At 39.8% G+C, this 72,089-nt stretch overlaps 1 long non-coding RNA gene across 1 annotated transcript; it reads right to left on the bottom strand.

The window, feature by feature from the left end:
* Positions 1-33,913: 33,913 nt before the first annotated feature.
* On the bottom strand, positions 33,914-47,361 carry LOC117064618. Its single transcript, XR_004429556.1, has 3 exons — positions 47,275-47,361; positions 46,303-46,306; positions 33,914-33,924 (listed from the first exon to the last, which is right to left on the bottom strand). It is a non-coding gene; the product is annotated as an uncharacterized LOC117064618 (long non-coding RNA).
* Between the last annotated feature and the right edge of the window lie 24,728 nt (positions 47,362-72,089).

The raw sequence follows: 72,089 nt of genomic DNA, 5'->3' as shown, positions 1-72,089 counted from the left end.
AATTTGAGATATCCTAAGCTATTTACCTGTCCTTGTAATCAGAAGGATCCTAACACAATTCCTTGGTATCACTGCAATTGGTGGCATTCTTATTTTATAGTACGTTTTCCAAGAATTACATGAGCCTGTTGAGTATCTCTATTCCATGGCCAGACTCTTCCTCCCACTGAATACGCCATATAATTGATGACTTCTTTACTCAAGAACTGTTGACATTTCCTGCAATCATCAGTATAAATACTTTATTAATAATTTGTATTTATAGAACATCTGTCTCCCAAAGAGCTCAAAGCTGTTTACAAACATCATCTCATTAATCCTGATAGCAACCCTTTTCTTTGTAAGGTAGAAATATGTAACAGCTAATGGGTACTGTCATCTTCATTTGACTCATGGGAAAACTTTACAAGGTGAAACAGTATTGTGGGAGATAGTATACAAACATAACTGAGAATTTCTGCCTCTTTGTTCTTTATGTTCTCCCCTAGAAGCTTTCATTTCATGCCATACACATATTCATTGGTATGCACCAGAATAAATTGTTAATACAACTTCCTCTACTGAGGGTAAAAATTCCCACAAGCCCAAGTGTGATAACTTAGTGGACTTTGACTTAACTTTTCCAGAGGTTATCACTACAGCCAGAGCCATGAAGTATGATTAAATTCTAGGACTAGACAGCATTTTTACTGGCATTTTTAATCCAGTAAAGGCATTGCTGTTTGGCATCTGAATGCGCCCCTTCTTCATACTGGAAATAGAAGGAACAACTTCAAGATGAAAAAAGTGAAAGTAATAAGTATTTTCAAGAAGGATGCAAGCAATGGCATTTGATGCAAGCAATGGTATTTGAATAATGTTACATCCTATACTGAATGGTGGCTAAATGCTAGGCTTGTACATACATGATATTGTTGCAATCCTATGAAGCCTACATTGTTACCTTTATTGAGGCTCAATACAGTTAAATATATGGTGAAGCTGAGTTCTTCAGCCCAATCTCCCAGCTTCTCTTATTTGTGCTTTAACCTAACATGATACAACGACTACAAATAACAGTGATAATTGCTGCTACTGCTCTTGTTGTTTAGAGTTGTGTTATTTGAAACTTGTGGAGTAAGCTGACTGTAGCATGGTACAGCTACTACAGCTTATGTTTTTCTTCAAGTACAGGAAAACCTAAGGAAGATTATTAAACTTAATTTCTCTAAGAAATAAAATGTTACTAACAAAGTGGGAGTTGTCACCTTCCATTATCATCAGTTTTCTCTCCCTCTCTTCCCCAAATTAACCACCATCCTGAAAGTGGTATGCATTCTTCACAGCAATGTTTTCATATTTTTACTATGCCTGTAGATATCTATAACATATAGTATCATTTTATGTATTCACACAATTTACACAAATTGTGTCTAATGAATCTTTTTGTGACCTGCTTTTTTGACCCAGTCTTTTTGTATTCTGGTAAAATATACATAAGATGTACAATTTCACGAATTTAAGTGTACAACTCAATTCTGAAACTATGTATCCATTAAACAATAGTCTCTCATTCTCCCCCTACACTTCCAGCCCTTAAAAACCATTGTACTCTCTGTCTTTATGAATTTGACTACTCTAAATACTTTATATAATGGAATCAAACAGTAGTTGTTGTTGGCGTGTTTCATTTAGCACAATGTCTTCAAATTTCATCCATATTCTAGCATGTGTCGGAATTTCCTTTCTTCTTAAGGCTGAGTAATCCTCCATTGTATGTATATACCACATTATGTTCATCCATTCATCCGTCAATGGACACTTGGGTTGCTTTCACCTTTTGGCCATTGTGAATAATGCTGCTATGAACATTGGTGTATAAATATATGTGTGAGTTCCTGCTTTTAATTCTTTTGGAAATATACCCAGAAGCAGAACTGCTTGATTATATGGTAATTCTATGGTTATTTTTTTGAGGAGCTACCATACTGTTTTTCATCACAACTTACAATTGTACATTCCCACCAGCAATGTACAAGGTTCAATCTTCTCTACATCTTTGCAAATATTTTCAGCTTTGCTTTTGAGATTTATCCATAACAATACAGGTAAATCTTTTACCTGCTGTCCGATATTTTATCTCATGAATATACTGTAATTTATTATTCACTCCCTGAAGGCAGTATTTAGCTTATTTCTTTCTTATTACTGTTACAATTGATGCCACAATGAACGTTCCTTTATATCTTTCTGTTCACAGATATAGAAGTTTCTCTGGGCTATGTACCTAGAAGTGAAATTTCTGAGTCACCGGGCATGTGTAATTCAAACCTTAATATTTCTTGCCAATTTTTTTTTCAAAGGGCTATTTCCCAAATTACACTCCCACCAGCAGAATATGAGAGTTCCTGTTACTCTACACCCTCGACAACAATTGCTAATGTCATACTTTGCATAGAATTTCTCTGTAGTTTTAGAGCAAGAGGGACTTCTGCATCTGCTCAGTCTACAAGTTTATGATATTATTTCTCTGTTGGTGTATTTTTGCTTTTATCTCTTTCTTGGCCTGCCTCCACTTCATCTCTATTGATTTCCCTCTTCTCCTTTTGATACAAACCTTTTCATCACCATTAATCTTGAAATTTTTCCTACTAGTGAAACTCCAAAACTCAGAGAACAATCACCTTCTTCACAATAACTATAAAATGAAACGACTTAAAAGCCTCATGGAATTTTCTAAGTGGTTAGCTAGTAGTATCCACATGTGTCCTAACCAGCAGAATCAGCTGCTAAGCCATTCTTTGGATAACTTCTGGGGAAAAGTTTGGGGGAATGATGCATAAGTTTCATTCATTCCCCCAAAGGGGAGTAGAAAAGGAGTGTGCCCAGCTATGACTGGCAGAATCATTTTATCTACAGATTCAAGGTTAGGCCTAGGATTAGGCAAATAACACATTCATCTCAGACAGAAAATTGATGGAGATTCCAAAGCTCAGAAATCAAGAAAAATAATATTTTAGTGGAATTTTTAAAATGAAAATTAACACCAAAAATCCAGGGTAAAGAAAATATCAACATTTTAAATAAAGACAAGATCTGTATTATTGTCATATCTCTATTGATTGTAGTATCTTGAGTTTAATCTAATAAATCCTTTCTTTACATTTTTTGACATTTTTAACAAGACTCAATTAAAACTCTCAAATAAAGTTCATACACATGTCTCATTTTAAAAATTCAAAATGAAATAGCTTTATGAATTCTCTTGAATGTAAGAATGCCAAGGAGAAAAATTTGAACTGATTTTTAGTCAGCAAAGTAAGGATACACTTGGAGATTACCATCACAAAAATGGTTTTCTCATTTGTCAACTTGAAATTAACATTAACAGCCATTTGTAAAACTTAGGGAATTTTATGAAGTACGCACCACTAATCTACAGAAGTCATAATTGTAATGCAGATTTTCTACAATCACAGGAAAGATTGCCCACACTGTCCAAGAGAAGTGTATTAGTTTGCTTGGGCTGCCATAACAAAACACCACACTGGGTGGTTTACACAACTGAAATTGATTTTCCTACAGTCCTGGAGGCTGGAATTCTAAGATCAAGTTGCTGACAGACTGGTTTCCTTTGAGGCCTCTCTCCTCACCCTCTTGCATCCGTTTGTATGACTTCTGTGATATAAGACAGGGATGATACAGGGTGGTCACAGGAGGACAGAAAACTCTAGGCAGAAGTTTCACATGACTAGCAAAAGGAAACTGTTGAAATATGTGCATAATCTAGAGGCCAATAAGACCCTGAAAACCAGGATGTGGACCAGGCTGGCTAAATCTGACTGGACCCAAGGTAGTACTGGATTTGACCCAGGTTTCACCTAGCACCCATTATACTATCATTAGCACATTAAACACACATCCACCAGCCCCATGACTGTTGCCGGAATACCCATATTTGCTATAAACATGGGTGTCACCACAGTTCTCAAAAATCTCCATTTGTTCCCAGGAATCTTCATGAGTATTTCACCACTTGGTCAAAGAAACTCACAAAGACAGAAACCCCAAACCCAGTGTGTGACTCTCTCCCATACACCTGCATTCTCCCTTCTTGATTATGTATATATACTTTTCCCTTTGCAATAAATATCTGTACTTTCACTTTTTCCAACTCATCCTTGAATTTCTTCTTGTGACAGTGTCAAGAACCTGGACACCAGCCAGAGTCAGGGTTCCACTGACAGGGACAGGAAGCAGGGAAATTCTTGGCAGAAGAAGGTGGGTCCCTGGAGAGGGCCCCACCCTCAAGCCTGGAACCATGGACCAAAATAAGAACTTACATCCCTGTTTTCCTGCTCCAATGTTGCCTTTTCCAAAACCACCCATGGTCTGCCCCACCCCTCATCTTGTGCTCATAAAAACCCCAGGTTCATCCAACAGGGAGAGGGAGAAGCATCTGGACGTCAGAGACTACAGTTGGACATTGGAGAAAAGCGTCTTGACTTCCGAGGGACAGCTTGATGGCATAGCTTTGGAGAGGAGTTCGGCCAGAAACAGCTGAACTTCGTGGGAAGATTACCTTCCCTCCATGTCCCCTTCTTGGCTCCCGTTCCCGCTGTATTACCCACTTTCATTGGTAATAAAATCCCTCACATTTACCATCTTCAATTTGTTCATTGGACCTAATCCTCCTGGATGCCAGACAAGAACTCAAGTGTGAGTGCAAATGGCTGTTACACTGACCCTCCACTGAGCTGTTAACACTTAAGCTGTCCAAGGACAGCAAAGCTGGAAGAACACTATCACACTCTTTCTGGGGCTCCAGGGGTCAAGGGCACCCCCCTAGGCACTGCCACATGGTCCGCATGGAGTTTTACTCCTGCCAGTGCCCGAAAGCACTCACCCCATCTCCTGCACCAGCTCACCTGAGTGCTCCCTCCACCACGAGGGGTGAAGCACAGCAGGTTAGAATAAGTGGAATTCGCCCCTGCTGGCGCTTAAGTGGCCAACTAGTTTCAGCATTTCTGCACTCCAGTTCCTGCCCATGAAGGGATCAGAGAATATCCTGCTTCACCACCAGCATTTGGGACTTCCCCTAGACCGCTGGTATCACATGTGCATCCCTGGATCTCTGCAGGTCCAAATTTTCTCCTCTTTTAAAGACACTAGTCAAATTGGATTAAACCCTACCCTAACAGCCTCACTTTCACTGAATTACCCCTGTAAAGGCCTCATCCCCAAATACAGTCACATTCCTGAGGTACTAGAGGTTAGGGCTTCAACACACATATTGGAAGATTTGGGGCACAATTCAGCTGAGGGTAAGGGGGAACTAAATGTTTGCTAGCAAGGAGGTTTTATCCCTTGACAACTGATCTAGGACTAAGAGAGGAAGCCAGGCTCTGTTCTAAAACAGAAATGTCCTCAATTGTTCAACCTACCTGGATGTCAGTAACACACAGCAAACCCTTGTTCAAACTGGATAGACAGAAGCTGTGAAAACTCCAAAGTCCTTTGGAGCCACCACTATGATCTTATCCAGTTCCTTAAGTAACCCACGAACACTACTGAATAGCATCAAGGTGTAGGACAAGATCACCAAAGACAAATTCATACAATCCGGCCAGTCTACCAAACAGTGAAGTGATACTTACAACATCACAACTCCACTGCAAAGAATGGGGTCAGCGGGACACTCTGGCAGCTGGAGTGAAGTGATCACAGCAGTGAACTAGAACCGTAGCCTCGAGCAATGCAGCCCGTTTGTAAATGGCTGGGGAATCCCAGTGTCTAACAGTTCAGCTTCCTCTTTCTATATAAAAATACTCTTTTTGAGTAAAAGTTTGATACTTTTTGTGAGTCTAGGAGTTAGCATCAGAATTGCCAATGGACCTTTCAGCTAGCCAAACAGAATTACCACAAAAAGAATTTGTGCTCTTTATTTAGGCAGTGATGCCTAGGGGGGAAAAAAAGAATAATATTTAAATGGCTTTCCAAGTTTCCCAAATCTAACAGAATAAGCAGTTATTTGAGGGTTCTAATTCCTCTGGTCATCTTGAAAAAGCCATGGAACATTTACATTCTTGTACAAATTCTTACACTTGGAAAATAAGGACCCCAACATCAGAGAAAATGAAGTGTGTAGGTGGACTGCTCATTTACCAACTTCTTAGATGCCTCAGAAGAAAAGGATTATATAAATCTGAAATATAACAGGTTCCTTTAAATGGTGATACATTTTGGAAAAGCAAATGCGGAAGGTTCATGTTAATGAACAAACACTGTCCACTATGTCATATTTGCCTCCTGTAAGGTACTAGAATCTCAGAGTCCAAGTTTATGGTGTTTGAATTTAGATTTTGTTTGTGGGAGGGAAGTTGATTGATTGCTATTTTTAAAACAATGCTATTTCTGCTTTATTCAGTGTCTGACATCTTAATAAATGTGAACATGGCCTAACAGGCTGCAAATTCCTTCTAATATCAGCATTCAGGGCATCTAAGTTACAGAAAACTGTTTTTCTTATTATCATTTCTCCTTAATGCTTAAAAAAATAAAAAATCCCTGGAACAATACTCCTTACTCATCTCACCTACTTGTTAATCGATTAAAGAAAGCATATTGTGGAAAGCATATTGTAATGAGTGAATAGCTGTTTTAAAAAAAGAATCAGGGGGAAAAAGGCGTGACATTAAACAGTACAATGATCCAGGCTTTTGCTCTACCAAACCTCGGGGCAATGTCTTTTCAATGTTATTCTTTAGAAAAAGTCTTTGAGACCATGAGTATCTTTTTAAACAGGGTAGTCCGGGGGGAAAAAAAAAGAAAGAAAGAAAAGGAGAAAAAAAGAAGGAAGGAAAAGAAAGAAAAAATAGGATAGAAATTTTTAAAAAGCTTTTTTTCTTAAAGCAAACAGCTAAGTGATTTGCTGCATGCTTACCATGAATAATAACGAGCAGATTGGTGCTGCGTTCCTCTTTTTAATTAGCACGTTGCCTTCTGTAGTGGCACCCTGTCTTATGACAGGGCACCTAGCGTGCCCCACTTGAAGCGTTGCACCATTGCACAAAACAAGGCAGGCAAAGAAGGCCCAGTAAATAGTCTTGGGGAAGATATAGACAGCTTCTGTATCCCTACCACCACCCCAACAAAGTTTTTACCGGAGTCTAAAAAATCGTTCTGACTAGTTTGGTTTTGTTTTGCCTTGTCTTGCTTAGAAAACACTGTAGAAATTCAGAAATACATGAAGCTATCTTCCTTGAATAAATTATTTCTTTGCTTCTTTAGTACTCAATTACTTATTTAGTTCTATAGTTCAAAGTATAGAACGAAATACCTGAAAGCATTTTAAAAGGCAGGGAGAGGCCAGGCATGGTGGCTCATGCCTGTAATCCCAGAACTTTGGGAGGCCGAGGTGGGCGGATCACCTGAGGTCAGAAGTTTGAGACCAGCCTGGCTACCATGGAGAAATCTTATCTCTATTAAAAATTTTAAAAATTAGCCAGGCATGGAGGTGGGCACCTGTAATCTCAGCTACTTGGGATGCTGAGGCAGGAGAATCACTTGATCCCAGGAAGCAAGGGTTGCAGTGAACCGAGATCGTGCCACTGCACTGCAGCCTGGGTAACAGAATGAGATCCTGAAAAAGGAAAGGAAGGAAGGAAAGGAAGGAAGGAAGGAAGGAAGGAAGGAAGGAAGGAAGGAAGGAAGAAGGAAGGAAGGATGGAAGGAGGGAAGGGAGGGAAAGAGAGAGGAAAGAAGAAAGAAGAAAGAAAGAAGAAAGAGAGAGAAAGAAAGGGAAAGAAAAGAAAGAAAGAAGAAAGAAAGGAAAAGAAAAAGAAAGAAAGAAAGAAGAAAGAAAGAAAGAAAAAGAAAGAAAGAAAGAAAGAAAGAAAGAAGGAAGGAAGGAAGGAAGGAAGGAAGGAAGGAAGAAAAAAAAGAAAGGAAAAGAAAAGAGAAAAGAAAGAAAAGAAAAAAGGCAGGGAGAGTGCAAGACCAGCAATAGAACCCACACTATCAAGATCAGACGTGAGACAAAGCCCTGATGCAATCTGCACTCAATAAAACAGTGTTCAAATTTTAACACAAGCACTTCTGACCCTAAAACAAAAATGGATATTGTTAAAGACCTCTGTTCTGGCATCCTTATTTTTGGAAAAGATTTAATAGTCTAAAAGCAACCTTCAAAGTAGCAGAGGCAAGAAAGTAATTCTGATAACTTTGGATAACTTTATAGTCTTGCAAGGGGAACTTCAAGTGCAATATGTCAGAAAAAAAAAGAACAGTTGGGAAAATGAAAACCAGTCTTAAAAATCATACTCTTATCTGTAATTAAAAAGCATTTACAACATCTCTGTCAACAAGCCCTGAAATGCAAGTTAAAACATCAAGCAACTCCTATGTTGCTGTATGAATCTGCTTGCATGCACGTACATATATCTAGTACAGACTGTTAATTCATTTTCCACCACCAGGCATGTTGAGCATGCTGACACAGCAAAGTGAGGTAGTCTAAAATTATTCCAGGATTTGATTTTCATGCGAGTGCAGCCTAAGCTGCATTTGATAGTGCACCACATTGATATGACACCTTTTCTACAAGGTCTTTGGTGGAATACATCTGCTGAACAGAACAGAAACAAAATATGTGCCTTGACTCAAACTTGTGGCAGAGAGCTATCAAAGTGGAAACCTGCTCGAATCCATTTGCATAATATGCAGATGAAAATCTAATGAGAAAGGTATATTGACAGACGTTGCCTTGTTATCTGGCAATGCTGTGCATAACAGCATGTGGTACCTAGACATAATCTCCTGTAATGTTATTTTGCAATTTAAATGTTTTTATCCTCCTCCAAAAGAAGACACACATCAATAAGTACCAGGCATCAATAACTGACATTTGAGGTAAGATAAACCACACCAACTCATTCAGACAGAATCAGCCAAGTTTATTTTGGGACACAGGTCTTTATATTATGCACTACTGGCTGAAGAAGAGGGAAGAGAGGCGGCCCCAAATGCTCACTGATGCCTCATTTTTACTTGTGTTCTGATGGCTGCTCATTCAGCCCTGGTCCCAGTTCTGAGTATATTTCAAGGAACATTACTGAGAACAAAATCGAAGGCCATCAATATTAATGATCTGAACCAGGAAGATAGCTTTTAGTGTGCAAATTAATTACCCTAATCACAGGGTTTTTTGTATCCATTTTAATGAAATAACTATTTATTTCATTGAATCCCGTGCTTTTCTTTTGCAAATAAGGCACATTTACATGATAAATACATGAAATTTAAAAGGATGACTAAATTAAATTGAGGAAAAAAGACCTTTTTAAATACAATTTTCTTAGGAAAAACAGCTAGATTAATGGGTTGGTTAGCTGACTGGCATCTGTGATTAAATCTTTTTTAATGTACGTCAAATAGAATTTAATGGACCTTGAGAAATGTCTACACAGTCGGTAATATTCAGGGGCTGTGGAAGATTCCAGTTGTCTCCTGTTATTTGTTGGTGAACTCCTGAGTCCTTGGCCTTGGGACTCTGACACAGGGTTTTACATTTTTGGTCTCTACTTTTTCACTGGGTGTTCTTCTTTCCCTTCCCTTGACCTTACTCTCTCCTTTAGACCAGGTTGTCTTCTTGAGTAATGTAATCAATGCATTCATTTTCCAGAAATGCAAGCCAAAAAATAACTATATTATCAATGGAAGCATTAAGAGTTTAAATATGCCTCATATTTAATCATCTAATTCACATTTGCTTCAAACTGTGCTGGCTTTGGTAACTTTAGACCAAGAGTGATAGGAGGAGAGGGAAGGAGGAAGGAAAGGAGAGAGAGGGAAAGAGAGAGATGCTTAATTCAGAGGAATTTTCAATGAATCTTTTAGAGTCTATGGGTTTTGAAAACTTTATTTATTGTGGGTAAGCTTTGAAGGGCTGCAAATTCAACAGAAGAGAGATGTGAAACACATTCTAGCTCATTTTTTTTTTTTATATAACAGACCCAAAGAACAGAGCATCTTTCTCTGCTTGCTCCCCCACAACCCCCCACCACCCTTCCCCCGCCCACCCGCCACCAGAGATATCTCCCTCTCCCTTTGATTTGGAATGATCAATTGCAGCTGCAGCAGCCGGGCAGGCGGCCCCAGGCACCAAGAACATGAGCCTTCTCCCTGCACATTAAGATTTACATTTCAATGGATGCCACCATTTTAAAGATAATTATAACCTTTTTAGATTAATAATTTTCTGTGGCTTCTCTAATGTTTTAACAATGTAAATATTAATTTTGCTGGTGTAAGAAATGTTTCTTCCTCTCCCCTCCCCCCTCGTGTCTATAACTTGCAGAGTGCAGAACAAAGGTTTTCACCCAAATCTGTCCGGGGCAGGGTGTAGTGGGAAGATAGGATGTTGAACTAACAGATATGATTCAGGTGTCTTGACCCTAACCTGGCCCAGCTCTTATAATTTAAATGTATTTCAACTATGAAAGACTGAAAGCAGTTATAGGAGGCAAAAGACAACGAAGCTACTTTCTGCATTGACAATGTTTAGAAAGCCCGAATTTTTAAAAAGTAAATTGTTTTCAGTTTTGTCCAAACTAGAAAGTCAACCTGCAAAAGCCGGCAGATGGGATTCACATTTCTTCGATCATATTCCACGTGCAGTGGGAGATCTCACAAAGATGAAGCTGTCTTGATGAACTCAATAGTCTTGAAAAGAGAAAAAAGGAAATTGCCCACAAAAGATATTGAGACTATAAAGAGGCTTATATTTCACTGGTACTGCAAACTTCCTTTCTGCTTATTATCATTCCAACACTTTATTTCCCAGCAGCTGATGCAGCTGGGAAAAGCATCACATTGCACAAACAGATGTCGACTCACTTAAATTGCCTGACCACGCTCCATGGACCGTGATCTATTTTTTGCTGCCCCACAAGTATTGAGCGTGTTGTAGGCATGGGGACATGGCTTTTTTCCCCCTTCTTTTCACATTCATTAGGTTGTCACAAGTATTCTCTTAAGGGCTTATATTCTCCTTATATCACTAGGCATCGTTCAAACAATTCACATCAGGCAAATAAAATCAGAGGAACATGTTTCCCATATCCACTGATAACTGAGAGGACTCATGTTCGTTAAGAAGAAAATTGGTAATAGTGCTGGTCAGATGTTACAAGCAGGTCATTCGGTTACTCTCCTTGGTAAAGTACAGAGCTACAATAATTGCCCTGAGATCTCTTTATGGACAAGACCTTTATTTCCTAGGCACCAAAGCCATGGGATTGAGCATTGCTTGCAAGTGACTTGGGGAATAAAACTGCTCATGAAATATGCATGACTAACACATAGGCTGCCAGGGGAACTTAGTGTATTATGTATGACCCTGCTGTAATTGTAAGGAAATGATATTCATTTAAGTGGATGTTTATCACAGTTAAAGGTGCACCTAATGAAACAAAGGTCATAAGCCTAAAAACGTAAGGTTATAGCCCTTTTATTGCACCATTTCTCTCTCTGTTTGAAAAGACCTGGCCTTTATTCACAGCTGTTTTTCTAACACCTGTGTGCTCTGTTTATGCAGCCTTAAAGAGTTCCTGTCACCCATATTTAAATGCCAAAAGGACTATTATATTAAATGTTCTTCGAAGATTATTTCCACACATCTGGGAATATCAGACGGCATGCTGCAATATATATCAATCCAGGCTAGAGTTTTTAGCTACCGATATTTGGTTAGCTGAGGAGTTTCCCTTCCTCCCACCACCAGCCACATTTCTCTCTATGGGAAATGTCTAACAGTACATTAAATGAGAATTGGGCTTTCATTCTGAGATCAGCAATGATGTGAACCTTCTGGAGTAGACCAATCTCTGAGACAAAACGGAGGTAGTTTTGCAGAGTGGATAAAAACCACTATTCAGGAGCCAAACTCCTTAGAGTGGAATCCAGCTCCAATCTTCACCAGTTGTGGGACCTTGGGCAAGTGACATAACTGCTTTGTGCTTCTGAACAGAATCTTTATCTATAAAATGAAGCCCATACATAATTGTGACTTCTCAATGTTGTTAAGAGGATAAATGAGTTAATATTGTAAAAGGGCTTAGAACAGTTCCAGGCACATACAAAGTACGTGCTACCGGCTTGTTAAGCTAATACAATACACAGTTTGTGTGGTTGGCTTGCTTCCTGCCCCTTCCTCCATGCAATCCTTTTGTCATCTTTCGGACCCAATGAACTTCCTAGTGCCCATGTTCACCTTTAGGCTTCAGTTATGTTTTAATCTGCTTGGGTTGTTATAACAGATTAAACTGTTGTTGTAAAGAGCAGAAATATCTTTCCCACAGTCCTGGAGAAGCCCGAGTTAGGGTACAAACACGGTCAGGTTTTGGTAAGGGCCCTCTTCCCAGGTGCAAAGAGCTCACTTCTCACTGTGCTTCCTCACACGGCAGAAGAAACAAAGGAGCTCTCCCAGGTCTCTTTTAAAAGAGCAGTGGTCTGGGTGTGGTGGCGCGCCTGCAGTCCCAGCTACCAGGGAGGCTGAGGCAGGAGAATCGCTTGAACCCAGGAGGCGGAGGTTGCCGTGAGCCAAGATTGCACCACTGCACTCCAGCCTGGGTGACAGAGCAAGACTTCGTCTCAGAAAAAAAAAAAAAAAGAAAGACAGAAAAAGAGCACTGGTCCCAAAGGCCCTACCTCGGATATCATCACATTGTGGGTTAGGAATTCAACATATGAATTTGGGGGTGCTACAAACATTCAAACAATAGCGGTGCGGCTTGTACCACATCTCACCAGTGACCACAACTTCCAGCCAAGGCAAACTGCGCGCAGTAACATGCCTTGGTGAGGGCAGCAGCCACCATCCGATGGAGGATTGTTCACTTACAAACAACAAGCACCAGAGAACTTTCCCAGTCTTGCTGACATTTACCTAGTAAGTTCACAGAATATTGGGAAACAGGGGGAAAAATCACACTAGAAAAACACGCAAGAGAGAAAACCACAGGAGTCTTCATGAGCTGAGTCCAAATTAATAGTGACTCTTCAAATTACCTTAGTGTCATTTTGTTGTGCTTCAGGTGGTGAGGCAGAAAAATAGAACAGAGATGCCACCTTATACAGGGAGCGTATATTAGCTCTGGAGAGTTTTACAGATTTCATAATGCTTTCATTCATCATTTCCTTCTGATCTCAAAATTGCCATTTGTGAGGGACAGGGCAGTTTTCACCATGCCCAGAAGGTTTTGGATAACTTATACACTCCTGACCTTTCCCTTCCAAAAGGTAACTTCTTAGGATAACCAAAGTTGTCTGACATAAGATAAAATAGAAGCAGTAAAGTCAGTGAGAAGAATTGGATTTTATAAAAACCATTAGACTGGTAACCATAAAATAACCTCCCCACACACAAAAATAATAATAATAATAATAAAATCACAAACTTTGTTTTCTTGGCTTTTAAAGAAAAATCACTGTGATGTAATCACATGTAGCAAAGGAGTTGTGAAGCTGACATGGCTGTGTTTGAATCCCAGCTCTAGTGCTCACTATCTGTGTGACCTAGGGGAAGTTACCTCACCTCTCGGTGGCCTCAGATTCATTTGCTGTACAGGGATTAAAAAGCCCATAGGGTTGCTAGGTTTCTTAGCAAGAGAATACATGTGAGTTTAGAACAATGACTGGAATGTAACAAGTACCCTATTGGAAGGTATTTTATTACTGTTAGAATAAAAATCAGCATTTAAGAAAAGTTTTTGGCATCATTATGCCAAAGTTTTTGGCATTTCATGCTCAGAGGCAACACCTTTTGGTAGTTTAAAAACATGCACACAAATTCTCTGACACTCCACCCTTCAAAAAGTAGAATTCACTTCTCACCTTGAATGTGGGCTGTACTTAGTGGCTCATGCCTAATAATTAGAATACAGTGGAAGTGATAGCGTGTGAATTTCAAGGCTAGGTCATTCAAAGCATTTCCATTCTTGACATGATTTGTCTTGGATCACTAGCTCTGGGAGGAAGCTAGCTGCCATGTTGTGAGGACACTCAAACAGCCCTCTGGAGAGGCTATGGGAATGTCACTAGCTCTGGGAGGAAGCTGGCTGCCATGTTGTGAGGACACTCAAACAGCCCTCTGGAGAGGCTATGGGAATGTCACTAGCTCTGGGAGGAAGCTGGCTGCCATGTTGTGAGGACACTCAACCAGCCCTCTGGAGAGGCTATGGGAATGTCACTAGCTCAGGGAGGAAGCTGGCTGCCATGTTGTGAGGACACTCAACCAGCCCTCTGGAGAGGCTATGGGAATGAGGCATCATGGAAGGAGACTTCGGCTGCAGTCAAGCTTCCAGATCATTTCAGCCTTTCAGCCCTTGAACCTTTCAGAGGAGGCACCAGACTGGTAGAGTAGATATAAGCCACACCTACTGTGCCATACCAGAATTCTCAACTCATTTAAAATGATGAGATAATAAATCGTTGTTTTAAGCCACTAAGGTTTTGGGCAATGTATTATACAGTAATAGCTAACATCCTTCAATGTAGAGATGGAAGTTTCACTTGCCATGCTGAGGATGTGCATAGATAGGGATGGGTGGTGAGGCAAGGTTTTAGAGCTCTAAATGAGCATAGACTACAGTGTAAATTAGTGAACCTTTTGAACACCCTTGATTATACTTCACTTTGGTGTTATCTATTAACATAGGATGTTTTTTGTTTCATACCTAAGTAAAATAATTCTGTATCATATGTAGTACTTATTTCTAGGATGACCAATCACCTAGTCAGTTTAGGACTGTCTTTGATTTAGCAAATGAAATTTACACGTCCCAAGAAACTCCTCAGTCCTTGGCCAACCAGAATCTAATGACTTTAGGTTAGATAATTATCAGTATCTCACATGAACTAGTCCTATATGTAAAGAAAAGACATTTGGGCTGGGCACAGTGGTTCATGCCTGTAATCCCAGCACTTGGGAGGCCAAGTTGGGTGGATCCACCCAAGTTGGGTGGAACACAGTCAGGTGTTCGAGACCAGCCTAGTCAACATGACAAAACCCCATCTCTACTCAAAATACAAAAATTAGCTGGGCATGGTGGTGCACACCTGTAATCCCAGTTACTTGAGAGGCTGAGGCAGGAGAATTACTTGAACTTGGGAGGCAGAGGTTGCAGTGAGCCAAGATCGTGCCATTGCACTCCAGCCTGGGTAACAGAGCAAGATTTCATCTCAAAAAAGAAAAAAAAAGAAGACATTTGGATAGAAGTTTTTGTTTCAATACATGTTTTTAGAGGAAAGGAGAGACATCCCAAATACTCCGCACTCATTATATTTCTCCAAACTTCTCTGGATCTTACCATGCTACTATTGAGCCCTTCATGTGGAGAGAAAACATGGTGTAGAAGGAGAAGAGATCACTGCCACTTAGCCTTCAGCTCTTGAAGGCTCATGGGTACTAGAGGTGCAGGGTAGACAGTGATGATTGTTGTCAGGAGGTGTGAAGGTGTCAGGGAGTGGAAAGCAGGGCTCTAGGGGAAGTTCTGCAAGCCTTAGTGGCAATTGAGTATGGAAGGAGAATGCTCAAATCAACTTTCCTCCCCTCTGCCCTTTGGCTATTGTCTGTTTTGTTTTATGATTTGGAAGTTTGTAAGGGGTGTGGTTCATTGTTTAAAAATACTTTCGAGTTCTGGAAAAGATAATGGGATGGATTCTCATCTACAAGTTGAACAAAGAACCAAGAATTCAGCTGCAACCACACCTTTTTTCCTGCCTGTCAATAACCAAAATAGCATATAATGGTGTATTTCTTGTGGAACTATCATGTGGGCAGGAGAGAACTAGACAGAGCATTTATTGCTCAGGGTTATATGATGCAGAGACTAGGTCATACCACTTTAACAAATTTCACTGGCTTAATTCCATGGTGGACACATGAGAAGAGAGCAACTTGTTCAAAAGGAAATGTACCTGAGTTATGAACAAAGGAATTTATAAGCCAATTAATAGTGTTAACAAAGGAAATGTTAGCTGACACAATAGAATAGCATTTGCATCCAAACAATATGGGTAAATTATAAATTTATCTTTTTGTTAAAGCGCTCTTTTTTCTTCCTCTGTCAGGCGGATTACTCTCTAATTTAAAAAATACTGCTAATAATCATATTCAACATGCAATGAGTAACAATAATTATATTCAACACATTGTATGTCAGGTACAATTGCACTATACCCATGTTAAAAAAATAGATAGGACAGGCCTAATGAGGCAGGTGCTACTAGATCCCTATTTTACAAATAAGGAAACTGAGTCACAGAGTGACCAAATAATGTTTCCAAGGTCACATCACAAGTAGGTGGTCAATCCTAGTGTTCACAATCCATACTTGATCTTTTTCTTTGATTAAATCAGTCTCTGATTACGCAGAGTTTTATGTAAAAAAAAAACCTGCTCCTCCTCTTCTAATAAGAGTAAATTAGCAAGTTCAGCTGCCTGCTCTGAGAAGAGATTCTGGTTCAAGAAACACAAATTAGGGAGAGTTGGGAAGATAAAAGCAGTGAAACAGATGAAGAAAGAAATGTAGGAGAGGGGATTAAAGTAGGCAAGTGAACCTAAAGAAGAGAACAGAAAAACAAAGGAGAAGAGAAGAAAAAGAGGAAGAGAAATAAGAGAAAGAGTAAGGGGGAAGGAAAAAATGGCAGGAGGACAGAAAGGCTAACAGAGTTGGAGTGGGAGGAAACGTGAACACAAGCAAGGGTTCCAAGCTCAGATGATATCAGTGTTTTACATCTAGTAAATAGTTCAATGCTAAAAGTAAGGTGATAGTGGAAGATTTTCTTTCTCTGAATTCTTCTTATAAAAACTGTTGTTAAATGTTAAGAAGCAGGGTGTGGAATTGGCATCAGAAGAAAAAAAATGCCTGCCCAAGGTTTTGTCTGAGGCAGGACAGACTTCTGACTACAAACAGAAGGCCACAAGAAATTAGAAAATCAGGCCGGGCACAGTTTCTCATGCCTGTAATCCTAGCACTTTGGGAGGCCGAGGTGGGTGGATCACTTGAGGTCAGGAGTTCAAGACCAGTCTGCCCAACATGATGAAACCTGTCTCTAATGAAAACACCAAAAAGAAAAAAAAAAAATTAGCTGGGCATGGTGATGCATACCTGTAATCCTAGCTACTTGGGAGGCTAAGGTGGGAAGATTGCTTGAACCTGGGAGGCAGAGGTTGCAGTGAGCTGAGATCATGCCACTATACACTCCAGTCTGGGTGACAGAAGGAGTCTCCACCCCCCCAAAAAAAAATAGAAAGAAAAAAAGAAAAGAAATACTTAAATATCTAGCAAAATGTAGCAATGCAGGCAGAGGCAGAAGTCACATTCCCAGAGGACATTCTACCAAAGCAGTACCTTTTCAAACAAATTTTAAGGAAGTATATTGGCATACAGTGTTTAAGACAGTGATGAAAATGAGTGCAGTGGTTTTCATCCCTGCACTTGTTTGATATATGGTTTATGTCTTAGTCTGCTTTGTGTTGCTATAAGAGAATGCCACAGACTGGGTAATTTATAATGAACAAAAATTTATTTGACACACAGTTTTAGAGGCTGGAAAGACCAAGAAGAGCGCAGGACTGGCATCTGGTGAGGGGCTTTCGTGCTACATCATACCATGGCAGAAGGCAGAGAGGCAAGAAAGGAAAAGAGCTAGTGTGCAAAAAAGGACCAAACTCACTTTCACAACAAAGCCACTCTGGCCATAACTAACCCACTCCCACAAAAACGACAGTAATCCATTTATGAGAGTTAACCCTCATGACCTAGTCACCTCTTATTAGGCCCCACCTCTCAGCACTGTTGCACTAAGAATTATGGTTCCAACACATGAATTTTGGAGAACACATTCAAACCATAGAATTTTGCCTTTGGCCCCAAAATTCATGCCCTACTGACAAGGTAAAACACACTCATTCCATCCCAATAGTCCCAAAAGTCTTAACTCATTACAGCACCAACTCAAAAATCTAAAGTCCAAAGGTTCATCTGAATCAGATGTAAGGCCAGGCATGGTTGCTCACACTTGTAATCCCAGCACTGTAATCCTAAGCCTTGGCAGCCTCCAGGTGGTGTTGAGCCCGCAGGTGGACAGAAGTCAAGAGTTGAGGTCTGGGAACCTCCATCTAGATTTCAGAGGATATATGGAAACAACTGGATGTCCAGTCAGACATCTGCTGCAGGGGCAGAGCCCTCATGGAGAACCTCTGCTGGGGCAGTGCAGAAGGCAAATGTGGGGTTGGAGCCCCTACAGAATCCTCAATAGGGCACTGCCTAGTGGAGCTGTGAAAAGAGGGCCACCATCCTCCAGACTCAGGAATGGCAGATCCACCAACAGCTTGCACCATGCACCTGGAAAAGCTGCAGAGTGCCAGCCTGTGAAAGCAGCTGGGAGGGGCACAGTATCCTGCAAAGCCATAGAGGCAGAGCTGCCCAAGGCTGTAGAGCACACATCTTGCATCGGCATGACCTGGATGTGAGACATGGAGTCAAAGGAGATCATTTTGGAACTTTAATGTTTAATGATTGCCTTGTTGGATTTTGGACTTGGATGGGGCCTGTAGCCCCTTTTCTTTGGCCAATTCCTCCCATTTGGAGCAGGTGCATTTACCCAATGGCTGTATCCCCGCTGTATCCCCAATGTATCTAGGAAGTAACTAACTTGTTTTTTATTTTACAGGCTCATAGGCAGAAGGGACTTGCCTTGTCTCAGATGAGACTTTGGACTCGGACTTTTGAGTTAATGTTGGAATGAGTTAAAACTGTAGGGGACCATTGAGAAGGCATGATTGTATTTTGAAATGTGAGGACGTGGGATTTGGGAGGGGCTGGAGGCAGAACAATATGGTTTGGTTGTGTCCCCACCAAAATCTCATCTTGAATTATAGTTCCCATAATCCCCACATGTCTTAGGAGAGACCTGGTGGGAGGTAATTGAATCATTGTGGTGATTACCTCCACACTGTTCTTGGGATAGTGTGTTCTCACGAGATCTGATGGTTTTATAAGAGGTTCCCCCGCAACACACAACTTTGCTCTGCACGTCTCCTTGCTGCCACCATGTGAAAAAGGACTTGCTTGCTTCCCTTCCACCATGACTGTAAGTTTCCTGAGGCCTTCACAGCCCTGTAGAACTGTGAGTCAGTTAAACACCTTTTCTTTATAAATTACCCAGATTTGGGTATGTCCTTATAACAGCATGAGAAAGGACTAATATAAGGACTTTCCCCCTCCCTTCATCCACCACTGCAGACACACATGGGGCTTCTCCCACAGGACCTCAATGTGGGTACACCTATAAACAACATTTTTTGGATCACTTCAGGGTGACTGTACTTCCAGAGATGAAATGACTTCCAGGTTAAGGCTTGCATGAAGGGTAGAGTAGCAATCCCCCTACATGGAATATCAACATTCCTGCAGATGGAAAGAGTTGCCTATCTGATCAGAGTATCCAGAAAACAGAGTCAGTGAGTGTAGTGTGACTAGGAAGTAGATTTCATTCCCTGCTGGCCTGGCAGGGCAGGTGAGGTGGCTTCCCACCCTCTCCCTTCCTAAGACTTCAGTGTTTCACTGACAGCTCCCCCAGCTACCTCAGTCAAGGCTGGAACCTCTGTACACTGTTGGGTATTTCATTTACCCAGATGCTTTAGTGACAGGTGATTTTTACCCATGGATACCTCCCCTACTGACCTGAAGCCTAAACTATCAAACCCAGTAAATAAAATGTGAGGAATAAGTAAGTCAATAAATAACTGCACACCACAGATGAATGAGATAAGCTTCAAGAGAATTCTGCCATGTCTAACTCCCAGGAGACAGCAAACTTGCTCACACACTGAATACATTGCTACTACAACCAGCATCTAAGAAAGCCATCATACAGAGACTCTCTATAACCAAGAAACTCATACAAACTCTTCACTTCTGAAAGCACTAAAATCCAAATTAGGCTACAATAAACTATAAACATTGAAGTCACATCCTTAATGGGAATAACATTTTTTAAAAAGAGTAATTCAAAAATAGATTCAAGAATAATAGAAGAGATAGTTTACCCAAATGAGAAAAAAACAGAAAAATATTTCTGGCAGTATGACAAAATAGGGTTCAATAAGACCCCCAAAAGATCACACTAGCTCACTAGCAATTGATCCAACCCAAGAAGAAATCTTTGAAATGCGTGATAAATAATTCAAAATGTTGATTATGAAGCTACTCAAGGAGATACAAAAGAAAAATGAAAATCACATAAAGAAATTTGAAAAACAATTAGGATATAATTTTAAAAAATTCTAAAGAGATAGAGATTTTAAAGTAAAACCAGTCAGAACTTCTAGAAATGAAAGACATATTTAGGGAATTACAAAATACAGTGGAAAGTTTTCACAGTAGACTAGACTAAGCAGAAGAAATATTTTCAGAGTTCAAAGACAATGCTTTTGAACTAACTCAGTCAGACAAAAATAAAAAAAAAAAAAGAACCAAAAGAAACGAAACAAGTCTCTAAGAAATATAGAATTATGTAAAATGGTCAAACCTAAGAATCATTGGTATTCCTGAGGGAGAAGAGAAAGCAAAAAGTTTGGAAAATTTATATGAGAAAATAATTGAGGAAAACTTCTCTGGCCTTGCTAGAGATTTAGACATTCAAATATAAGAAGCTCAAAGAACTCCTTAGAGATTTATTGCAAAAAAGACATCACCAAGTTGTATAGTCATCAGGCTATCTGACGTCAACATGAAGGAAAGAATTCTAAGAGCAGTGAGACAAAAGCATCAGGTAACCTACAAGGAAAAACCTATGAGACTAACAGCAGACTTCTCAGGAGAAGCTTTACAAGTCAGAGAAATTGGAGTCCTATCTTTAGCATCCTTAAACAGAATAACTGTCAATCACAAATTTTGTATCCAGCAAAACTAAGTTTCATAAATAAAGAAGAAATAAAGTATTCTTCAGACAAGCAAATGCTGAGGAATTTGTTACTACAAGACCAGTCCTATAAGAAATGCTAAAATGGGTTCTGAACCATGAAATAAAAGGTTGATATACACCAGAATAGAACCTCAAAAGATAAAACTCACAGAGCCTATAAAAACACAATGAAGAAAACAAAGTATCTAGCTAACAATCAACATGATGACTGGAACAGGAACTCACATCTCTATTAACATTGAATGTAAATAGTCTAAATGTTTCACTTAAAAGATACAGATTGGCAGGGTGAATTAAAAAATAATAAACGAAATATCTGTTGTCTTCAAGAGACTTACCTAACACAAAAAGATTCTTAGATTTGAGGTGAAAGGATGAAAAAATATATTTCATGCAAATAGAAAACAAAAGAGAGCACAAGTAACTATTTTTACTTCAGAAAAAAACAGATGTTAAAGCAACAGTAAATAAAAAAAAGACAAAGAATATATATAGTGATAGAAAGAATCCAACAAGAAGATGTTACAATCCTGAAATATATATATTCACCTAAATCTGGAGCTCCCAGATTTGTAAAACAATTATTGCTATACCTAATAAAAGAGGTAGCCACACAATAATAGTGGGGAAATTTAACAATCTGCTGATAGCATGAGATAGATCATCAAGGCAGAAATATCAGCAATGAAGCATTGTATATAAACTACGCTCTAGAACAAGTGGACTTAACAGATGTTTAAGGAACATTCTACCTATGAACTGCAGAATTTACATTCATCTGATCAGCACATGGAACGTTCTCCCAAATAGATAAATATGACAGGCCACAAAACAAGTCTCAATAGATTTAAAAAATCAAAATTATATCAAGCATCTTCTTAAACTGCAGTAAAATAAAACTAGAAGTCAACTCCAAAAAGAACCCTCAAAAATATACTAATACATGGAAATTTAAAAATCTGCTCTTGAATGATTGGGATAACAATGAAATAACAATGGAAATGTTAAATTCTTCAAAATGAATAACAGTGACACAAGTTATCAAAACCTCTGGAATATGGCAAAAGCAGTGCTAAGAAGAAAGTTTATAGTGCTAAATGCATACATCAAAAAGTCCAAAAGAACACAAATTGATAGCCTAATATCACACCTTGATGAACTAGAGAAACAAGAAAAAATTAAGCCCAAATCTAGTAGAAGAAAAGAAATAACAAGCAGAACTAAATAAAATTGAAATGAAAAACAAAATATTACAAAAAATCAATGAATTTAAAAGTTGATTCCTTGAAAAGATTAACAAAATTGATAGAACATTAGCAAGATTAACCAAGAAAAGAAGGGAGAAGATTCAAATAAGCTCAATTAGAAACAAATGGAGACATTAAATCTGACACCACAGAAATACAAAAGATCATTCGAGACTTCTATGAGTGCTTCTATGCATAAAAACTAGAAAATCTGGAGGAAATGGATAAATTCCTGCAAATATACAACCCTCCTTGCTTGAATCAGGATGAAATAGAAATCCTGAGCAGACCAATAATGAGCAGTGAGATTTAATCAGTAACGATACAAAAATTGCCAATAACAAAAAAGCCTAGTTGGCCCTAATGGAAAATCTACCAGTCAAATAAGAATTGGTACAAAACCTACCGAAACTATCACAAAAGATTGAGAAAGAGGAAATCCTCTCTAACTCATTCTATGAAGTCAGTATCACCCTGATACCAAAACCAGGAAAGTACATAACAAAAAAAAGAAACCCACACACCTGTATCCCTGATGAACATAAATGCCAAAATCCTCAACAAAATACTAGCAAGCCAAATCCAACAGCACATCAAAAAGATAATACACCAGTGATCAAATAAGTTTCAGTTCAGCAATGCAGGGATAGTTTAACATGTGCAAGTCGATAAATGTGATACATCACATAAACAATTAAAAACAAAAACCATATGATCATCTCAATCGATGCAGAGAAAGCGTTCATTAAACTCCAGCATCCCTTTGTGGTAAAACTACCAACAAATGCAGCGTAGAAGGGACACACCTCAAAATAATAAAAGCCTTATACAAGAAATCCACAGCCACCCTCATACAGAATGGGGAAAAGTTGAAAGGATTTTTCCCTGAGAACTGGAACAAGACAATGACGCCTACTTTTGCCACTTCTGATTAATGTAGTACTATAAGTCCTAGCTAGAGCAATCAGGCAAGATAAATAAGTAAAGGGCATAAAATGTATGTGCTATAATTTTATGTCTGGTAGCAAAATAGGTTTGTTTACACCAGCATCACCACAAACATTTGAGTAATGTATTGCTCTAATGCATTGCATTATAATGGCTACAATATCAGTAGGTGATAGGATTTTTTTGGCCCCATTATAATTTTATGGAACCACCATTGTAAATGTGGTCTGCCATTGACCAAAATGGTGTTATGCAGCAAATGACTATATTTTGCTTAGAAATGTTTACACCACATACCCTGCTTCATTGCTCTACCTTTCACAAAGCCCTAGGGTATGGACACAATTCAACCAAGTTCTTTCCCACTTTAAAAGGATGGCCTTTTCTCTAGTTTCCAATAAGATATTCTTCTTTTTCATCTGAGACTTCTTCAGAATGGCCTTTACTGTCCATATTTCTACCAACATTCTTTTATAAATCATAGCAATTTGATATATAGATATATTGGTTTGATATATAAGAATCATCTCTGGGAAGCTATAGGCCATACTGATGAGTCTGCCTACTCCAGCCTAATTAAGGCAGAATCCCTGAAAGGAGGCCTGGGCATTATAATTTTTAAAAATTCTCTAAGATATGTCACTATGAGACATTCTACATAAAAGAAGTAATGGAAATGTTCCTAGCGAGTTATTTTGTAAAGATCACTAAATTGATTTCAAAGCATATAAGGAGAGACAAAACACCTAGAATAGCCAACACGATATTGAAGGAGAGAAACAAAGTGAGAGGACTGACACAACCTGACTTCAAGACAATGTGGTATGGTGAAAGAAAGACAATGGAACAAAAAAGAGAACCCAGAAATAGACCCACATAAATACACTTGCTGTGGTTTGAATTTGTCCCCAAAGTTTATGTGTTGGGAACTTGATCTCCAATGTGTTGATGTTGGGAGGTAAGGCCTAATGATTAGGCTCTGAGGGCTCTGCCATCATGAATATATTAATGCTATTATCAAGCAGTGGATTTCTTACAAAACGATGAGTTTGGTTCCCTTTCTCTCTCTCTGCTCTTCCATCATTGAATGACACAGCAAGGAAGACTTTGCCAGTTGCCAGTCCTACAATTTTGGACTCCCTAGCCTCCAGAACCATGAGCTAATAAATTTCTGTTTGTTAAAAATTACCCAATCCGTGGTATTCTGTTACAGCAGCACAAAACAGACTAAGACAACTGATCTTTGACAAAATAGCAAAAAACAGAACAACAGAGAAAAAGTAGTCTTTTCAATAAATGCTGCAAGGACAGTTGGACATTCACATGCAGAAATAATGAATCTAGACACAGACTTTATACGCTTCACAAAAATTAATTCAAAATGATCATATACCCAAATGCAAACACAAATCTATAAAATTCCTAGAAAATAATAAAAGAAACTCTAGGCAGCCGTAGGTATGGTGATGACATTTTTAACAAAGGCACAATCCGTGAAAAAATATCATTGATAAGCTGAACTTCATTAAAATGGAAAACTTCTATGGTGTGAAAGACAGTGTTAAGATAAGAAGAAGACAAATCACAGACTGGAGAAACTCTTCACAAAAGAAGTAGTAGGAATATAAGACCATGAGAAGGATGAGAATAATTTATAGTAAGTTTCATTACAAATAAAATGCAACCTCAACTGCCTCCACTGACAAAATTGCTCTGGTGGTGATAGAACCTGGCAGGATGGGGATGGAAGTGGGAGGCGTTTGTTCTTTGGAGATGGTGTTGTCTTTTTCAGATGGTCATTACTAGCCATTCTGGATTTCTTTTCTTACACTGAGTTTGCAAAGCCTCTTGATTCCTAACAAAGCATCCCACCCAGCAAATGAGTGTAGCATGGGCATTTGAGTTGTGGTTGCTGACGTGATTTTTCCTTGCTCTTTGTATCTGCTTGGGCACTTGGCGAGCCAGCTTTTATTTCTCTCCAGGAAAGGGTGTTATGTGACGATTTCTTAAACTGCAGTGAATTCTTCACCATGCAGCCTCCCTCAATAAATCTGGCAGAACTTCAACTCCTGTAAAAAGCAAGTCAGCCCCAACCACCCTTGTCATTTCCATTTTTCATACATCTACTTTTGGTATGTGCAGTATGAATGCTATTTCTCTGTGCAGTTCCATCTCATTTGCCCACTGCCATAGGCTACAGTGTGGAACAAAGTTCACTTTCAAATTCAATCTCAAACAAAATGAAAAAGCAAGAAAATCATGAAAGAGAAAGCTGGCTTCAGCCATTAATATGGATCTCACTGCCAGATTCTTCTGCTTTATCCATCAAATGTGAGTGAGAGGAATCTGCTCCCACGCGCAGTTGCTACGGCTCTGACCCTGGTCACAGGATACTGTCAATCAGGGGAGCAGCTCTAAGAACAGCCTGGAATGAGAGCTGGCTGTCAGGTGCAGACAGCCCGACAGGCTATTGAATAACATCATGAATGGTACTGGATCCCTTACTCTGATAACAGTAACAATCCCCGGGGCCTTTCAACAAAATAGTAGGAACCACCCTAAATTTATTTTAGACACTAAGTTTCGGATTAAGGGATTCAGGAGGAAATGACAGGGTTTCCAGAGGAAAAGTAGGCATTTTCCTTAAAAAAAAGAAAAAAAATTTTAAACCCACACAGTGTTTATATCTCAGCTTGAAAGTTCAGTATTCTTTAAATACATCAGTGGATCCTGCTAAATTATACATGTGGTCAGAATTAGAGGGTCCTGTGTCTTACATCTGGATTTATTCCAATTTGCTGGGTTATCTTGGAAAATCAGCTCAAATGAAGTTGAGTTCTGTTCACATGTACACACATACACAACCCCCAGGCCCACCCCTGCAAGGTTAAACTTGGGGGTAGCAGAAGTAGGAGACATAGAAACAGTCCTGTGATTTTTTCCTAAGTATTTCTAGAATAAAGATGGCAAAAGTCCTTCAAGGCCTTCCCCAGAAGTGAGTCAGCATCGATTTTATAAAATCAGGCAACATTGTACCCTATTTGCTAAAAAAATTCTGAATGCTTTCTACTTCTTTCCCCCAAGTCTGAAATGATGTGTGTTGGATACACTAAGAAGGAAATGCTCAGGCCCTCTTTCCTACCTGGCTGTGAAAGTTGGTAAGGAATCTAATTTTAAGAGAGCAGGGAAGGAAACACTGAGTGGCTGCAGTTCAAACTCTGAGTTTGTTGGGATGCAAAATCAGTGCCAACGGGCTGCTTCTCTTCCAGGAATTATATGTGATTGATCCTCTTTAAATAAATTTGGCTAGCTAACAAATAGCTTTCCCTTGCCAACATTTTCTCAATATGGTCTCCAGACTCTTTATGATTTTAAAAAAATTACCAAATAAAATTCATGAAAAGGCAACAAGAAACATATCTTACAAAATTTCTGTACAGAATTCAAACATTGTTCTTGTGCCAGACACACACAGCTGCGGGCCTGACGTGGCAGAACCATCTGCTATAAGCTCCACCCGTAGCTGCTTGAAAGAGACAGAGCTGGGTAGGTGCGTCTTTTGTTGGAAACACACAAACCATAGCTATGGAGCTTTCCTGTTTCCCTCCCCCGCCCCCTTCATTGCCGTCTGTCCATTTGGATGGAATTATCACAAGAGTGTTATATGCACAGAATGGTGCAGACAATGTGGGCAAAATACAATTGCTTCAAGCAAATGGATGTTTGCACCTTTGTGTTTAAGCTTTCCTGATTTCAACTGGGTTTGGGATCATTATACCTACCGAAAAAATGGGAATCTTCAGAACATGAGCACTGACACATTTGTCAACTTAAAACAGTTAAATCATTCTCAATCCAGAGGTGTCCTAAGTGTCATTTCTATACGTCTATTTCCTTTATAAACATAATTATGTGAATCTGTTTTAACTTTCCAGAAGAATACTATCAAGTTGTATTACCATCAAATCTTATTAACAGAGCTAAATAAGAATCCCTCTTTGACAGGAAGATTGTTCCTCTTCCCATTCTACACTGTGGCATCATTTGCAGGAATCAGAGCCCCCCAGCTGCCTGTAGGATGCTTATGTCAGTCACATCAGAGAAGGAATGCAGGATAGCTCTAAGAGTATCCTTGGACAGGGGTGGGCTCACATAGCCTCAGAGTAAGTGTCTTCTCTTAGGCAAAGTGCTCTTCCTGAGTCAAAGCTAGGTTGTCTTAGCTGGTGGAGCTTATGAACACCTTGTCAGAGCGGTGTTTTTACATGTGGAAAATAAAATCCAGAATACAGAGAGAATCAATTATATTGAATATTCTTATCAAACTGTTTTAACAGACGGGTCTGTGGTATAGTAATGTATATACATATTTATTAATTCATTAAATAACAGAATAGGGTGAAGGGTGGAATATCTATCATAATGTTGAGCTAAGCGATGGGCAGTAACAACTTTTCTGCAAAAACTTTAATGCAATACAAAATCATCTGTGAGTTTTATCAGTGACAAAGTCACAAGTGCTTCTGAGACTACTGTGATGTTTTTGCCTAAATGCAGAATTGAAGGAAACACTGAATTACAGTTAGAGATTAGTAAAAATAAAGTTCTTTTCCCCCATTCAAGTTCATAGGCCCCCGAATTCTATCCATGGCCCATTTATTTATTTATTTTGCTTTTCAGCAATTGGTTTATGGAGCTTTTAAAAAAGTGTGTATAGAGTCAATGATGAATTAGGATGTGGTATGAAAGAAAATGACATAGGACAGATATTGAGAGACCATTTGTCCATTTTTTAAAATCTGATGATTAGTTTTGCTATTGAGTTGTTTGAATTCTTTATGTATTCTGGTTATCAATCCCCTGTAGGATGAATAATTTGCAAATATTTTCTCCCACTTTTTGCTTGTCTCTTCACTTTGTTGAGTGTTTCCTTTGCTGTGCAGAAGGCTTTTAACTTGACATAATCATTTGTCTATTTTTGCTTTTGTTGCTTATGCTTTTAAGGCCTTATCCCAAAAAGTCTGCCCACACCAACGTCTTTTTTACCCCATACGTTATTGCAGCACAGGTTGTATTTGATTACATGAATAAGTTCTTTAGTGGTGATTTGTGAGATCACCCGAGCAGTATACACCGCACCTTATTTATGGACTTTTATCCCTCGCCCCACTCCCACTCTTCTTCCTAAGTCCCCACAGTCCATTGTATATTCTTAGGCCTTTGTGTCCTAATAGCTTAGCAACCACATATCAGTGGGACCATACAGTTTTTGGTTTTTCGTTCCTGAGTTACTTCACTTAGAATAATAGTCTCCAATCTCATTCAGGTCACTGCAAATGCTGTTAATTCATTCCTTTTTGTCTGAGTAGTATTCCATCATATATATCTACCACAGTTTCTTTATCCACTTGTTGATTGCTGGGCATTTGAGTTCGTTCCATGATTTTGCAGTTGTGAATTGTGCTGCTATAAACATGCATGTACAAGTATCTTTTTTGAATAATGACTTATTTTTCTCTGAGTAGATAACCAGTAGTAGGATTCCTGGATCAAATGGCAGTTCTACTTTTAGTTCTTTAAGGAATCTCCACACTGTTTTCCATAGTGGCTGTACTAGTTTACATTCCCACCAGCAGTGTAGGAGTGTTCTCTCTTCACTGCATCCATGCCAACATCTACTGTTTTTTTTTTTTTTTTTTATGGCCATCCTTGCAGCGGTAAGGTAGTATTGCATTGTGGTTTTGATTTGCATTTCCCCGATCATTAGTGATGTTGAGCATTTTTTCATATGTTTGTTGGCCATTTTATATCTTCTTTTGAGGTTTGTCTGTTTATGTCCTTAGCCCCACTTTTTTATGGGATTTTTTTTTCTTACTGATTTGTTTGAATTCGTTGTAGATTCTGGATATTAGTCCTTTGTCAGATGTGTAGATTGTGAAGATTTTCTCCCACTCTGTGAGTTGTCTATTTACCTTTTGACTGTTCCTTTTGCCGTGCAAAAAAGTTATTTTGTTTAATTAGGTCCCAGCTCCTTATGTTCACTTTTATTGCATTTGCTTTTGGGTTCTTGGTCATGAAATCCTTGCCTAAGCCAATGTCTAGAAGGATTTTTCCAGTGTTATCTTCTAGAATTTTACAGTTTAAGGTCTTAGGTTTAAGTCCTTAATCCCTCTTGAGTTGATTTTTGTATAAGGTGAGAGATGAGGATCCAGTTTCATTCTCCAACATACGGCTAGCCAATTATCTCATCACCATTTGTTGAAAAGGGTGTCCTTTTCGCACTTCATGTTTTTTTTTTGCTTTGTCGAAGATTAGTTGGCTGTAAATATTTGGGTTTATTTCTGAGTTCACCATTCTGTTCCATTCTGCCTATTTTTATAATAGTACCATGCTGTTTTGGTGACTATGGCCTTATAGTATAGTCTGAAATCAGGGAGTATGATGCCTTCAGATTTGTTCTTTTTGTTTCCATTTGTCTGTATAATCTATGATTTCTTTCCGCAGTGTTTTGTAGTTTTTCTTATAGAAATCTTTCAACTCCTTGGTTAGGCATATTCCTAAGTATTTTTTTTTTTTTTTTTTTTTTTGCAGCTGTTATAAAAGGGGTTGAGCTCTTGATTTGATTCTCAGCTTGGTCGTTGTTGGTGTGTAGAAAAGCTACTGCTTTGTGTACATTAATATTGTATCTGGAAACTGCTGAATTCTTTTATCAATTCTAGGAGCTTTCTGGAGGAGTCTTTAGTGTTTTCAAGGTAAAAGATCATATCATCAGCAAACAGTGACAGTCTGACTTCCTCTTTGCCAATTTGGAGGCCCTTTATTTCTTTCTCTTGTCTCATTGCTCTGGCTAGAACTTCCAGTACTATGTTGAAGAGGAGTGGTGACAGTGGGCATCTTTGTCTTGTTCCAGTTCTTAGAGGGAGTGATTTCAAATTTTCCCCATTCAGTATTATGTTGGCTGTGAGTTTGTCATAGATGGCTTTCATTACATTAAGATATGTACCTTGTATGCCAATTTTGCTGAGAGTTTTAATCATAAGTGATGCTGGATTTTGTAGAATGATTTTTCTGCATCTATTGAGATGATCATGTGATTTTTGTTTTTAATTCTCTTTATGTGGTGCATCACATTTATTGACTTGTGTATGTCAAACTATTTCTACATCCCTGGTATAAAACCCACTTGATCATGGTGGATTATCTTTTTGATATGTTGTTGGATTTGGTTGGCTAGTATTTCGTTAAGTATTTTAGCATCTATGTTCATTAAGGATATTGGTCTGAAGGGTTTTTTTTTTTTTTTTTTGGTTATATCCTTTTCTGGTTTTGGTATTAGGGTGGTGCTAGCTTCATAGGATGCATTAGGGAGGGTTCCTTTTTCCTCTATCTTGTGGAATAGTGTTAAAAGGATCAGTACCAATTCTTCTTTGAATGTCTGGTAGAATTCTGCTGTGCATCTGTTTGACCCTGGACTTTTTTCATTGTAATTTTTTAGTTACCATTTCAATCTTGCTGCTTGTTATTGGTTGATTCAGGGTATCTAATTCTTCCTGATTTAAGCTAGGAGAGTTGCATTTTTCCAGGCATTCATCCATCTCTTCTAGGTTTTCTAGTTTATGTGTGTAAAGGTGTTCATAGTAGCATTGAATGATCTTTTGCATTTCAATGGTGCCAGTTGTAACATCCCATATTTTGTTTCTTAGTGAGGTTATTTGGATTTTCTCTCTTTTTTTCTTGCTTAATCTTGCTAATGGTCTATAAATTTTATTTATCTTTTCAAAGAACCAGCTTTTTATTTCATTTACTTTTTGTATTGTTTTTGTTTTTGTTTGTTTCAATTTCATATAGTTCTGCTCTGATCTTGGTTATTTGCTTTCTTCTGCTGGGTTTGGGTTTGGTTTGTTCTTGTTTCTCTAGTTTCTTGAGGTGTGACCTCAGAATGTCAGGTTGTGCTCTTTTGGTCTTTTTGATGTGAACTATGAGCTTTCCTCTTAGCACTGCCTTTGCTGTATCCCAGAGGTTTTGGTAGGTTGTGTCACTATTGTCATTCAGTTTGAAGACTTTTTACATTTCCATCTGGATTTCATTTTTGACCCAGTGCTCATTCAGGAGCAGGTTATTTGATGTCTATGTATTTGCATGGTTTTTGATTTCTAGTTTTATTTCACTGTGGTCTGAGAGAGTGCTTGACATAATTTCAATTTCTTAAATTTGGGGGGCTCCTTTTGTAGACTATCATGTGTTCTATCTTGGAGAAAGTTCCATGTGCTATTGAATAGAATGTGTATTCTGCGGTTGTTGGATGAATGCTCTGTATATATCTGTTAAGTCCATTTGTTCCAAGGTATAGCTTAAATCCATTGTTTTTTTGTTGACTTTCTGTCCTGATGACCTGTCTAGTGCTGTCAGTGGTGTACTGAAGTCCCCCACTATTATTGTGCTGCTATCTCATTTCTTAGGTCTATTAGTAATTGTTTTATAAATTTGGGAGCTCCAGTGTTAGGTGCATATATGTTTAGGATTGTGATATTTTCATGTTTAGGATTGTGTAAGGCCTTTTACCATTATATAATATCCCTCTTTATCTCTTTCAACTGCTGTTGCTTTAAAGTTTGCTTGGTCTGATATAAGAATAGCTTCCCCTGCTTGCTTTTGGTGTCCATTTGCATGAAATATCTATTTCCAACCCTTTACTTTAAGATTGTGTGAGTTCTTATCTGTTAGGTGAGTCTCCTGAAGGCAGCAGATGGTTGGTTGGTGAGTTCTTATCCATTCTGTGGTTCTACATATTTTAATTGTAGCATTTAAGCCATTTAAATTCAATGTTAGTATTGAAATGTGAGGTACCATTGCATTTATCATGTTCTTTGCTGCCTGTGTGCTTTGTTTGTTTTTTGTTTTTGCTTTTTAAGTTGTATTTTTGCTTTGTAGGCCCTGCTTGATTTGTGCTTTAAAGAGATTCCGTTTTGATTTTTTTTCAAGATTTAGAGCATCTTTTAGCAGTTCTTGTACTGGTGGCTTGGTAAAGGTGAATTCTCTCAGCACTTGTTTCTCTGAAAAAAAACTATATCTTTCCTTCACATATGATGCTTAGTTTTGCTGGATACAAAATTCTTGGCTGATAATTGTTTTATTTTAGGAGGCGAAAGATAGGGCCCCAATCCCTTGTAGCTTGTAGGATTTCTGCTGAGAAATCTGCTGTTAATCTGATAGGTTTTCCTTTGTAGTTTACCTGGTTCTTCTGTCTCACAGCTCTTAAGATCCTTTCCTCTGTCTTAACTTCAGATAACCTGAGGACAATGTGCCTAGGCAATGATATTTTTGTGATGAATTTCCCAGGTGTTCTTTGTGCTTCTTGTATTTAGATGTCTAGGTCTCTAGCAAGGTAAGGAAGTTTTCCTGGATTAGTCCCCCAAATATGTTTTCCAAGCTTTTAGAATTCTCTTCTTCTTCAGGAACACCAATTATTGTTAGGTTTGGTCATTTAACATAATCCCAGACTTCTTGGGGACTTTGTTCATATTTTCTTATTCTTTTTTCTTCATCTTTGTTGGATTAGGTTAATTCAAAAACCTTGTCTTCGAGCTCTGAATTTCTTTCATGTTTTAATTTTTTTTTTTTTTAAAGGGAAGGATATGAATTTCTTTCTTCTACTTGTCCGGTTCTATTGCTGATGCTTTCCAGAACATTTCACATTTCTAAAAGTGTGTCCACAGTTTCCTGAATTTTTTATTGTTTTCGTTTGTTGTTGTTGTTGTTGTTGTTTAAGCTAACTATTTCCTTGAATATTTCTCTCTTCACTTCTTGTATCATTTTTTGGATTTCCTTGCATTGGGCTTCACCTTTCTCTGGTGCCTCCCTGATTAGCTTAATAACTAACCTCCTGAATTCTTTTTCAGGTAAATCAGGGATTTCTTCTTAGTTTGGATTCATTTTTGGTGAATTAGGGTGATTTTTGGGGGGTGTTAATGAGCCTTGTTTTCTCATATTACCAGGATTGATTTTCTGATTCCTTCTTATTTGGTTAGACTCTGTCAGAGGAAAGGTCTAGGGCTGAAGGCTGTTGTTCATATTCTTTTGTCCCATGGTGTTCCCTTGATGTAACGCTCTCCCCGTTTTCCTGTGGATGTGGCTTCCTGTAAGCCAAATTATTGTCTCTCTTCTGGCACTAGGCTGGTACTAGGGGTTGTCTGCACAGAGTCCTATGATGTGCAATATCTATGGATCTTTAAGCCATAGATACCAATGCCTATTCCGGTGGAGGTGGCAGAGGGCGCAATGGACTCTGTGAGGGTTCTTAGCTTTGGTGGTTTAATGCTCTATTTTTGTGCCGGTTGGCCTCCTGCAGGGAGGTGGCACTTTCCAGAAAGCATCAACTGTAGCAGTATGGAGAGGGACCATCGGGGGCGGGGCCCCCAAACTCCCAAGATTGTATGCCCTTTGTCTTCCACTACCAGGGTGCGTAGGGAAGCACCATCAGGTGGGGACAGGGTTAGGTGTGTCTGAGCTCAGATTTTCCTTGGGTGGGTCTTGCTGAGGCTGCTGTGGGGGATGCGGGTGAGATTCCCAGGCCACTGGAGTTGTGTAGCTAGGAGGATTATGGCCTTCTCGGCTGAGTCATGAAGGTTGTCAGGGAAGTGGAGGAAAGCTGGCAGTCACAGGTCTCACCCAGCTCCCACGCAAACCAAAGGGCTGGTTTCACTCCCACCAAACCCCCACCAATAGACCAAGTCTGTTTCCAGGTAATGGGTGAGACGGGCTTGAAAACTTAACCCAGTCTACACGCCCCCCACCTTCAAAAGAAAAGGACTTGGTTCTTCCTGCCGCTGTGGAATCTCCACACTGGATTTACACCTTCCCCCAAGTCCTGGCCAGGAGGCTTCTGACCTCTCACCTGTTCAAATCGTTACAAAGTTCAGCTAGAGATTTCCTTCTCTCTGTGGAGTTTTACCCCCTGCTCCTCTGGCCACCCTCCCAGTGGATCTCTCTGGTGCCAGGCAGGAATGGCCTGCTAGAGGATCCAACGAGCTCCCAGAGCCTTTCTGCTGCTTCCTCTACCCCTGTATTCCCTTGGCTCTCTAAATTGACTCCGCTCCAGGTAAGGCTGTAAACTTCTCTTGCAAACAGAACTTCAGTTTCTCCAGTGGGGGTGTGTGTTCAGGAGAGGAGTGTCTCCCTTTCCCACTTCTGCAGTTGGGGCCCTCACCGTATTTGGAGTATCTCCCAGGTCCTGGAGGAGCAGTCCGCTTCCTTCTGAGGGCCTTTGGGTCCTCTCAGGATTGCTGGTTTGTCCATAGGCCCTTTAGAAGTCCTAGGTGAAGATCCTTATTCTTCCTTTTAGCTTATTAAATCCAATAATATATAGATATAGATATAACAAATACGATCTTGTGGTCCAAGCAGTAAGTGAAAATGTCACATGAATATAGAAGGTTATGTGCTTCCAGATTCATGAATCTCAGGCTTTCTGTGTCAAAGAAAATACGTTTGCTACTGTTGAAGCTTCACAATGCTGGCCTTTTAAATGCCATTTGAGAGTTTCTCCTCTATATCAAATGACACCTTTATTCTAGCTTCTCCTCTCTCTTGTCATTCTAACTTCTGGATGTGATGCTTACCTCTGTATATCTTGCCTGCTTCCACAAATACACCCCTATTTCTCTCCCGTCTTAGTTTTTTCTCCCCAAACCCTAACAATGTGTGTGTGTGTGTGTGTGTGTATATATATATATATATATATAAAATCAATCATCAACAAATGCATTAATCCCTGTTGTTTATTTCATGGTCACATGATAATTCTCAATAATATGATACTCCAAGAACTTCTGAAGAGTCCCTTCTCTGCTGCTTCCCATCACCATCCCACTAATGTCTCCAACTCAACAGCTATGAGAATCAACCTGAGGACCATTGGCAAACACCATGAACTGCTTTCTAAACATATTTTCAGGGAAATTTTTAAAAAGATGTTCTTTCCTTTTGAAGCTCTTGCAGACTAAATTATCAGAAACTTGCTCACTTCTCATTAGATATAAGAGCTACAAACATGAAGGGAGTAATGTATTAGGTGGACAGTTGAATTAAATAATTTTGCAGGTCTTGCCTACTTTTGAAATTCTAAGACCCCCACTTCAATTGTATCTGACCAACTCAAAATTTCACATCCAAATTCTGTGCATGTGAATTGGTTCTAACTGGTGTATTCACAGACTTTAGAATGGAATAGGCAATAGAGATTAGGGAAACATTGACTATTCATGTTTGTCGAATATACGAGTTTCATCTTTATTTGGTTGTCAGTATACCTTGTATGTTACTGTTTCATTTTGCTCTTGTAGGGGCAGAAAGTTATGATCCCTTTCCTCACCCATCATAAGGGTCATGGCTAACAACAAAAGACAGATTAATTAAAGTTTTAGGTGACACAGGAGAATTCAGAAATGAAAACTCGAAGACCCAGGGGAATTGTTTTTATGCTAATGTTCAATAAAGAATGAGCAGCCGTGTAGAAATGTGGTTGGATGAAGGGGTATGATTGAATGGTGATACACCAAGCAGGGAAAATCGGCAAGGCCTGTCCGTTCAGATTCTTCTTGACTTCTCTGTGTAGCACTTCTCCTCCCTAGCATGGGACAGGACTGCTCTGAAATGAGGATATAATGACCTGCTCTCAGACAAAGTAGGATGCAGGGATAGTTTAACACAAACAAATCAATAAATATGATACACCACATAAACAGAATTAAAAACAAAAATCACATGATCATCTCAATAGAAGCACAAAAAGGTCTAGGAAATTTTTAATGTCCAGCTCTTATACAGAAAGATGTGGGAAGGTTGGGATTCTATCTCTGGGTTTCATGGCTGGCTTTAGGGAAGAGGAATTCTAGCTTCTATGACTCACTTTGGGGAGATAAATAGGTGGGAGACAGAAGGATAAGAAGTCAGAAAGACCTTGGTTATAGGCCAGACATGGGTGGCTCACACCTGTAATCCCAGCACTTTGAAAGGCCAAGGCAGGCAGATCACTTGAGGCCAGGAGTTTGAGACCAGCCTGGCCAACATAGCGAAACCCTGTCCTTACTAAAAATACAAAAATTAGCCGAGTGTGATGGTGCACGTCTGTAATCCCAGCTACTCAAGAGGCTGAAGCATGAGAATCATTTTATCGTGGGAGGCAGAGGTTGCAGTGAGCTGAGATCACACCACTGCACTCCAGCTTGGGTGACAGAGCAAGACTCTGTCTCAAAAAAAAAAAAAGGAAAAAAAAAAAAAAAAAAAAAGCCTTGTTTCTGAGGCTCTTCTGAGGCCTTCCAATCTCCTTTATTTCAAAGTACTCAGCATGCCAAAGCACTATTCTTTGGGGTATCATATTTTGAGACCCAACACTATGGAAGAATAGGGTTACAATTACCTAAATGACTGTGCTGAGTGTTGAAAAATTCCTCAGTCATGAATATATGCTTTGTAAATTCTTTCTGATATTATCAAAGAGGGTGGGATTACAAAGCTGCTCAATGAAAAACCAGTCGAAGACATGTTTTTTCAAAATGAAATTAGATTTAGTTTCTCCTATAACTAAAAATGAGACCTTCTCACTACAAGTAATTTTGAAATTACACAAACTAACATTAGAAAAAACAATTTTTTGGTCTCATCAGAATCTCCCACCCAGAGATGACCACAGTTAATTGATGAGTAACCTTCTAGACATGTATCTACACATATAAATATATGTACAGATATAGATATCTGTAATTTTACATAAGTAAAATAATTTCACACATGATATTGTGTTATGAACACCTTTTCAGGTCAATAAATACAGCACCATGTCATCCTCTGTAAGGGAGCTTTAGGATTCCATCGAATTTATTTAGTCAATTCATCTGTTGTTTTGAAAAACCCACTTTTTTGCAGGAAAAAATTAGACAAAGTTTCATATCCTTTTATGACAAAAACTCTCAGCAAACTAGAAATGTAAGAGAACTTCCTCTACCTGATAGCATGTATCTATGAAAAACCTACAGCCAAGTTCATATCTAGTTTTTCTTTTCTTCAACTTTTAAGTTCAAGGGTACCTGTACAGGATGTGTAGGTTTGTTACACAGGGAAATGTATGCCTTGGTGGTTTGCTGCACAGATCATCCCATCACCTAGGTATTAAGCCCAGCACCTGTTAGCTATTCTTCCTGATGTTCTCCCTCTCCCACTCCCAACCTCTGACAGGTCCCAGTGTATGTTGTTCCCCCTTGTGTCCATGTGTTCTCATCATCCAGCTCCCATTTATTGAAAATCCCACTTTTAAAAGTGGAATAAATCTGGTGGCATAGTGTTTCACAGCCTCAGCAGCCCCTGAGGTAATCCTGGCATGTCTCACACCAGACAATGATAACCTTAGCCCTAGAGTCGCTTAATAAGAGAAGCCCACAGTTACTGGGTCAGACTCTGAGATACCAGAGTCCGCATGTCAGAAACCAAACCAAATCAACAGAGAGAGTTTAAAAGAATCACAAAGGCACTCATGGAGAAATGAGCTCCCCTGGGAGACTCGCTGCAATCAGGAAATGGCCCCCTCTTCTTCCCCATGGTGGGAACAGTATGTCTGGTCCAGCAGTCAGCCTCTGGGCAGGAGGCCCTGCTTGATGCCACAAAGGACAGAGGACCGGCTCTCGTCCTCAGACACACATGGCCAGTGCAGTCTGGCACATGAGGACGGGTATTACTCTCCCCAGATGGTGTTTCCCATCCCTCCTCACAGCCAATCTAGGACATGGCTGTGCCAACATTGGCAAAAGTGTCCTGCAGTCGGCATGGGGAGTTAGTCTCAGAGTTGGAGGATTTACCATCGTGATGTAACTACATCCCTTACATGGAAGAGGTACCTTACAAGTACACAAAGGGTGTAGCTATGTGCCATAGTTAGAAGTAAGACTGGACGAGAATACCAGATCTCCATGAAGAAAAGATCTAACACTCAGATGGTGTACTGACATAAGAAAGAACTAAATCAAATAGATGAAAACCACCCTCTTGCTTTCAGGAAATCCTGATGAGACACATAGCTTTTGGCACTCCCAGTAGGAATGCAGTTTTACTCAATGCTTCCCTTTGAACTCTTGCTTCTACTAAAAACTAATTGGTGCTCTGATAACAAGAAAGCCTTCCTTTAGTGGGGAGGCTTCTAGTGTTATTCACTAGGTATGTGTCCTTTGAGCCATCAGTACCTAGATAGGTGGACAGTCATAAAATAACTTTTTATGACTGAATTTAGTCCTACCTAATAAGAGTACTGTTAAAGTTATTCAAAATGCTGAAAGCATTAAACAGATATAAAGATGTACATTTTTCTATACCTATATGATAAACACTGAGATGAATATTCATATTACCCAGAAGAGATGTGGCAAATATGGTTGCCACTTGCGTTCCACAGTATTTATGTGCAGGGCATGCTGCTAGGTTACAGGGAAACCAAGAAAAGGAAGTCACAGCTTCTACCCCTCAAGGAGTTCGCAGCTTTATTTTTTAAAAAGAGCAGCTACTAACTATGAGAAGTAACTTACTCAAGATCACACACAGTAATGAGCTTCAGAAAAAAGTCCGGGAGTCAGATATTACCTTGAATATGTCTCTCTGAGCAGAGGAAGATACAGGATTTTCTTTGAGCTGTTCCACATGTCCCCTGACATGAAAGCTACTAATTTAACTAGTTAAGAAACCCTGAATCATAAGGGCCAGAAATGACATCTTTTCCCTGATTATAAACTCAGCCGACAGCAAGAAAATAATGTAGAGTAAGGGCAAAGACCAATTAACACAGCACTGCATGTGGACAGTGTTAATTTTTAAAATGGACGCATTTGGGGATGTCTCTTTAAATATTCACATTGAATAGGGAGGAATCTGTACATTTGTTTATTCTACTCTAACCAGACCCTGGCATTCTGTTGCCAAAAATATCCTCCCTTCCCCCTCCTCTCTTCCTAGCATTGTCTGCAGGTGCCTTCGCCCTAAAACTGAAGCCCTCTGCATGAGGCTGTGACGGGGCTCCTCCGAATGTTTGGCAATGAAAGCTGCTTGGCCCATTTTGCACATGCATTTGGGAGATTTCCAAACAGATGCACATGCATCTTCACTTTCTTGGCAGGAGGGCTGAGAATGTAAGGATTCTCGTGGAGAATTTATGCTGCTCTGAAAACTTAACCCATCATGGAAGAAACATGAAAGAGTTCGTATAAAAGACGTGACCTTTTGCCTCCTTTTGGAGTCTGTTGCTTGGCCTCCTGTGTCTTTGTTGCCTTTTATTAAAGCTTTAGAGACTTGCTTTGTGAACGGGTGATTTTCACTGTCCTGAGCTCTCCAGGGTCTATTTTATTTTCAACAATGATTTCCATTTCATCTGAATCCATTGCTGCAGCCAAAGACATGCTTCTTTATTCAGAAAGTGCCATCAGTAGGGATGGAAAAAAATATTGTCTGAAAGCCATTTGGGGGCAATTTAACAAAAAGGGGGTAGAAAAATGAGAGTAACCTATAATTTTATTACCTGGAGTTACATGCTAACAAGGACAAAACAAGAAGTCCTAACAATGGATGAGCTACGGATGGATCAGTGGCCTGATTGGCAAATCCTAAACAATAACTCTTATTCCTCTGAGTCATTTAATCCCCACATCATCAGAGAGAACAAAGAAAGCCCTGCATATCAGGAAGATTTTATAATTTCATATCTGCCTATATTTGTCTGGGCTAAATACAGCCAAGAGCCTTTTAATATTCTCCCTAAAGGATACTTTGAAAACTCACCAAACAGGAATTACCCTGTAAAAAGGCAGAGATGCAATGCTCTGCAAACAGTATTTTCTTAGACTGGGTAAACTGCAAATAAAACAAACACACAAAGAAAATTAAACAGTAGTCTAAAAGAATAAGAAAGTAACCCAGCCTCCCTTATTTGACATTGAAAATAATTTTTATAATGTTTAGCCAGATCCTTCTTTGATAAATACACTAAAGAAATTTTTTTTTTGTCTGCTTAGATATTTCAGGTTTTGTTTTTAATTTGCTCCTCGGTCATGCTTTTATTTACTTTCCAATTCCTTCCCTCCTTTCCTGGCTCTTACCTGTGTAACCTGATTATACCCTGACATGGATTCCTCCCAGTATAGCTTCCCCACTGCTCAGGGACTTGGACTACAGTCACAGGCATTTATACATCTGCACTGACTCGCTGAATCTATTCTTCAGCTCAGTAGGATGCCCTGAAGAAAGGTTCTCAAGCAGGGTCTAACAGGATCTTTATGAGTTGGGAGTTTATTTTTCCCTCTTTAGGGTAACCACTTTGCTAGGAGATGACAGAGATGCTGAGACTCCCTGCATCTGCTTCCCTTCTGGCACCCAGCACCAGGGATTTATGATCAACCAAGACCAGGGAGCACCCCCCTGGAGGATGGCTCACAAGGCCTTGTAAAACAAAGGAAGTTTCTTCAAGCAGCTTATCTGTATTAGCAGCACTTGATTCTAGATAGGCGAGTGCACCAACAATTCCGCCTAAAAGAATAACAGTGGCTGAGGAGAACACACTTCCAACTGTGCAGCAATTAGAGTGCTGTTGAATGGCTGATTGCTTGCGTGTGGTCCCCTTAGTTCCCTGGTGGAGCGTGCTTATAGTTCTGCAATTGGATAAAATGGATTGGAATGAGCGCTGTCATATAGAACTGCCAGCTGTTCTACTGTTAATAAAGACACTATTTAGCTATTAATACATCCCATTCTTCCATGTTGTGCCCATTCAAACAAAATATCTTTGTTTGCAGAGGGGGTGTGACTGCACCTGTTCTTGATTGGAGATTCTGTGGCCTGTGGAGGACCCCTTGTTACCACTCCGCAGCAATTGTAGCTTCCAGGCAGTGTCTGCTTGTAAAAGAAATGGGGTGACCAGACAGTGGGATTAAAAAAAAAAATGAAGCTGTGCGTTTGAGCTGCCATTTCTTCGAATGGTCTTTATGTAGAAAAAAAAAAAAGTCTAGTTTATTGGGCAAGTTGGAATATACTTGTAAGCAAATTCCAGGTGACTAATGATTCCTTCTCTTTTTCAAGGAGTTATTGTGTTTTAAATATTCCTGAGTATGAAGGCAGAATTCTATGGTGATCTCAGCAGGTGACAAATGCAGCCTAAGGCTGAGTAATTAACAGGAGATACCCCTTCCCAAATAAGCAAAACAGCAAAGTACTTTCTTTCTTTGTATGGGCAAGCACAACACTAGGTTCTCTGGAGTGCCATCTTCAAGGAATTTACAATAAGGGTAGAGAAACTATATATGCAGGAAAAAATAACGCAATAACACACATGAAACAAGCTATGTTATGTCTCTGTTTCCATGTTGATAGATATGAAACACAACAAGGTGTTGAGTGGGATCAATTCTAAAATTGTAGTTAAGGCCCAAGTGGGAGCCACCAGTTAACTGCTATCAGTTGGAGTAAATTTTCTTGGAGCTTATGAAGATGCTACCCTACTACTGGTAATAACACCACCACCATCACCATGAAGAAAATCAAAATATTTGACCCCAAAAGACACTTCTCTAACTTATTTTGAAATGGCTGTTCCTCAAGAGCCAGCAAAGAGAAGTAGTCTTGCAAAGCTGTCTTTCGTGAGGGAGAGTTGCTTCTGTAGAGAAAATCTGCATTGATGTAGCTGGGTTTTCTCTGAGGCCTTTCCTTATCTGGATCTAGGAAAGATTAACTGAAAATCTGATACCTTTAAAGGTCTGATACAAACACTTTAGCATCTATATGGTCGCTGAGGGATGCTACCTGGGAGGTTTCCTCTATGTAACAAGATCACCTTTGCTAGCCAGGTTTCCTCTTCTCTCCTGCCCGCCACCTGTTTTGCCAACATCCAAACCTTCATTCTTTCTGTAACCTCAAGATGGTAGGTAAGCTTCTGTACCCCATTGTGGGTTTGGGGTCATCACTCTGTGGTTCTTCTCCATGTGCATGTTAATAGATGTGTATGCCTTTTCTCCAATTAATCTGCCTTCTGTGAGTTAATTTTTTGGTGAAAATTCAGAGGGTGAAGAGGAAATGTTCCCTATGCCCCTACAACTACCACTGCCATTGCTACCCGGCATATAAACAAAAAACAGAAGGAAGTGAAGAAGACACATTTATAGTGGTCATTACCAACCTGTGGGAATTAGGTGTTCCAAGGTATATTAATCTCCTAGAGATGCCATAACAAAACACCACAGACGGGGTGGCTTAAAAACCAGAAATGTGCTACTGTCAGCTCTAGATGCTGGGAAGTCCAAGATCAAGGTGCTGGCAAGGTAAGTTTTATCCTGAGGCGTCTTCTCTTGGCTTATAGGCAGCTGCCTTCTTAATGTATCTCTTGTGTCTCTTCTTATAAGAGCACTAATCCCAGCATATCTGGATGCCACTCTTATAATATCACTTAACTTTATTCACTTCCTTATAGCCCCTATCTCTAAACACAGTCACAGTGGGGGTTATGGTTCCAGCATCTAAATTGGGGGTTAGGGATACTCATAATTTAGTCCGTAATACTAGGTAATGATTTTCCCTTTGTTCCTTCTGAGGGATGAGGGGTAGAAATGCATCATTCAATCATTCAAAAGAAAATGAAAGTAATTTCAAAAAGGAGAGAAAGTCTGTCTTCCATGGATGAAATCTACCTGGGATGTAGAACCTACAAGCAACCCACTCTACTCGGTGTTGCTTCCTAAGATGGGAAGGATAAGGAGTCCTAAAAGGAATCCAACACTGTCTGCTGAAGTGTAGAAAACATATTTGGATGCTCTTTAAGGCCTAGAAATTTGTAAGGGCTGGCTGGAAGGGCTCTGAGGTGCAAATTAAGCATGCTTTTAATGTATCTTATGAAGTAAGAAGAAAGGACAGGAGGAGAGAAGGGAAAATGGAAAAAGAAAAGGAAGAACAAAAGGAGGAAAGATGGGAAGGAAAATTGGAAGAAAATAAAAACACTGTTTTTGTTTTGTTTTGTTTGTTGTTTTGTTTTTGTAATCAGACCCTAGTTATTCATAGTGTAAAAAAATGCAACTTTGTATTGGGGATAGGAAGGGGAAGTAGAGTGAAACAGTAATTGAGCAATCCAAGTGTACCTTCTGATATTCTATACCATTGTACTCTTCCGGCTTATTTTATGTTTGATTAAAATAAACAAGTTAGATATCTTCAGAAGCCACATGATTAATGATGACCTGCACACAGATGTAAGAGATAGATTTTAAGTCTTCTGGACTTCCTCCAGTCTGGATCTTTATCTCTATGTCTTTGTCACACACAAACATGGCTCCAGTGGTATGAAGTCAAGAGGAGATCAAAACATGTGGAAGAATGAAGTAAGTATCAAGAAATATCAAGTGTGCATCAAAAAATCCAATTTCAAATCTGCTCTTTCATATCCTGCACAAATTTGATCATGTTAGATAATTTCTGAGTTTTAGTACCCTTATCCATAAAATGGAGATAATATGTACCTTATAGTGTTACTGTGAAGATTATATAAAATAATTACATATATACCAGCTATAATAGGTATTTAACAAGCAATAGTTTGTTTCTCCTTAAGCATTTTTTCTGAAAATGAATTTTTTTGAACAGCTTTGGAACATTCAGGCTGAATTATTAGTTACAATATCTGATCCAAACCTAAAGACTCTTGATCCTTTATTGAGCTCCTTATCTTTTATTGAGAACACACACAGTAGTAGAAAGTATCTAATTTTCACGACAAACTGCTTTCTGATGTGTTCTATTTCTCTGAACCTGAATTCCCCACAACAAACGTTGATTCAATATTTATAAGTAGCGATTGCCTGACATGGGCTACATAGAAGAGAGAAGGAAGAAAGAAAAGAAAAGAGAAGAAAGGATGGAGGGAGGAAGTGTGGGTGAATTATTTATGAGTTAGCAGGTTCATTGTTGTTATTATAGATGAATATCATCTAACCTTTGCATATGAATTGCTATTGGTGAAATATATAAAATATTATCTTACCCTTGCTTTTTTTTGTCCCCATATTTCAGGCTGTTATGATTTAAATCCCAACAAAGTATACCATCCTGAATGAAGAATGAAGGGTCTTGATCCAGGAGTTGCTGGCTCAGCACCTGCTCTGAGAATACTCGAAGACTACTTGTAGCAATAGGAATAGTTCCAACTTGGAAATTCTTTGAATTCTATTAGCACAGCCTTAGTTTGGCTACATAGTATTGATAAATGAAGTAACTGGTTAATCTTATATTTACTTGATATTTCATTTGTTTGCATCCCTTGACATGCCTGAATGGCAATGCAACTATTGATTTCAACTTTTTTTTTTTTTTTTTTGAGACCAAGTCTTACCCAGTCGCCCAGGCTGGACTGCAACGGCATGATCTTGGCTCACTGCAATTTCCACCTCCCAGGTTCAAGTAATTCTCCTGATTTCAACTCTTTACTCCCTCTCAGTTTTTCAATTTTTATGATTTAACTGTTTGAGGCTAAATTTGGTAACTTTTTTTTAACTTTTTATTTAAAAACATGGTGTCTAGTCTGTATGTTCTCAGCCTCCTGAGTAACTGGGACTACAGGCATGTACCACCATGCCTGGCTCCTATTTACTTTTTAATGATACATCTATAATGATAAAAATGCTTTTCTAAATTTCCAACATATAGTAAGTATGCTATTTGTTTAATTCATTTACTCATTAATCCATTTATAAGACTATGATGAAATATGATGGGTAAAAATGTTTCTTGGTTTAAATTCAAGAAGAAAATGCAGTAATAGATACAAAGCTCAGTATTCAGCTGTAATTTTCTCTCTCAGGAAAAAAGATACTAAAACTCATCCATCTGGTGCAGTATTTGTAAATAATATAATGTAGTAGATAAGTCTTAAATTATTGATATACTTGTTAACTAAATGAAGATCATTCCAAGACAAGTGTACTCAAAACAAATAAATTGATATGAAAACAGTGGGGAGAAAGTTTCCTTCCCATATCTTGCAAAGTACTATTAAACCAGAAGTTCCTAAAAATATTTTTCCTTGGATCATCTTCTGTTGAGAAGGTAAAAGAGAGAAAATTATGTTGTCGGAAAATTAAAATGCTACAATTTCTTATCTTCGAGATTCAAAATGACTATTAGCATCTTAAGGTTTTGAGATATTCTGTAGTTGAAAGAAATAAACAAAATTTGACTTCATTTTCATTTCCTATACTTGACTTCACATTTTTCTATAACAGTTATTACATCCAACATATGGGGAATATTTCATGAAGCACATTACTGTCTTGTGAGTACATAAGAAAAAAACGAACACCATTATGATCTCAAATAGATCAAAATAAATATCTGTAAATCTTAATGCCCTTAGGGGAAAAATAATATAATTTTCATTGGGGGTGTTTTCTTTTTGTATTGAACATATTCTTAATCACTACTTCTAGAATACTATTTTGTTCTTAGTAATCTCTTAGTAACTACTTGTTGGGTGAAAATTACTTCTAATATTCTAAGGCCTAAAATCTTTATGTCTCACAAAGAAATACTACTTTTTCCAGCTTTTTCCCAATTTAGATCAATAGAGAGATTGAAAAAGATATCTAGAATGAAGCAAAAATCAATGAAAAGTTTGGAAAAACTATAGTAAATGTTGAAGAAATGTGATATTATATATCCTAGTGACAACTGACTAGTGTTCTCCACTACATGAGGAGTGAATACATAATAAATATTGCAATCACATGTTAATGACAAACCTTTGTCAATTATCTGGTAAACCTGATCTCTCTCCTTTGTAGTGTGTTTTATGCTTTCCACCTAAAACATACTACCTATATTATAGTTATTGCAGCTGAATGCAATGTAATACCCTGCAAAACCACAAGCACTTTGTGGAGTGCTGTTATAGGTGGGGTGCTAAGGTAAGAAGTTGAAAGCACAGAATCTAATTTCTGTAAAGGGAGAGAAGGCATGTAAATGGAAGCCAGTGTGTCAGAGTGGTTAAGAATGCAGACTATGGAATCAGATTACCTGAATTTGAATTCTGGCTTTGATGCTTGCTAGATACATGATCTCGTACAAGTTACTTAACTCCTCTAACATTAAGTTTCCCCATCGTAAACAAAACTACTAATAAAATCTACTTCACGTGGAGTTTATGTGAAAGTTAAATGGCAGTATTCAAGCACTGAGCTCTGCGCTGAGCACTTTGCATGCCCAACAAATATTTGCAATGTTCATTAAGTGTTAAATGACTAAAAACTAGCATATAATAGTTCTAGGGAGGAGGTATAAACACACTTCTGTGTGAGCACAGATGAGGGACCAACTTATTCAGCCTGAAGGGTGTGCTCAGAGCTTCCCAGAGTTTTGCTAGGCCTTGGAGTAAGAGTCAATAGAGAGGCATGTGTGTGTGTGTGTGTGTGTGTGTGTGTGTTGTAGGGGAGGGGTGGTACAGGGTAGGATATTGCAGATGAAGACACTGGCATGAACAAAATTAGAATGACATAAAATGGCATGACACATTCAAGAAAAAAACAAATCAGGATGCGTATTAATTTCCCAGAAGTGTGCCAACAAAGTACCACAAACAGGATGGCAAAAATCAGAATTTGTCTCATAAGACTCCTGGAGGTGAAAGGTGTTAGTAGGGAGGGCATCCTCCCTCCGAAACCTGTAGAGGAATCCTTCCTTCCCTCTTTGTAGCTTCTGGTGGTTTACCAGAAATCTTTGGCATTTCTTGGTTTGTAGAGGATTCACTCCAATCTGATATCTTTACACAGTGTTCCTCCTGTGTCTCCTCACATCATCTGCCCCCTGTGCCTGTCTGTCTCCATGTCCAAATTTTCCAGTTTTGTAAAGACATGTCATATTGGATTAAGGCCTACTTTAACTGAACTCATTTTAACTTTTGAAAACCTTATTTCCAAAGAAAGCATTTCGAGGAATGGTGGGTTAGGACTCTAGCATATACTTTTAGTGGGACATAATTCAACCCTTAAAAGGTGGTAATGCTTGAGCACAGGATTCATAGAGAAAAAGGAGGCCAGACATGGTGGGTCACCCCTGTGATCCCAGCAATTTGGGGAGCCAAGGTGAAAGGATTACTTAAAGCCAGGAGCTCAAGACCAGCCTGGGCAACAAAGCAAGACCCCCTTCCTGGTCCCCATCTCCACAAAAAAAGATTTAAAAATTAACTGGACATGGCAGCATGCACTGTAGTCTCAGCTGCTCAAGAGGCTGAGGTAAAAGGATTGCTTGAGCCCAGGAGTTCAACGCTGTAGTGAGCCAGGATCATGCCACTGCACTCCAGTCTGGGTGACAGAACAAGACCCTGTCTCTTTAAAATAAAAGAATAAAAGAGAGAAAGAGAGTGAGAGAAAAAGAGAAAGAGGAGTGGATAGTGGGTAGTAAGCAGTTGAGGATAGTCAATAATAGAACTCTGATGCTAGTTGGTACTTTATTTTGTAGAAAATAAGGAAACTGGTGGATTTTACTCTGAGGAGCTGTTTGGTCAGATTCATATTTTAGAAAATACCCTGATGGGCAGTGTCAAGGATGAATTGGAGCATGGGAAACCTGGAAAGAAAGATACCATGGGTGGGTACTACTTCTGTTGAATAGAAATATGTGGGTTTATCCCGGGTAGAGCCCATGACCAGAACAAGAGAGAAGAGATGTAGGAGAGATTTGAGCAGCAGAGCAGACCAAGCACAATGGAGCATGTCTCCGTCTTCTCCAGAGACAGAGGCCCTCAGGGGCAGAGATCTTACTAATGTCTTACTAATTTTGAATCCCTTCACAACATCTAACACCATGCTTTGTTTCTTAATCAGTTCAGGCTGCCATAACTAAATGCCATAGACTGGGTGGCTTAAGCAACAAAAATTTATTTTCTCAGTGTTTGAGCCTGGAAGTCCAAGATCAAGACACCAGCATGGTCTATGGCTGCTGAGGTCTATCCCCTTAGGTTGTAGGCAGCCACCTTCTTGCTCACATGACCTCTTCTTTTGGTGAGCTTCCGGAGAGAGAGTGAGCTAGCATTCTGGCGCCTCTTCTTAAAAGGACCTAATCCTATCAAGAAGGCCCCACTCTTATCTCATCTACCAGTAACTGTCTCCCAAAGGCCCCATTTCCAAATACCATCACATTGGTGGTTAGGGATTTAAAATACGTGTGTGTGTGTGTGTGTGTGTGTGTGTGTGGTGTGTGTATTTTTTGGAAACAGAGGCTCATTCCATTGCCCAAACTGGAGTGCAGTGGCATGATCACGGCTCACTGCAGCCTTGAACTCCTAGGTTCAAGGGATCCTCCCACCATGGCCTCTCAAGTAGATGGAACTGCAGTCGCACACCACCATGCCTGGCTAATTTTTTAGTTTTTCTGTAGAGACAGAGTCTTGAACTCCTGGACACAAGCCATCCTCCCACCTCGGCCTCCTGAAGTGTTGGGATTACAAGCATGAGCCACTGCACCAGGCCTAATACAGGAATTTTGAGGGGACACAAACACTCAGTCTATAACACCTTGAACACAATATGGATTCAAAAAATTTAATTGGATGAAAAGATAAAAGAATGTCCTTTTAGCATTGGGACTTGTGATGCCAGGTTAAATACATGATGTCCTATTAAATGTGAATTTCATATAAATAAATAACTTTTCAGTGTATTCTGATAACTAAACAATTATTTGTTGTTTATCTGAAAATCAAATTTCACTGGGGATCCTGTATTTAACTCGCTAAATCTGACACCCAACAGGTATATTTGAAAAGAAAGAGCATATATTTCCTAATGCAATAAGACCTCTTTATATTTGGGACACGCAACATTTGGGACATACTTATACTAAAAATATTATTTCTTGTTTATCTGCAGTTAAAAATTAACTAGGCATCCTGTTTTATTATATCAACCCAACCAATCAGCCAGGCACCCAATTAGAATTATCAGAAAGTCTTATAATCCTAACTGGGATGCCTGGCTGATTGGTTGGGTTAGAAGTAACAGAAAGTAGTAAAGAAAAATTTCAAAGGATGTAAGTAAAAAAGAGCATTCACTTTCCCATGTAAATAAAAACTACAGGACTTCTGTTAAAGCCCCTTATGGCAGGGATTGTATCTTACTTACCCTCTTCCCTCAGTAGCTGTAAAAACGTAAACATTCCCCAGGATCTAGAAATATCACCAAATAGGAGTTTATTGGATTTCTAAAGAACTCTAAATTATGAGAAGTATAGTTATAAATGGAGTCACATTGCTACCCCAACCCCAACCTCCCAGATTCTAGAAGTCTCCAGACCTGCATTCATAATTTGACCCAAAGAGGCCTGGAGGTGTGGGAACTAACCGCGGAAAATTAAAAAAAAAAACAAATTGGAACCCAATAGGCCTACAACCCACCTGGTAGCCCACCCAGTCCATTTCCTGTGGCTTGGGTAGTGTGGAAGGCCAGGCATTCCCCCCAGTGCCAGACTAGTTAGTCTGCCTCTTGTCTGCTTAACTCTCCACCTTGTCCTTGTTCTGTCCCTGGCCTCCTGGCACATGCTGTGATGGGTGTGCCAGTGTTGCCACCTACCTGGTACACATAAAAGAAACCGGGGATGACAGTGTCAATAGAGCCCTGTGGCTCCCGCAGGATGCCTCTCTGCCCCACCTTTGCTGGGGTTGGCCTACCAGAAGCTGGCATCTGCAGAACTGCTTTTACTAAGTTTTCCCCAGAATAATTCTCTTCCTCATGCCCACGGCCACATTTTCACTTGACACATTTTCTACTTACCTTTAATCCTCTGATATCCAGTCAGATCCTAATCCTGGAGCTTAATGCATTTGATGAAATGTTTGTTTTGGACAAGATTCGAGTTGAAACTTTGAAAAAGCCAACGGTAAACAGAAACCTTTTCTTGCCCATTATCTACTTAAGTTATTCTGCTCTACACCCGAGATTTCCTGCTTTAAGATAAGCGTGGATAAAGCTTTTATGACTTAACTCCAAGCATTCAGGCCTGTGAAAATCTTGTAGGTGACCTGGATTTCCCCTGTACCTACTTTCACACCCATAGCAGATGGTGGTAAGGAATGTGGAAGAAGGGAGCGATTTTAATAATGAGTATCAGGGTCCATTCCATCACTGAGTTTCTTGAGTAAGTTTTCTTACTTCTCTATTCTAATATCCTTAAGCAACACAACTTTCTGAGTATTTACCACACAGTAGGTTTTCAAATATTTGTTTTCTTCTCTGTAGGCAGTCCCTGATGGAAATACACTCAGCTTTCAAATGAACGTAAGGCTAGCAATATTTCAAAATGGAAAGTCCCCAAGAAGGGCCTCCCAGGGGGTTATTTTCTGTCTGTGTTTCATAGTCCCGGGAATTATTTTCTGATTGTAGTAACGTGGCCCAAAACAATCAGATGATTGATCCATCAAACACGTCAGATCATTGCCCAGTGACGATGATGAATAATTGCCCAGTGGCCAATGCAGTCATACGACATATATGAATAATGTCTATTTACTCTTTAACTCCATTAAAAGTAGAGTTCTCAAAACAGAATTTTGAAAATACAAATAAAATATTCCTAATCAGTAGGTTTAAAAAACTAGATTAATTACTATGGGAACATTATGGATTTTCTTCCTTAAATTTGTTTAAATTGGCTATTCTCCTAACTAGAAATCTTTAGGAAAGTCCTCCCTAAAACCAGAACAGATCTATCGACCCTTTGAAGACTAAGCCCCACAAGATCCTATGAAACTTTTCTATTCTTGTATTCAACTCTTTCAAGCTTGCTCCTTATCACTGAGCTATTTTTTTCTAATCTCATCATAATGTTCCCAAATTGCCTCTGTTGGTAAATTATTCATATAAGGCAAAAGCTTTTAAATAGATTTGACAAGACAACTTCTTTAGCAAAGTCATTAAGATAAGAGACCTCAGCAGGGATGGAAGTTATTCAGATTAGACACCCCTCGCTGTGTGAGCTGTGGTTTTTCTGTTCTCTTTCTCTCACTTCCTCACCTTCTTCTTCTTCTTCTTCTTTTTTTTTTTTGGTGTCTTTAACTAAATGTCATTCGGTATAACAAATCACCACTTTGCCACAAGTAATGTAGGTTTCTGGCAGCGTGCAAAACCGTTTCGCTTGCAGTATTATAAAACATTCAACATGGAAACGTAGCCAGAGGAAAAAAATTCATTCAAAGTTCAGAGGTGATTTTAGAGACAGTGAATATTAAAGACAACCCCTTTTTGGAGATTCTGGTGACAGCAGCAATGGAAGAATTAGGTTAAGACTGGGTGCAGTATGTGTGTTTGCCCAAGATAAACACATGAATGGCATTCTCTAAAAGCACATATGTGCCTATTTAGACAATATTTAGTGGCTGCAGAATTTTCATGCTAACAAAAAACATATGTTCAGGCTTCCGTGTTACTAGTTGATGACCTCAAAATCCACTGTCAGCCTGCACTGAAAAGGATCCACATAGTTTATTCTGTGGGGCTTATAGGCAATGAAGTTTAAGGGGCAATCTGGGTAGGGAGAACATGGTATCAGCTAAATTATGATTTTTTTTTTTTTTTTTTTTTTTTTTTTTGAGACGGAGTCTTGCTCTGTCGCCCAGGCTGGAGTGCAGTGGCCGGATCTCAGCTCACTGCAAGCTCCGCCTCCCGGGTTTACGCCATTCTCCTGCCTCAGCCTCCCAAGTAGCTGGGACTACAGGCGCCCGCCACCTCGCCCGGCTAGTTTTTTTTTTTTTTTTTTTTTTTTTTTTTTTTTTGTACTTTTTAGTAGAGACGGGGTTTCACCATGTTAGCCAGGATGGTCTCGATCTCCTGACCTTGTGATCCGCCCGCCTCGGCCTCCCAAAGTGCTGGGATTACAGGCTCGAGCCACCGCGCCCGGCCAATTATGATATTATTTAGGAAGCAGGACACAACCAGAACTTCCAAGTTTCTGGCTGGCTGTTCAGAGCTTCCTCTCCATATATCATTAATTAATCCAACTCCACACATAATTATAGGCAATTTGCAAGAAATGTGGTGTTAATGATTAAACAATTCTGACTGTAGAACTTTACGGTATCAATTGTGTTTACGAAACTGGGAAATAACCCAGGTTTGAGAAAATACCTTATTCATGAACAATGCATCTACTTTTATTGTTATCATGTCTTAAGCATTCCAACTTGTCAAAAATTGTCGGGAAAGACATAATCATGGCACTCCTATTTCCCTTCTGAAAAGAAAAGACTCAGTGTGTGGAGAGCGAAGGCTGAACTCAGCAATTCCTCTTGGATCACACGGCTCTCCTGAGACATCTGCTGAGGCCACCCTGTGCTGTGGGCAAGCACCACAGACCCAGGCAGGGGGCAAAATGGGACTGGAAGGATGAAACAAAGGAGCAACCCATGCCAACAGCCAGGGCTTTTCTCTGCAGATAGGTCAATACTCTTTTTTGGATTTTACGTCACTGTCTGCTGAGAGAGTAAGCATTATGGCTCTTGAAAGACAGAGGCCCTATTTTTTCTTCATGACATTTTACATCTTAGAAAAGTTGTTAAGTTGCCTCTTATCTGAAGGTCACAAAGAGTCAATCCATAGGCTACACGCAACCTCAGATATGTTTCACTGAACACATAAAATTATTATTTTTTTAGTTTGTATTCATTGTAAACTTTAATAATAATGAGATGCTGGTGGGGAATGCTGATAATGGGGGAAGCTGTGAGTGTGGGAGGGGAGAGAAGGGGATATGTGAAAAATCTCTGTGTCTTCTGCTCAACTTTGCAATGAGCCTAAAACTGCTCTAAAAATAGTCCATTAAAAATGACAAGATTCCATACATCTGCATCTGTTTCTGTTTTTTGTTTTTGTTTTTGTTTTGTTTTGTTTTTTCCCACCTAGAGTAGAGGTTGGAGCACCATTTGGAGCTGAGTTTTTGCTGTCTTCTTGAGATCTGGTAAACCAGTTCAGCACAGTCTCAGTCCAGCCTGCAAACTTCCCTTATGTACTTAGCCAACCTGGGTCCTGTTGGCTTTAGAGAGTCAAATTCCAACTCCACACACACAGAGATATTTGACTCTCTAAAGCTCTGCTTTAGCCCAGCCCACTAATTTATTTTGATGTTTTGATATATGTACACATTATGAAATGGTTAAATCAAGCTAATTAAAATAGCTATCACTTCAGATACTAATATTTTGGCATGGGAACATTTAAAAATCTACTCTTCTAGTAATTTTGAAATAAGCACCACCTTATCATTAACCATAGACACCATGAGGTGTAATAGATCTCAAACATTGATTCCTCCTGTCTATCTCAAAGACACCTCCCCTCCTTCTTCCAGCCCTGGTAACCCTCATTCTACTCTCTCCTTCTATGAGTTAGATGTTTTTAGATTCCACATATATGGAGATCATGCAGTATTTTTTCTACTTCTCTTTTTTGATATTCCACCTGGTCATGATTCCCAAATACTGATTACAATGGCACAGCATAATTACAACAGTCATTACTATGAAATACACCTTTTTCAATGAATAAAATTATAGTATTATAATAATATGTCAAATATACAATGGAAACTAAACCTCAAGTGCTTTATAATTTTCAGAATGCTTTTACATTGATATTGGTGACATTTAGCAATGGAAATTTTGAAAGTTTCACAATATTTTCAAACAATGCAATGTGTTGATTAAAGTCAGGTTTAAAAGCAATGCAGAGAGAAAAAATGCAGCAGCCAAATTCTTATATTATTTATTAAGCAGGACTCAAAGGAAAACTAAGAACTTCAATGTTTCTGCCCAGCTGTTCAGAGTTTCCTCTTCATATATAATTACAAGTGTGCTCGTCAGAATTGAAAAAATATATAAATTGATTTTGGGTTTGAATCCAATTTGCTTGTGGCCAATAGGATAGATCATGCCTTTGTCACACCTTTGAACAGGTTTCTGTTTAACATTAGACGTTGAATCAGATGATTCTGAAAAGTCTATGATTCTTTGATAGTTGGAATCTGATGAAAATGTTATTAAGACTCTGTAGTTGCTAGATGCAGATCATTGTGTGCAATGGGCTGTTGAGAGAGTACGCTTAAAGCTGTGAGTCTCTGCTTTCAACATCCCCCAGCTGCACCTGCACGTCTCCACTTTTCACAGCCTGAGGTAACCACCAATAGAAGCTTGATCTTGGAATATTGCCTGGCCTCTGAGCCCAAGCAAATCGATAATCAATGAAACTTTCAAACTCTGGGAGACTCCATTCTGCCTTTATTCCTACACAAGGATGGCCATTCACAATGGTATGGTACTAAAAGATGGTACCAAGACTGAGGCTCTCAAAATTCAAACTTGACAACTCAGGTTTAATAGGTGTCTTCAGCCCTCCTATGTGACATAGTCTCAAACTGTCAGGGATATTGTCTGAGCACCAAAATGTTGCCATTAAAAAGTTTTATTACCTCTTTCCTCTTGCCAAGTCTTCACCCCATTCTCATATGTGTTATCAGTGAAAAACTGTGGAATACATGAGGGATAACGGGAATACAAGAAACAGAGAGGGTTGGAAAGTTGACATTTAGGCACAGACTCCACAAAAGTCCTGACTCTCGTCCATGGACCCACGATTCCTACTTCCCTGCTCTGATCTGCATATCCACATACACAGAATCCCATCTTTCTCTTAATTCAAGATTCAAGCTTCTGCTCTGGAAATCATGAAGATACAACGGCCCAAGATTCTGTAAGTTCAATACCTCTGTTTTTCATTTTAAAATGAACAAGTTGGACTGATCTCTGAAACCAAAAGACAAAGGTTCTAAGATCTTGTAAGTTGTTAATTAATTAGCAAAATCCTATATATTCAGAAATATAATATCTTGACATAGTAGAGAAGCTGCCATGTGAATAACATTCACATGAAGAATGGCTATCGTTTCTTCCATGTTGACTCTGGTTTTCAAAGATTACAGTATCATTTCAGGTTGGGTCAACAAATATTTCTTTAGCCTTATTAGACATTGGGGGCATAGATATGCAATCAATCATTCTAGAAATATTTGAGGAGATAACATTTGAATTAACACATAAATGTTGTGTCTAGGCAGAGAAAACAGCAAACACAAAGACTCTAAGCCCTAAGTTTGGCACACTGGAAGAATCTGAAGAACATGAAGAAGGCCAGTGTTTGCAGAGGAGCATAGTGGAAAATAAGACCTGGCAGGAGGCCAGGATCTGATCATATAGTCCAGTGAAATGCAAAGCATTTCACTGGGAGTGCAACTTGAAATTGTATTCTAAGTGCTGCTGGAGAAGCAGAGAAGAGCAGCATCTAACTCAACAAGATTGATGGAGTAAGGCAACCTGAATGAACTGAAAAAGTTTACAGCTGAGCCGAGTCTTAAAGGATTAGCATGTTTTAACAGAAGAAAAAGAATAAGCAAAAAGATTGGAAAGGAAAAGGAAAACAGGAGAAAGGACTGCTAAACCATAAAATAGAAGCTAGGAATGGCAGCACGTGACACTAGAGAAGTGGTAAGTGCTGGAAATGTTGATATTACAATCATAGCTACTCAGGACTATGAAACACATTTGCTGGCTGTATGCTAGAATTCTGTATTTTATTAGATTAAGGGTGTGGTGAAAGGGCTTACAATCTTATGCAATGTATTTTTCTTCTCAGCATCTAGCATAGAACTGGTAAATATTCAATAAATATTTGTGGATTGAGTATCAAATCTCACTGACCATTTTCTATTCATTTCTGCCAATGAATCACCAGGATGTTCACCACACTGGGTAGGTCAAGAGAACTTCTTGGTAGGAATTGATCATTGCTGCTTAGAATTCATGGTGAAATAGTGTTCAAAGTGCCCCATCACCTCCCTTATTTCTGGCCTATAAAATTAACAAAGCATCCAACTTGTTAAGATGACTTGTCTTGCTTAAGTAATGCATTATTACCTTACTTGAAGCGCAAGGCAACTTCCTTAAGGAAGAAGATTTCATAGGAAATAGTAATAACTTACATATAAAAAGAGCTTTATAGTTTTCAAAATGCTTCTACATATAGAATATTATATACTTACCGCAACTCTTTGAGTTTGGTAAAGTAGATACTATCATTTTCATTTTATTTTTATGAAAACTAAGACTCAGAGAGCTCACACAACTAATACAGTGCAGCCATGATGACAACTGAGGCCTTTGACTCTCATATTTTTGTCACCTTGTGGTTTTCATGAAGAATAATTTTAGGAAAGACAAATGCATCATAATTGTATTACTTAAGTAGAAAAAGGGGCAATGAATTTACTATAAGCTAATTGTGTGTGTAAAAGATCTGCATCTGTTCTTCCATTCCTTTATTGAGCAAATATTAATCCAGTGCCTACTATGTTCCAAGTACATTTCTATTCACTGGGGATATAGCAAAACAAACAAAAATAAGTGACCTCATGTTGTTTACAACTTAGAGGAGATGGACAATAATCGAGTAAGTTATGTAGGATGTCAGAGGATCATAAGTGTCATGGGTAATAATAAAGCAGAGAACAGAGATGGGAACAGTAAGGTGGGTGGGTGTGATTTAAATAGGAAGGTCAGGAAAAGCATCACTGAGATTATGGCATTTGAGCAAAAGTCTGAGGAAGGCTTTGCAGTGAGCTAAGTAGATAGCTGGGGCAAGAGCATGTCAGGCAGATAGAATAGTAATTGCCAAGACCCTGAGGTTGCAGAATTCCTGGCTTGTTGGAAGGAAAGCAAGTGGGTCCATGTGTCTGAGCAGAGGGTAGGATTGGAAGGAGATGCAGTTAAAGTTAATGATGTGTGTGCTGGGTTGGGGAAGCCACTGGAGAATTTTGAGCAGAAGATTGACATAATCTGCCTTACCTTTTAAGAGGATTATTCTGCCTGCTGCGGAAAGAATAGTCTATATGGAGAAGCTGGTAATATCGGTTGTAGCAAGACTAATATAGAGATTGTTCCAATAATCAAAGCAAGAGATCACATTGACTGAGTCCAGGGTGGTGTCAGTTGAGAATGTGAGAAGTGGTTGGGTTGAGAATATATTTGGAAAGTGGGGCCAAAATAATATGCTAAAGAATTAAATGTAAATTATGAGAAGCAACTTTTATTTTGAGTCCACAGTATGTGTCATGAACTTGGTTAAGAAACGGCAATGTCATGATGCCGCTGACAGACCGGGCTCCTGACTTTGAGTTTACAGCCTTGCCTATTCCTTATGACTGGCCACTTTCCAATTTGGCAAGTGACCATGTGGACCAAAACGACCTCATTTGTTTCAGTGTTTCTCTGTTACCACAGTTCTAACTAACCATGCGTCACCTCAGGTCTGAGCAAGTCAATTATTTTCACTGGGCTTCAATTTCCTCATAGGAGGTTGATAAAATAAACAAACTAGGGTGTCTTTTAGCTTCAATGTTCTAACAGTTCATGTATCTTTTAAAAGCAGGAGGAGGGATCTTTTTCACTATTTTTTGTGGGATGGGACTGCATATTTTAGGGAACATAGGCTCTCTCCAAGAATTGGAAGTGTTGGGACCAGGGGACATGAGAAGACCTCTCCTGAATCTGTGCCCTCTCCTAAAACCATGTGATTGCAAACACATCTGTCACTGACTCTCTGAGCTGCAGTCAACAACCTGATAAAGCACTGCCTCCAACATACAGAAAAAAATGAGACTCAAGGGAGTTCTCACTGTAGAGAAATCCCTTGCTGCTTTCTTATAATGCCAGGAGTGCAGTGAAGCAAGATGCTTGGCTCACTATTCTCCAACACAAGTTTCAAGAGCTAGGTTTATAGCCCAACTCTGGACTTGGCCTCTATGTGTTCCAGCTTGATCTCTCCATGCTGGCGAAAGTCCTTGTTTTTGTCTCATTTTCTCAATATTTACCTTTACTATTTCTTCCCCTTCATCTCATCAGTAGAGAAAACCACTGCAGGGAAGAATTCTTCCTCCCACTCTGAGTGTTTGAGTCTGCTAAATAAATGGACAGCAGGCAGATTAACAGAAGAAAAGGCATACAAATATGTTGACATGTGAGAGGTTGAGCAGGAGGATTGCTTGAAGCCAGCAGTTTGAGACCAATCTAGGAAATAAAGCGAGACCCTTGTCTCTACAAAAAAAACCCTGAAAATTAACAACAACAAAAAAATAGATGGGGGTGATGGTGCACGCCTGTCATCCCAGCTACTGGAAAGACTGAGGCAGGAGGATCACTTGAGCCCAGGAGTTTGAGGCTGCAGTGAGCTATTAATAGAACTGTGCAGCTGCACTCCAATCTGGCCAACAGTGAGATCCTGTCTCAAATAAATAAATAAATAAATAAATAAATAAATGGAGAATCACTTGAACCCAGGAGTTTGAGGCTGCAGTGAACTATTAATATAATTGTGCAGCTGCATTCCAGCCTGGGCAACAGTGGGATCCTATCTCAAATAAATAAATAAATAAATAAATAAATAAGCAAGCATGGAGCCATACAAAATATGAGACTCAGAGAAGGGCCAGATGATTGAGGAGCTTCAATGTCCTCTTCACAGAGGAGAGAGAAATGGAAGATGTAGGAAATCGTGAGGGGAAGGGAAAAGAATAAGCCCAAAGAACAGATAATGAAAGGCCTGGGACAATGTTCCTCTGAGCTCTGGAATAGATGGCAAGAAGGTGAGGGGCAGAACTTCATTGTGAACAAAGGTTATCTTATTACACAGATGAAGTTTGTCAGGTAATTTCTCAGAGCTGCCTTCAAAAGAATAGATGAAAACTCTGTCAAGGTGTGGGGTTGTCCTTTAGTCTTTTTTCCTCCCCAGTGGTTAATCTTTCCTGGTCATTTGATGAGATTCCAAGAGAGACAGTCTTCAAACAATTGCATTTCTTTTGGAAAGATGTTTCCTACTAAGATGAAATTTTAGTCCCTCCCCATGCTTAGCAGGAGGAAAAACAAGACAGAGTTAGAAAGTCCTTGGTTCTGAGACAGCTTCTAATGCCTTCCAATTTCTTTTCATTTGAAGTGTTGAGCATGTCAAAGCACCATAGTTTGGGGTATAATTCTCTATGCTCTGTTGGAACTCAGAGAGTGATAACTCAAAGTGAAGGCCACAGAAGCCACCTTAGAAGCAAGGATTTTTTTCCAAATTTCTTCTGCCCTGCTGTCTCTCAGTCTCATTCTCCCCTAAAGCAAGTCATAGAAATTGGAATTCCTCTTCCCCAAGGTGGGTCATAAAAACCAGAACCCATTTTCCCCAAATCCCACCATAAAAATGAAAAAGATAAGAATGAAAAAGATTCCTCTTTTACCCACCTTTCTATGTAAGAACTGGCCATAAAGAAATTCTCTGACCTACCATATTTGATTATAGGTCAAAAGAGACCCATTCTAGAAAGGGTCCTGCCCCATATCTGGAAGGAAGGATCACTGCAGAGAGGCCAAGAAGAATCTGAACAGACAGGTCTTTTTAAAAATTATTTTTAAATATATGTGTGTGTGTGTATATTTTATAAAATAGAGACAGGATCTTAGTATGTTGCCCAAGCTGTCTTGAACTCCTGGGCTCAAATGATGCTCCTGCCTCAGTCTCCTAAAGTGTTGGGATTACAGGTGTGAGCCACTGCACCCCACCTGAACAGACAGGTCTTGCTGCTCCCACCTTCTATTACCGTTAGATCTAGGTTTTTTGTGCAATCATACTACTAAATGGTTGTTTGTGATTTATTAAACCTAAGCATAAAAATGAGTACTTCATCCTGGGTCTTTGAAGCTCCCATGTCATGTGAAACTATGATTAAATAAATGTATTATGCTTTTCTCTTGTTAACCTATCATTGTTACAGGGATGTCAGCCATGACTCTTGTGATGGAGAGGAAAGGGACCTTTCTGCCCTGCCCTCACAGCCCCAACATGACACAGACTTGGGATGATACAGTCTAACCACCACATCCACTCTCACCACCTTAACAGAAGTCCAGCTGGGGAAACAGGAGCAGAACAACCATGATGCAGAGCATTGAAAAAGACAGTGACTCAGTGATATCCAAACCATTTGACCTGCTGCTGCAGATCGGCACTCAGCCTACAGAGATGCACAGGAACTGATGGGCTCCCCCTGCCTCCTCCATGGTTCCCCACCGTTCACTTCTCACAGCTGTGTCCCTGTTCTTCACCACTCAGGTTCCTACCTGCCCCCTCCACATTTTTTGAGATGGAGTTTTGCTCTTGTTGCCCAGGTTGGAGTGCAATGGTGCAATCTCGGCTCACTGCAACCTCTGCCTCCTGGGTTCAAGCAATTCTCCTGCCTCAACCTTCCAAGTAGACGGGATTACAGACATGCACCACCATGCCTGGCTAATTTTGTATTTGTTTAGTAGAGATGGGGTTTCTCCATGTTAGTCAGGCTGGTCTCGAACTCCCTACTTCAGGTGATCCACTCGCCTTGACCTCCCAAAGTGCTGAAATTATAAGCGTGAGCCCCCGTGCCCGGCCCAGCCCCTCCACATTAATGAATGATGCCAACTTCTGTGTCTCCAAACTCAGCTAACCCTCTTGGCGAGTGTAGCCTTTCTTTTTCCTGTCAAATGAATCCATTCAGGGTTCTCTGAGTTAAAAAATAAAACAGCATGGCCCTTTTGGTACTACTTTGGCCTTGAGATCAGCTCATCCCTTCCTTCAACTGGCCTTATATACAGAACCTGGAAAAAAGGTATAACTTAAAAAATAAGTCATGCTTCAGCATGCTTCAGTCCCATGACCCCACCCCTTTTTGCTTTCATGAAAAATCTTTCTTATGGGAAAAGTTTGACCCAAGGCACAATGAATTCCTGCAGTTAACAGCAGGCATGGACTGTTGCAGCCTGGCCAACTATTCCTGCAGAAGTTGGAGTTCTTTATCCCATTCCCTTGGCCTTTTTTATCTGGTTTCTGTCCTTATTTTCTGCTATCAAGGGAGTATTGCTTCTCTACCCTCTCCCCTCCTCTGCAGCTTCAGAATTGTTTTGAACTCCTCCCATCTGTATCTCTTACTGTAGGTTCTCTGCTTCAGATAGGTCCATTGTTAATGCAGGTTCATGTTTACTTTCTATACAGTCCTGTGCCTCTTCCAATGGCTGGAAGGTTTTTGCTAGATATGCTTATAAATGTTTGTATGTGGGAGGAGTTTGTTATTATTTTTAAAGCAAAAATCTCTTACAGCACTGTGTAGCCCTTGCCAGGGGAAGTCACAATCTGCCTGCCTCTTTACCAGAAAAAAACTACATCCCGTCATTCCTTGAGCTGTGGCCAGGGCCAGCATGTGGCACTGGCCTGGGGCCAAGAGGACTCTGCTACTGGCAGGGAGGTGGTGACAGGATGAGGGGGCTCAGAAGCCTCTCATCACACTTTCTCGGGGAAGCGAGTCCAAATTCATTTCCCTGGTTCATGCATTCCATTATACTCAAAGCCAGCAAGCACCACATAAAGTGATGATTTTTAAGTACACTTAAAACTAGAGTATTGTTTTCTCATGATGACGTTCAGTAAATTACGGGGGAGGAAAGGTGTCGGGAGCTTTCTCTGGGCACAGAAACGTGTAGTTACGCCTTGGGGATTAGGAAATAAAATGAATGGTGGTGATCTGGCCTCCAGGTGGAGGCGAGGAGAGAGGAGGTGTTACAGGTTTCTTTGCCAAGTGGTGGTTCTGACTTGCCAGGATCTTTCTGGAGTAGCTCCTGCTTTCCTGGGAAAGTCCAGCATCCAAGTGGCACCAGCCAGATGTGAGAAAAGCCTTCAAGCTGCCCACAGCCCCTCCTCTGGCTGGGAACTGAAATGGCAAGTCCACCTGGCTTTGTAAAAACAAAGAGGTCCTTCTCTCTGCCTATAGCTTTATGGGTTGGCAGCTCCGGAAAAGCCTCCCTTTGATCTTGAGCTTTGAAGGGATCAAACAAGCTGCTTTAATGGGCGGGAATGCAGCTCTGAAAATCCTACCTTTTGTCAGTAAAGCATTTCTCTTTTTCCTCCTGGGGCAGGTGCAATGGAGGATGTAGTCTGCTTTCCAGGCCCTGAGCCAGATGTTCCTTCTTGCAACAAGTAGAACAAAGGAGTGAAAGTGAGATCAGGGCAGTCACTGACAAGGCCTTGTCCACAAATGAGCTTTGCCGGGTTTGAGAGTTAGTTCTTGATGTGTTCCTTCCTGAAACCTGCTTTAACTACACTGCATTTTACAAAGGCCAGAAATCAGCTGCTTTGGTGTTAACTGTGCTGATCATGACTTCTCCAAGCTTTTAGATTTTGTTTGGAAGAGGGCTCACCTTTAAGCAATGGGATTTGGGCTAACATCCTTTGATTTATGAGATACGCTTTCCAACCCTTTACAGCCTAGGATCGCAGACTCCTTCTGAATGCCAAAACAGCCTTTAAATAACCACTCTTATTCCCTTAGCCTATGCTGCTACTATGACAGCAGAAATAGAAAAAAGAAAGATTGGATTATGTTTTTGTTTCCTGAGGACCTTTCCACATCACTCTAAGGAGATGCTGTTAACATCTCACATCAGATAGAGAATACATTTCTCCAGCTTACCTGAAATAAGTAGATTCACCACATCCTCTAATTCCTGAATAACTTGAACACTGTTCCCTTATAAAATGTTTTCTAGAAATTGCCTTAAATGCCTTTAGGGAAGAGATACTGGTGATTATGCCTCCAAATGATTCCATAACTATTCAAGCTGGCAGTTGAAGTTTTCTTGGTGATTCTTATTTTCATTAAGCATCTTTTGAAACTGGATCCCCCAAGGTAGGTTCTGCAAATCCCTAGACCCAGGACATGTTTCTTGAAAAGAGTGCTCCATGGCCAAAGTATTTAGCAAAACATTTAGGTTTTTTGTCTGCTTTATTTTTAAAATTTATTGTATTTTTTTAGAGACAGAGTCTCATGTTGTCACCCAGGCTATAGTGCAGTGACCTGATCACGGTTTGACACTCTCTGCCTCCAGGGACTCAAGTGATCTAATTGCCTCAGCCTCTTGAGTAGCTGGGACAACAGGTGCATGCCACCATGCCTGGTTAATTTTTCTATTTTTTTGGGTAGAGACAGGGTTTTACTGTGTTGCCCAGGACAGTCTCAAACTCCCAGGCTCAAGAGATCCTCCTTCCATGGCCTCCCAAAGTGCTGGGATTATAGGCATGAGCCACCACACTTGACCCGGTTAGGGAAACATTTGAATACCACAGCTTTCTCTTGAAATTCTCACTGTGCATTGAATGTAAGTCTCCTAGAAGAGACTTGTTAAATATTCAACCCATGTTTTCCCAAATCACTTGGGCAGGGGCAATGTTTTGCCACAAAATGTTTAATATCCCTAGAACTAACTCTTGGGGAAACAGAGTCTAAGATATTTTTCCTTAGAGCACAATCACAGGGTCTACATGTAGCACTTTCTTAACAGATTCACAGATTTGTTCCTAAGGACTATGACCTGGTAGATCAGAAGTGGGAGCCGGGTTTTAAACAAGGACCCCAGGTGATTCTTAAAGTGAGATAAGTTTGAGAAATTCTGGCTTTCTATATACATATCCCCTGCACTTCCTACCTACCTCCCCTCACACATACAAACACACAAATATATATGCTAGTTATGAAAGCACACCATAAAATATACAAACTCCTGAAGGTAACAGAGAGAATTTCTTCTTGCAGAAAGGAGGCAGAGATAACGTAGGCAAGCTGAAGCATACAAAGTGCACCTTTTTATTGCCAAGCCTTTAAGAATAATGAGCATATCAGCCTAAGAGAGTACAGGACAAGTCAGCCACACCAGGTGCCCAGGAGGTGGCACAGGACAGTGGTGAAGCTTGCAGACCTAGAATGAGGTCCCCACAACCCGGGTTTATGATCCCTATTCTGCTGCTCTACATTTTCCAAACCTCAATTTCCTTATCTGCAAAATCAGGAATGATAAAAAAAAATAGTATTTCCCTTACACAAACTATTATAAAGGACTAAATGAGACAACACAAGTAAATTGTTTAGTATAACACCTGACATGTCATGCTAAGCAATTTGCTTAATGTTTGCTATTATTTTTAAGCAAAGATTTTAGGAGGCATGAAAATACGTGAAAAAGGAAAAGTGAGGGTGGAGAGAGCTTGTCTTTGGATACTCAGAAAATCACCCAGCAGAAGTCTCTCCTGAGTAAAACACAAAATAGGAAATGACGAGCTTACTTTCTGCCTTACCTCTGTTGCTGTCAGTGGCTCCCAGACTCCTACAGTTTGAGTTGTTTAGACTTTCTGGATATTCCCCTTGTTCCCCATGCTTTTAAACCTTCTGAGTTCCAGGCTACCAGCACCCAGAGCTCACCTCAACTTCCCCAGCAAACCAGTGCAAGGCAGCACAAAAAGGGTTCCAGGTATGTTTCTAAACAAATAAGAACTGCCAAGGCTTGGTGCTGATATGAAATTATCATCAACCATTCACGGATTGGTAGTATTTATCATGTTGTTAGCATTGTAAATTTGTACCATTGTAGATAGGAGTCACACAGCTTGGGGCCCTGTACCTTCACCTATTGTTTTCCCCGTGTTATGATAAATTTCCAGCAACACTTGATTAAAACTGCCAATTTGTTGAGAATAAAGAGAATCTCTCGACGCCACCAGGACTAATTACGTTGTCCTTGCCAAAGGGGTAGTTGAATAATTGCATGCGATTATTGCACAGGCATGGCGCTTTTCACATCAGTAGCAAAGCAATGAAGATTGATTCCCTTTAATTAATCATTCAAAAATAGTCCCCTTGTATCATTCCCCAAATAGGAGGGAGCATGTTCCTACATCTTTCTTCCAAAAGACGCCTGGATGCAATTGGTTCCCTGATGAGATATCAAAATGTGTGTGCCTGTCCGAGATAGGAGGACCTTCTCCATAATTGATTGTGGATCCTATTCTGATTCTTTATCCTCAGTTCTGAACTCTCTTTGTAATCTTAACAGCCCGGAGCACATTTACATAGCTTTCATTAATTGTACTCTGGCTTCTCATTAGAAAAGAAGGGAACAACTTTTATCAGATCCATATAGGCTTTATTTTGCATTTCTACTAACATGATACATTGGGCTTATGTATTCTTAGTGTTTGGTGTGGAGGACCAAGGCTTTATAGGACCCTATATTATTAGAAGGCATTGATATACACTCTTATGTATTATTTGCACTGTTTCTTGCTGTTTCCCACAGTCTCCAAATTCAGCCTTGCTTATGTTTTTTATTGTTGTTTCTGCTTGTTTCTTTTTTTTGTTTGTCCATTTTGTTTTGTTTGTTTGTTTGTTTTTACAGAGTCTCACACTCTGTCACCCAAGCTGGAGTGCAGTGGCGCAATGATAGCTAACTCCAGCCTCCACCTCCCAGGCTTAAGCCATCCTCCCACCTCAGTCTTCCAAGTAGCTGGGACTATAGGTATGTGCCACTATGCCTGGCTACTTTTGTAATTTTTGTAGAGATGGAGTCTCTCCATGTTGCCCAGGCTGGTCTCAAACTCCTAGACTCAGGTGATCTTCCTACGATGGCCTCCTAAAGTGCTGGGACTACAGGTGTGACCCACTGGCCCAATCTTGTTTATGTTTCAAAAACCCTATGTCAACCAGGTGCGGTGGCTCACACCTGTAATCCCAGTACTTTGGGAGGCTGAGGCAGGCAGATCACGAAGTCTGGAGTTCGAGACCATCCTGGATAACACAGTGAAACCCCTTCTCTACTAAAATATTAGCCGTGCATGCGGCCACGCACCTGTAGTCCCAGCTACTCAGGAGACTGAGGCAGGAGAACTGCTTGAACCCAGGAGGTGGAGGTTGCAGTGAGCTGAAATCACACCACCATACTCCACACAGCCTGGGCAACAAAGCAAGACTCCGTCTCAAAAAAAATAAAATAAAGAAAAAGAAAACCCTATGTCTACTTTATCAGCTCAGCCTTTTAAATTTTAAGACACATTAACTTGTTATCTTGAAATATTGCTTGTTTTTTTCACATACCCTTATCACCATGACTGTTAAAAAGTCTCTGCTCTGGAAAAAGATTCAATTAGCAATATTTATTTATGGTGTTCTGCAAAAGAATTTTCCTTGATGCTTGTAGTGATGCTGAAGAAGGAGGATGATATGTTTGGCTCCGTGTCCCCACCCAAATCTCATCTCAAAATGTAATCCTCGCATGTCAAGGGAGGAACATGTAATCCTCACTTGTTGAGGGAGGGAGGCGGTTGGATCATGGGGGCAGTTTCCCCCATGCTAGTGACTTCTCACCAGATCTGTTAACTTTATAAGCATCTGGCATTTCCCCTACCTGCACTTTTCTCTCGTGCTGCCTTGTGAAGAAGGTGCCTGCTTTCCTTTCGTCTTCTGCCATGATTGTAAGTTTCCTTGGACCTCCCTAAACATTTGGAACTGTGAGTCAATTAAACCTCTTTCCTCTGTAAAATTACCCAGTCTCAGGCATTGCTTTATAGCAGTGTGAAAACAGACTAATACAGAGGATTGTACTGCTTTTTAATTGGGAAGCAAAATTGTGATGTAGGAAATATCCACTATGGGCACATCTCCACTTTCCACACCTGGCTCTCACCATCTCATCGCTCTTCCAACTTCGGAAAATACCATAATAACACATTTTTATATAAACCAGTTTTCAACGTTTTAAGTCACTAGAGGAATAGAGCAAGTGTCCATCTTAGCATAGGCACCCCCTTCATTTTTGCTCTGCACCTTTCTCTCTGAAGCTTTTTCTCCATTTCATTTCACCTCTACCCTCTCCTACTCTGTGGACCAAAGCCCTTGCTCTGTGCCCTTGCTTGTATGGGGTTGTCTTTTTACTAAATTATAGAAACACAGAACTTGAGAGTATCTCAAAGAGCGTCTATTCCAATGTGTTGAATATACAGATGAAAAAACTGAGGTCTCAGAAGAAGTGATGCCCCTGTGAATTTTCAACTGGGTAAAATAAAAGAAAGGAGAAAGAATGATGGGTTAGCCAAACCACAGCTTAGGATAAGTACTACAGGTTTTGGAGTCAACCCTGTATAAAATCTCACCACTGGTGCTAACCTGTATCCCTTGAACCTCAGCTATTACATCAGACATAAATACATGACAACATGTTCTTCCAGAGTTACTGTAAGAATAAGAAGTTATACAGGTAAGGCAATGGGGGCCAAATAGATTATTATGAAAAGATAGGCCAGGTGCAGTGGTTCACGCTTGTAATCCCAGCACTCTGGAAGGCTGAGGTGGGTGGATCATAAGGTCAGGAGTTCGAGACCAGCCTGGCCAAGATGGTGAAACCCCATCTGTACTAAAAATACAAAAATTAGCCGGGAGCAGTGGCAGGCACCTGTGATCCCAGCCACTCTGGAGGCTGAGGCAGGAGAATCGCTTGAACCTGGGTGGCGGAGGTTGCAGTGAGCTAAGATCACACCACTGCACTCCAGCCTGGGTGACAGAGTGAGACTCAGTCTCAAAAAAAAAAAAAGAAGATAGTAAAAATGACAATGATGTTACCAAAGTATAGTGTCTGCTGCCATATTTTCCAGGTCTCAGTGTCTTAAATTTTAAAAAGAACTACAATTAGTTAATCAAAAGCTTCCTTTATTTTCATCCTAGGAGTTTATTTTTACTCTGGGATCAGTCATTAACAAAATGATCTAAGAATAATCTTCACCATGGCTCTCTAAGCTTCTCCTTCATCCTTCTTCTCTCCTTCCATTTTTATATACAGAGAACAGAGCTGGGGTGAGAAGACGAATATATAAATTCAAGTCCCTGCAGCTTTGAACTCATGGGAAGATGAATAGATGTTTCAGGCATCACTCAAAAACCTCCTAGAAGGAAGCTTCTGTTAGCATGCCCCATCTTGCAGATCCTTGCTAGGGCTAGACAGAAGCTTAAATGATGGGACCCAGGGTTAGAGCCCTCTACCTTAGATCTGTCTTTGATTCACCAACTCCCTGTAAAACCATCTCCCATTTTATCCATAAACTGAGATCCTTCTCTTGACAGATGTTTCTTACTTGGCACTGTACATTAGTGATTCTCACATTTGTAATCTGCACCACTTGGAGTTCTTGTTAAACTGCAGATTCTTATTCTGTAGTTCTGAGGCAGGGCCCAAGATTCTGCATTTCTAATGAAGTTTGTGGAGATGGCAATGCTGCTAATCTTTGTGCCATATGAGTGGCAAGGGTATAGGTCATTCTTCCCTGGGTGCTGCTGCTCAGCCATTTTAACTAATATGATTGCTACATCTTTTTAATTGGTTTATAGGAGTAAACACACATCCTCATGTCAAATATATACATATACACACATACACACATATATATATGTTCATTATAATAATAACAAACATAATGATATGTTTATAATACCAATAGTCCACTATTTTATTTTCTTTCATAATGATCTGTACTCATAAGAATGAGGCAGTATATGGGAGGGATGGAGGGGGTGTGGTTCATAAGACACTGAGAAAATTTTCCCAAATCCTTCTTTGCCTTCCCCAGCAATCGCTTCTATGACATCGCTGCTAAGATTTCTCTCATCCCTGAACTAGTGCCTTTCCACTATGGTCCATCTGCCCCGGGCCCAAGCCCCGAGGTAAGCTGCCAATATCCATCAGCCACTTGTGCCTGGCCTTACTCTCATAGGGTTGGCATGAGAACAAAATAGATTAGCATATGCAAAAAGGTTAGAATAGTGTCTGGCAAAGAATAAATACACAGTTTTTTAAAAGTTGCAATTATTATTGCTGTTGTTCTTAGGACATGACTGTCTCTTCACCCCTTCCTCCCCACTCACCACCCTAACACGTTCCTTTGCCCATTCACTAACCTGCCCTATGTATGTGTGCCAAGGGCTATGTTCACAGTGCCTTTCTTGGTGACCAACTGACCCAGAGTTGTGGATTCATGCCAAAAAGTCCTCCCTGTGTCAAGACAAAATTAGAACACATTTAGCTATAGATCAAATTGACTTTTACTCATGATTCATGAATTGGAACCACTTTCATTTTACAAAATTGAATGACAGCATTCCGTGGGCAATAGCAGAGCAGTGGGTTTTGCAAGGTAAAAACAAGGAAATCGAACAATAGAAAAAAAATAAATAAATAAAACTGGGCCAGGCACAGTGGCTCATGCCTGTAATTCTAGCACTTTGGGAGGCTGAGGCAAGAGGATCGCTTGAGGCCTGGAGTCTGACACAAGCCTGGACAAAATCCTGTCTCTACAAAAATAAAAATTAAAAAGATTAGCTGGGTATGGTTACATATACCTGTAAGTCCTAGCTACTTGGGAGGCTGAGTTGGGAGGATCACTCGAGCTCAAGAGGTTCAGGCTGCAATGAGCCATGACTGTGCCATTGCACTCCAGACTGGGCAACAGAGAGAGACCCTGTCTCTCAAAAACAGAAACAACAACAACAAAAAGCGGATGATAGGTTAACATCAGGCTACTTCAGTTTACTTTTTTGTAAGGACTAAAGCAGAGGGGACTTCTTAATTATGCTGACTTGGGAAGATAGGAATCTCCTGCTTTCAGAAGGAAGTAAAAAAAAAAAAAAACCTATTCTATTTTGGGATCTACCTGCTTCCTTTAAGTCTCAGTTTGATTATGTAGTATTTACCATGAATGACTCCATTTTTATTTGGTCTGCTCTGCTGCGGCCTAGTACAGGAGCTCAGCCCAAAACAATGGCCTCCCACAATTTTGACTTGACATTTGTAATGTACAAAGAACTGCTAGCGATAGTATCTCCTCTTTTACTACATCATAGGAAGGTAGCCAGGAGAAAATCCAAGATGATGCAGAAGGCAAGAGCCAGATTGTGGCAGGCTAGCAGGGCAGCTGTTTTTAAACAAGGATGACTCTACAGTGTGCTTCTGGCATCACTCCACAAAACTATAGACTTTATTATTCATTCAGTAAACCTGTATTGAGCCCAACCCCTACTTGGCACTGGGTTTACAAACGTTAGTAACACAAAGCCTCCCTCTGAGTACTTTATAATCTTCTTGGGGAGACAAGTATTTTCTCATCCAACTAAAAGCAGAATACAATAAGGATTATGGGAGTGCGAAACAGGGAAGGATTCATTCTGACTTGGGAGAGTAGGGAAAGGCTTGAAGGAACTGTGACATTTGAAGAAGAGTAGAGTGTTGACAGATAGTGATGGAGGCTAAGGCCCTCCAGGTTGAGAGAACATCACCAGCAAAAGACCAGAGACATGGAAGTGGAAGGATTGCTGAGGAACTGCATAGAGTGACAGATTCATGGGGGTCAGGAGGAACTGTGGCAGGTGGACCGGCAGGCTAGGTGAGACCCGATGATGGCCAGCCTGAGCCTGGAGGGCTCTTTACACAGCTTAGATTTCATTCCAGAGGTGATGGGGAAATATTAAGGTGTTTGAGCAGACAGTAGCTTCATTTCTTAGGAAGTCTGTATCAGTGCAGAGATCAACTGAATAGGAGAACCTGTTAGGTGATAATCACAATCATATTCTAGGCAAAAAAAAAAAAAAAAAAAAAATATATATATATATATATATATATATATATGAAGATGGTTATGTTAGCTTGTGCTTGCATTGTTATAAAGAAATACCTGAGACTGATAATTTATATAGAAAAGAGGTTTCATTGGTTCACAGTCCTGCAGGCTGTAGAGGAGGCGTGACCACATTTGCTTCTGGGGAGTCCTAGGGGAGCTTATAACCATGGCAGAAGGTGAAGGGGGAGTGAGGCATTTCACATAGGAGCAGGAGCAAGAGAGAGAGACGGGAGAGGGGCCACATACTTTTAAGCAACCAGATCTCATGAGAACTCACTTTCACAAGAACAGCACCAAGAGGGAAATCCACCCCCATGATCTAATCACCTACCATCAGGCACCACCTCCAACACTGGGGATTAAAATTTGACGTGAGATTTGGGCGACGACACAGATCCAAAACGTATCAATAGTCTTTAGAAGTATAATGACGGTAGGTACTAATAGAGGGGTTGAAAATGAGAATCCTAGCAGAAAGTCAAACACCATGTAAAACACATGATTTAAAATCAAGCTAATGTATTCTTGAAACTCCTTATATTCATCTGCTCAGGCTGCCATAGCAATATACCACAGATTGGGTGGCATAAACAACAGGAATTTATATTCCCACAGTTGTGAAGACTGGAAGTCCAAGATCAGGGTGTTGACAAGGAACAAGGGTTGGTTCCTTCTGAGACCTCTGTTCTTCTTTGTAGTAATAGATGGCCATCTTCTCCCTGTGTCTTCATGTAGTCCTTTTTTGGAGTCTGTGTCCTAATCTCCTTCCTTTGTGTCTGTCTGTGTCCTAATCTCCTCTTCTTATAAGGACCCAAGTCAGATTGGATTAGGACCCACCAATATGCTCTCACTCTACCTTCATCACGTCTTTAAAGGCTCTATATCCACATCAGTCACATTCTGAATTACTGGAGTTAGGCTTCAATATATGAATAAGGGAGGAGGTGATACAATTCAGCACCTGACACTCCTGTTTCAGTTCTCACACGTGCTGCACCCAATGTGCTGTGCATATCCAGCCACATCAAGAACCCCGTCACGAATATGTGCCTTCAAATGCACACTCCAGGTTACAGCAGCTGGGTTAGACCTCCCAGAGCAGCCCATGTATTTCCATCAGGTCCCCCCAAAATAAAAATGGTGCGAGATAAAAATGGAAATAAGAGCTTTTATATGAATGCATTTCTGAAATGGCAGTTCTTGATGCTGAAAGAGCCTTAGATCAGGTGGGTTGGGGGCAGACAGATTGGATTTGAGATCTAATGTGAGTAATGCTTCTACAGCCTGA

The sequence above is a fragment of the Trachypithecus francoisi genome, unplaced genomic scaffold (genome assembly GCF_009764315.1).
Source record: "Trachypithecus francoisi isolate TF-2019V2 unplaced genomic scaffold, Tfra_2.0 Lachesis_group2, whole genome shotgun sequence".
Taxonomy (NCBI): domain Eukaryota; kingdom Metazoa; phylum Chordata; class Mammalia; order Primates; family Cercopithecidae; genus Trachypithecus; species Trachypithecus francoisi.
Note: the sequence above shows the minus strand (reverse complement) of the source record. Positions and strands in the feature narration are given on the sequence as shown.